The 72,089-nt window shown below is 46.5% G+C and overlaps 2 long non-coding RNA genes across 2 annotated transcripts; both read left to right on the plus strand.

The window, feature by feature from the left end:
* Positions 1-20,617: 20,617 nt before the first annotated feature.
* Positions 20,618-32,778, plus strand: LOC149466317 (uncharacterized). Its single transcript, XR_016312130.1, has 3 exons — positions 20,618-20,638; positions 30,677-30,759; positions 32,555-32,778. It is a non-coding gene; the product is annotated as an uncharacterized LOC149466317 (long non-coding RNA).
* Positions 32,779-44,859: 12,081 nt separating this feature from the next.
* Positions 44,860-46,534, plus strand: LOC149466318 (uncharacterized). Its single transcript, XR_016312129.1, has 2 exons — positions 44,860-44,945; positions 46,311-46,534. It is a non-coding gene; the product is annotated as an uncharacterized LOC149466318 (long non-coding RNA).
* The last annotated feature ends 25,555 nt before the right edge of the window (positions 46,535-72,089 follow it).

Raw genomic sequence — 72,089 nt, forward strand, 5'->3', positions numbered from 1 at the left:
TTAACACACCAGCAGTGTATGAGGAGACCTGAAAGTGGCACATGGCAGAGTGTGGCGATGGAGACAGCAGCAATGGGAGGCCGTACAGGGACCCATGACAGACTCTGGACTTGGCAGCAGCATGAGGAGGCGGTATATAGGGGCCTATGGCAGATTAGGGGCCTGGCAGCAGCTATGGGAGGCCCGTAATCTGCCAGCACCCTATGTCAAAAAATTCAACACACCAGCAGTGTGAGGAGACCTGAAAGTGGCACATGGCAGAGTGTGGCGATGGAGACAGCAGCAATGGGAGGCCGTACAGGGACCCATGACAGACTCTGGACTTGGCAGCAGCAAGAGGAGGCGGTATATAGGGGCCTATGGCAGATTATGGGCCTGGCAGCAGCTATAGGAGGCCCGTAATCTGCCAGCACCCTATGTCAAAAAATTCAACACACCAGCAGTGTGAAGAGACCTGAAAGTGGCACATGGCAGAGTGTGGCGATGGAGACAGCAGCAATGGGAGGCCGTACAGGGACCCATGACAGACTCTGGACTTGGCAGCAGCATGAGGAGGCGGTATATAGGGGCCTATGGCAGATTAGGGGCCTGGCAGCAGCTATGGGAGGCCCGTAATCTGCCAGCACCCTATGTCAAAAAATTCAACACACCAGCAGTGTGAGGAGACCTGAAAGTGGCACATGGCAGAGTGTGGCGATGGAGACAGCAGCAATGGGAGGCCGTACAGGGACCCATGACAGACTCTGGACTTGGCAGCAGCATGAGGAGGCGGTATATAGGGGCATATGGCAGATTAGGGGCCTGGCAGCAGCTATAGGAGGCCCATAATCTGCCAGCACCCTATGTCAAAAAATTCAACACACCAGCAGTGTGAAGAGACCTGAAAGTGGCACATGGCAGAGTGTGGCGATGGAGACAGCAGCAATGGGAGGCCGTACAGGGACCCATGACAGACTCTGGACTTGGCAGCAGCATGAGGAGGCGGTATATAGGGGCCTATGGCAGATTAGGGGCCTGGCAGCAGCTATAAGAGGCCCGTAATCTGCCAGCACCCTATGTCAAAAAATTCAACACACCAGCAGTGTGAGGAGACCTGAAAGTGGCACATGGCAGAGTGTGGCGATGGAGACAGCAGCAATGGGAGGCCGTACAGGGACCCATGACAGACTCTGGACTTGGCAGCAGCATGAGGAGGCGGTATATAGGGGCCCATGGCAGATTAGGGGCCTGGCAGCAGCTATGGGAGGCCCGTAATCTGCCAGCACCCTATGTCAAAATATTGAACACACCAGCAGTGTGTGAGGAGACCTGAAAGTGGCACATGGCAGAGTGTGGCGATGGAGACAGCAGCAATGGGAGGCCGTACAGGGACCCATGACAGACTCTGGACTTGGCAGCAGCATGAGGAGGCGGTATATAGGGGCCTATGGCAGATTAGGGGCCTGGCAGCAGCTATAAGAGGCCCGTAATCTGCCAGCACCCTATGTCAAAAAATTGAACACACCAGCAGTGTTTAGAGACCTGAAAGTGGCACATGGCAGAGTGTGGCGATGGAGACAGCAGCAATGGGAGGCCGTACAGGGACCCATGACAGACTCTGGACTTGGCAGCAGCATGAGGAGGTGGTATATAGGGGCCTATGGCAGATTAGGGGCCTGGCAGCAGCTATAGGAGGCCCGTAATCTGCCAGCACCCTATGTCAAAAAATTCAACACACCAGCAGTGTGAGGAGACCTGAAAGTGGCACATGGCAGAGTGTGGCGATGGAGACAGCAGCAATGGGAGGCCGTACAGGGACCCATGACAGACTCTGGACTTGGCAGCAGCATGAGGAGGCGGTATATAGGGGCCTATGGCAGATTAGGGGCCTGGCAGCAGCTATGGGAGGCCCGTAATCTGCCAGCACCCTATGTCAAAAAATTGAACACACCAGCAGTGTGTGAGGAGACCTGAAAGTGGCACATGGCAGAGTGTGGCGATGGAGACAGCAGCAATGGGAGGCCGTACAGGGACCCATGACAGACTCTGGACTTGGCAGCAGCATGAGAAGGCGGTATATAGGGGCCTATGGCAGATTAGGGGCCTGGCAGCAGCTATAGGAGGCCCGTAATCTGCCAGCACCCTATGTCAAAAAATTCAACACACCAGCAGTGTGAGGAGACCTGAAAGTGGCACATGGCAGAGTGTGGCGATGGAGACAGCAGCAATGGGAGGCCGTACAGGGACCCATGACAGACTCTGGACTTGGCAGCAGCATGAGGAGGCGGTATATAGGGGCCCATGGCAGATTAGGGGCCTGGCAGCAGCTATGGGAGGCCCGTAATCTGCCAGCACCCTATGTCAAAAAATTGAACACACCAGCAGTGTGTGAGGAGATCTGAAAGTGGCACATGGCAGAGTGTGGCGATGGAGACAGCAGCAATGGGAGGCCGTACAGGGACCCATGACAGACTCTGGACTTGGCAGCAGCATGAGGAGGCGGTATATAGGGGCCTATGGCAGATTAGGGGCCTGGCAGCAGCTATGGGAGGCCCGTAATCTGCCAGCACCCTATGTCAAAAAATTGAACACACCAGCAGTGTGTGAGGAGACCTGAAAGTGGCACATGGCAGAGTGTGGCGATGGAGACAGCAGCAATGGGAGGCCGTACAGGGACCCATGACAGACTCTGGACTTGGCAGCAGCATGAGGAGGCGGTATATAGGGGCCTATGGCAGATTAGGGGTTTGGCAGCAGCTATAGGAGGCCCGTAATCTGCCAGCACCCTATGTCAAAAAATTCAACACACCAGCAGTGTGAGGAGACCTGAAAGTGGCACATGGCAGAGTGTGGCGATGGAGACAGCAGCAATGGGAGGCCGTACAGGGACCCATGACAGACTCTGGACTTGGCAGCAGCATGAGGAGGCGGTATATAGGGGCCTATGGCAGATTAGGGGTTTGGCAGCAGCTATAGGAGGCCCGTAATCTGCCAGCACCCTATGTCAAAAAATTCAACACACCAGCAGTGTGTGAGGAGACCTGAAAGTGGCACATGGCAGAGTGTGGCGATGGAGACAGCAGCAATGGGAGGCCGTACAGGGACCCATGACAGACTCTGGACTTGGCAGCAGCATGAGGAGGCGGTATATAGGGGCCTATGGCAGATTAGGGGCCTGGCAGCAGCTATGGGAGGCCCGTAATCTGCCAGCACCCTATGTCAAAAAATTGAACACACCAGCAGTGTGTGAGGAGACCTGAAAGTGGCACATGGCAGAGTGTGGCGATGGAGACAGCAGCAATGGGAGGCCATACAGGGACCCATGAGAGACTCTGGACCTGGCAGCAGCATGAGGAGGCGGTATATAGGGGCCCATGGCAGATTAGGGGCCTGGCAGCAGCTATGGGAGGCCCGTAATCTGCCAGCACCCTATGTCAAAAAATTCAACACACCAGCAGTGTGAGGAGACCTGAAAGTGGCACATGGCATAAGAGACTGTGGACCTGGCAGCAGCATGAGGAGGCGGTATAGGGGCCCATGGCAGATTAGGGGCCTGGCAGCAGCTATGGGAGGCCCGTAATCTGCCAGCACCCTATGACAAAAAATGGAACACACCAGCAGTGTGGGAGGAGACCTGAAAGTGGCACATGTTTGAGGCATGATTCATGGCGGATTTAGTCAGTTGTGTCAGGAACTGGTGGTTTGAAATCCAGACTAATCCACGCCTGATTCATTTTCACAAACGTGAGTCTCTCCACACTTTGGGTGGACAGTCGTGTCCTCCGCGGAGTTACAATACCTCCTGCCGCACTAAACACGCGCTCCGATGCCACGCTACTGGCCGGGCATGACAGCCTTTCAAGGGCAAATTCAGCTAGTTGGGGCCAAAGGTCAAGTTTCGTTGCCCAGTAGTCAAGGGGATTGTCTACCTCGGTTGGCAGGGTGCTGTCCAAGTAGGCCCAAGCCTGTTGTTTGAGGTCCTGCTCCAGGTCCACCTGATGCTGCTGCTGCTGCTGCTGCTGCGGCTGGTTAGTAGTTTCCTCACTGCGCTGGTGAAGAAAGCTACTCATCATCGACTGCAGACTGAGGCAGCCGCTGCTGGTGGAGCTGCCACTACTCCTACCACCCCACCCCTCCCCTGCTGCCATGGCAGCGGAACGCGAGCGCACAGGGCCCACAGTGTCTGAGGATGGACGTTGGCGCACAAAGGCAGAGACCAACTGACTACATAGGTGGTTTTTATAGTACGTTATTTTGGCCTCCCTCTCAGCAGGTGTGAAAAAGGCCACCATTTTTGAACGGTAGCGAGGGTCCAACAAGGTGGACAGCCAAAAGTCATCCCTCTGTCTGATGGTTATTATTCGGCTGTCGCTACGCAAGCAACCGAGCATGCTATGGGCCATTTGTGCCAAGGAATGCGAGGGACTCCCTGCCTCCATCTCCACAGCATACTGCCACGGTGCGTCTGGGTCCTCTGTCTCCTCCTCCTCTACCAGATGCTCCTGCTCCTCCACTCCTGTCCGCTGAGTGGAAAAACCACCCATTTCACTCAATAATTCCTGAGCACAAATGTCCTCCTCTACCTCCTCCTCTTCTTCCTGTCCTGCCCCCACAGGGGTCATGTGGCGTTGAGATCTGTGCGCCACGTCTACCGCACCCTGACCAGCCATTGTTAACAGCATTTGTTCCAGGACGTGCAACAGAGGAATGACGTCGTTCATCCCATAGTCCTGCCGACTCACGAATAGCGTGGCCTCCTCAAAGGGCCTGAGCAAGCAGCAGGTGTCACGCATGGGCTGCCAATGGCTGACATCAAAGTTACACAGGGGAGTACCTTTATCCGCTTGTAACATCAGGAAATCGGTGATGGCCTTTCGCTGTTCGTAAAGGCGGTCTAACATGTGTAGGGTTGAATTCCACCTTGTTGCAACGTCGCAGATCAGGCGATGCTGTGCAATTCCGTTCTGCCGCTGCAGCTCAAGGAGGGTTTGCTTTGCGGTGTAGGAATGGCTGAAATGCATGCAAAGTTTACGTGACATTTTAAGGATGTCTTGCAGTGGGATGGTGGATTTTAGGAACCGCTTGACAACCAGATTGAACACGTGAGCCATGCATGGCGCATGGCACAACCTTCCTTCATGCAGAGCAGACACCATGTTCTTTCCGTTGTCGGTCAACATGGTTCCGATTTTGAGTTTGCGCAGAGACAGCCATCTGTCGATTTCTCTGTTCATTACACTGAGAAGTTCCTCCCCTGTGTGACTACGTTCGCCAAGGCATACCAGGTGCAGCACAGCGTGACACCGTTGCGCCCTGCACATGTGATATGCCGGTCGGGTAATGGGACTTGGCACGGGGGTGGCGGCTCAGGACACGGCGGAAGAAGAGGTGGTAGAGGCGGACATCTTTTGTGGACCAAGGACGTGCAAACGTGGAGGCAAAAGCGGCGTGACCTGTCCAAGTTGCTGGTGCGGCTGTGACGGCACCACGTTCACCCAGTGGGCCGTAAATGGCATGTACTGTCCCTGACCGTAGTTACAGCTCCACACGTCGGCGCTGCCGTGCACTTTGGCAGAGACCGACATGCTCAAAGACTGGCCCACCATCTCTTCTACATGTGAATGCAGGGCTGGCACTGCCTTTTTGGCGAAGAAATGACGGCTTGGCACTCTCCACCGCGGCGCGGCACAAGCCATCATTTCTCGGAAAGGTGCTGAGTCCACCACTTGGAAAGGGAGGGACTGCAGCACCAGCAACTTGGACAGGAGGACGTTCAGCTTTTGCACCGTCGGGTGCGTGCTCGCAAACTGTTGTCTCTTGGAAACGGATTCCAAGAAAGACTGCTGACGGAATCCGTGAAGAGGAGTAGCAGGAGAAGGAGCATCTGAACGAGCGGAAGATGCCAACGAGCGACAACTCCCCTCAGCAGAGGTGTTGGAGCCTTGACTGGCTGATGGAGGGCGATTGACGTCGGGTGACGGAGCAAGTAACGGAGCGGGTGATGGAGCGGGGGCTGGGGCGGGCAGAACCGCCGTATCTTTATCACGGTTTTCCCAGGCCACCAAATGGCGACGCTGCATATGCTGCCGCAACGCTGTAGTCCCAACATGGGCCCCCTGGCCACGCTTGACTTTCTGGCCACATAGTCGACATACGGCTACGTTTACTTCCTCGGGCGGCTTGACAAAAAATTGCCACACCGCCGAGTAGGAAACTTTGCCCCCGATACTCCTCACTGGCTGACTGCTGCTTCCTCCGTGCACACCGGCACCACTACTGGCCGTGGTGGTAGGCTGCAGTGGAGCTGGTGCTCTACTCCGTGGCCGTTTGGCTCCACTGACACTGCTGCGACCCTGCTGCTGTCTCCTGGGCAACCCACCGACTGTTTCGCTCGCTGCCAAGCTGCCACCCTCTTCTCCTGATGATGCGGAAGAAATTGCCTGATGACGACGAGGCTGCCAAGTGCGATCAACCTCCTCATCATCAAGTAGGGTCTCCGCCTCACTACTAGCCCCCTCGGCTGCGTCTGGGTCAGGAGACAGACCTGTCTCTAGACCGGCTACCGAGCCACTCTCCTCGCCACTACTTCTTCGCCTGGCTGCTGAAAAGGCGGATGTCTCCCCCCGTTCCTGACCGCCCTCTGTTAGCTCTTCCTCACTGTACAGTGGGGCTGAGCCCACAGCATGCGATACTTCGCTTGGTGAGGGAACACCAAAGGACAGGGGCAGGTAGAGGACACGTGATTTCAGTGGGCTTGCTCCCGGGCCATGCAAACTAACGGTTGTGTCTGACGTACCCACCGACCGTTGGCTGTAGGTGTCAGAGGTGACCTGGGAAGAGGAAGACGACCGAGTCAACCAATCGATGACGGCAGGGTTGTCGGTGGAGACACGACCGCTGGATGACACCGGGAGCACTGGCCTCTGGCTGCGACTAGTGCTGCCTTGACCCCTTCCTCTGCTGCCACGTCTGCTCGCTCCTGAAACATTGCCTCCTCTGCCACTCCTCTGCGTGTTGTCTGACATACTCTTTAATTCAATAGTGGTTGTGAAGCAGAAAGTAACGATTCTGTGTCCCTGAGTAACAATTCTGTGTCCCTGAGTAACGATTCTGTGTCCCTGAGTAACAATTCTGTGTCCCTGAGTAACGATTCTGTGTCCCCTAGTAACAATTCTGTGTCCCCGAGTAACGATTCTGTGTCCCTGAGTAACGATTCTGTGTCCCTGAGTAACAATTCTGTGTCCCCGAGTAACGATTCTGTGTCCCTCAGTAACAATTCTGTGTCCCTGAGTAACAATTCTGTGTCCCCGAGTAACGATTCTGTGTCCCTGAGTAACGATTCTGTGTCAATGAGTAACGATTCTGTGTCCCTCAGTAACAATTCTGTGTCCCTGAGTAACAATTCTGTGTCCCTGAGTAACGATTCTGTGTCCCTCAGTAACGATTCTGTGTCCCTGAGTAACAATTCTGTGTCCCTGAGTAACAATTCTGTGTCCCTCAGTAACGATTCTGTGTCCCTGAGTAACAATTCTGTGTCCCTGAGTAACAATTCTGTGTCTGTCCCTGAGTAACGATTCTGTGTCCCTGAGTAACGATTCTGTGTCCCTGAGTAACAATTCTGTGTCCCTGAGTAACAATTCTGTGTCCCTCAGTAATGATTCTGTGTCCCTGAGTAACAATTCTGTGTCCCTGAGTAACAATTCTGTGTCCCTCAGTAACGATTCTGTGTCCCTCAGTAACGATTCTGTGTCCCTGAGTAACAATTCTGTGTCCCTGAGTAACAATTCTGTGTCCCTCAGTAACGATTCTGTGTCCCTCAGTAACAATTCTGTGTCCCTGAGTAACAATTCTGTGTCCCTGAGTAACAATTCTGTGTCTGTCCCTGAGTAACGATTCTGTGTCCCTGAGTAACAATTCTGTGTCCCTGAGTAACGATTCTGTGTCCCTGAGTAATGATTCTGTGTCCCTGAGTAACAATTCTGTGTCCCTGAGTAACAATTCTGTGTCCCTCAGTAACGATTCTGTGTCCCTGAGTAACAATTCTGTGTCCCTGAGTAACAATTCTGTGTCCCTGAGTAACGATTCTGTGTCCCTCAGTAACAATTCTGTGTCCCTGAGTAACAATTCTGTGTCCCTGTGTAACGATTCTGTGTCCCTGAGTAACAATTCTGTGTCCCTGAGTAACAATTCTGTGTCCCTCAGTAACGATTCTGTGTCCCTCAGTAACAATTCTGTGTCCCTGAGTAACAATTCTGTGTCCCTGAGTAACAACTCTGTGTCCCTGAGTAACAATTCTGTGTCTGTCCCTGAGTAACGATTCTGTGTCCTTGAGTAACAATTCTGTGTCCCTGAGTAACGATTCTGTGTCCCTGAGTAACGATTCTGTGTCCCTGAGTAACGATTCTGTGTCCCTGAGTAACGATTCTGTGGCCCTAAAGTCTCTGTGGCCCTAACTCTGTCCCTAATACAGACAGGTCTGTTTCTCTTGAATGACCGGAGGCTAATGGAGAATTCTAAGATGGCCGCGATTTATAGCTCCACCATTACACAGTGCTGGCTGGCTGGCTGCTGTTTGGCTAATGCGATCACATGTCATGAATGAATGCATTATGGGTCAGCGCGCCTTGTCTGCGCGCCTTCCCAGAGATCCCCGCTCCGTCGCCACACATGTTGCCGCCATTTTTGGGAAAATTCGATTCGTGCATCCGAAGTTTGCTAATTTTCGGATTCGGCGCAAATCGAATTTTTCCTAATCTTCGAAACGAATTCCACTTCGTCATGTTCGATTCGCTCATCTCTAGTCCCCATCATTGTTCCATACATCATTATCCCCATGCATCAATGTCCCATACATCAGGTGTTCCCATACATCAGATGTCCCTATCAGTGTTCCATACATCATTATCCCCATGCATCAATGTCCCATACATCAGGTGTCCCCATACACCAGTGTCCCCATATATCAGGTGTTCCCACATCAGTGTCCCTATCCTTCAGTGTCTCCGCCAGTGTCCCTATACAAACGTGTCCCCATTAGTGCCCACATACATCAGGTGTCCCCATTAGTGTCCCCATACATCAGGTGTCCCCATCATTGTTCCATACATCAGTATCCCCATGCCTCAGTGTCCCATACATAAGGTGTCCCCATACATCAGTGTCCCCATATACCAGGTGTCCCCATACATTAGTGTTCCCATCCATCAGTGTCTCTATTAGTGTCCCCATACATCAGGTGTCCCCATTAGCGTCTTCATATATCCGTGTCCGCATCATTGTCCCCATACATCAGGTATCCCCATACATCAGGTGTCCCCATCAGTGTGACCATTCATCAGTATCCCCATGCATCAGTGCCCCATACACCAGGTGTCCTCATACATCAATGTCCCCATACATCAGGTGCCCCCATCCAACAGCTGTCCGCATCAGTGTCCCCATCCATCAGGTGTCCCCATCAGTGTCCTCATACATCGTTGTCCCATACATCAGATTTCCCCATACATCAGTGTCTCCATCAGTAGCCTCATACATCAAAGTCCCATACATCACATGTCCCCATCAATTTCCCCATTAGTGTTGGGCTCAATGTTCATTTTGACTCGAACATTGGCTGTTCATGTGTTTGCTGAACACACAAACAGTAAGGGCGTTCGTCGGGCTGTTCGCCCGCCAAGCGCCCCACAATGCACTGCACTCTCACAGTGCATTGTGACTGACCAAATCAATGCACCTGACCACAGGTCAGGTGTAATGCTTTGGCCAGTCACAGGACAATGCACTGTGAGAGCCACGGTCACTGCCGAAAACAAAGGGGAGTATACTCTCCCTGAAAAAAAAATGATATTAAAAAAACAAATAAAAATAAAGCACAAAATACATTAAAAAAAAATGTGTGGTCCCACCTAATCCTTACTAGGCCCTTTAGGTCCGGTAGGAAGGTTAGGAGGGACCCCACAGTAATTTTTTTTTTTTTAATTTGTGTGGTGTTCCTCCTAAAAGCCATACAAGGCCCTTTAAGCCTGGTAGGACATTGAAGGGGAACCCCACCCCCCAAAAATGGGGGGGAAAGCTGCATGGGGTTCCCCCTAAAAGCCATACCAGGCACCTTAAGCCTGGTAGGACTTTGAAGGGGAACCACACCCCTCAAAAATGGGGAGAAAAGATGCATGGTTGTCCCCCTAAAAGCCATACCAGGCCCTTTAAGCCTGGCAGGACTGTGAAGGGGAACCCCACCCCCCAAAAATGGGGGGGAAAAGTGCATGGGATCCCCCTAAAAGCCATACCAGGCTCTTTAAGCCTGGTAGGACTTTTAAGGGGATCCCCACCAGACCCTTGATTCAAGCACAGGCCTGGCAGGGCAGTAAAGGAGGAAATGATCAAGCGTCCCCCCCTCCCTGAGGCTTAGCAGACCACATGCCCTCAGCATTGGGATGGTGTCCTCATGCCGATGGGGGCAAGGGCCTCTTCCCCACAACCCTGGCCCAGTGGTTGTGGGAGTCTGCAGGCAGGGGGGGTAATAAGTATCAGATTACTCCTCCCCCTTGTGAATGAGTAAGGGGTACCTGTACCCCTACTCATTCACTAAAGGGTTAAATTTAGAAAAAATAAAGACGCCATACTTTTTAAAAATTCCTTTAATTGAACAAAAAAACCTCAAAAGTTTTTAACAAGTCCTTTAATGAAAAAAAACCCCAAAAAAGCCCCCAAAAATGGTTCCATCGATGAAATCTATCTTCAATCATGGCGTTCAGCGTTCTCCCGACATCAGTGACTCGTTGAAATATAAAGACTGACGCAGCTGCTAGCTCCGCCCAGTTATTTACATGTGACTGGCAACTGCCATATTGCGGCGAGTGCTAGGTGGGTGCGGATGGGTCGGCCCGCCATTGTACACATTCACTGCCACAGCAGTACAATGTCGCCATAGTGAAACAGTGCTTGCTCTAAGGACAATAAGTAAAAAAATATATATATATATTTTTTTACATATTGCTACCAGAACGAGTGCAATGGCATTATGGTGCATGGTACTGCTGTAGCTATTGATTGGTGACAATGTTGCACTGGAGGGCAGTATGGTGTCACTATATGACTTCTCACGGGGGTGATCATTTTTTTTACACTCTAACTATTTAGAACAGTAATAGTGCCGAGCAGTCAGTTCGCTCTCATAGCCGATCGCTGTGAGGGGGAATGGCTCAAAGGCTTGGTGCTTTGTGACGAAGTTTAAAATGTCTGTTTAGCCGCGTTTGCATACCGCGTTTATGCACGTTTTGCGTTTAGAAGCGTTTTTTAAAGATAAGCACAGGAGAACCTCCCAAATGCCCAAAATGCACTGAAAAGTGGTACATTATTAACTATTTCAGACTATATCAGAGAAATACAGAGAGTAGAAGCAGAGACAGCAGTATGTATTGAGATTAGCTGAGGTGTGAGTTGCTCATTAACATTTCTTTTGTTTCCAAGGGTAGGAAAGGTGTCTGGTGGAGTGAGTCCTTAGGTTCACCTGGCAGGGGGTCTTCATGCTGAATTTGAGGTGTGAATGGTCATTAACATATCTTTTGTTTCCAAGGGTGGGAGAGGTCTGAGGTGAGAATGTTTCCATGGGTGGAAGAGGTCTGAGGTGTGAATTGGTCTTTACAATGTGTGACAAGCTTGGAACATCCTGTGTTCAGTGTTTTGTCCATCTGAGCACCTTGAAAACTCTTTGCATACATTTTTCATGATGAAAAAAGGCTCTGGACAGCATCGGGAACTGGAAGAGTAAAAAAAAATTTCAAACGCAAACGCTTATAAACGCGGCAAATTTGCTGCATTTTGACGCATTTGCAAGCGTTTTGCGTTTGAAACACTGATAAAATCGACGTCTGAATGCAAGTTTGTTGCGTTCAAAAAACTACTGTAAACTCAACTGCCTGTAAATGACTGTACATGGACACATAGGAAAACATTAGGGAGAGTTCAGGGGCTGCTGAAAAAAACGCTGAACAACTCCTAAATGTGAGTTTATCAGCTGCAGTGTACATGAGCCCTTAAAGAAGACCTGTGCTAAGAAATATGGGGGCTGTTGATGACCACTTTCTGAAAATGCTGGCCAGTTCTGATTTCAGTACTTTGAGATGAGAACCTGAACCCAGCCAAGCGACTCGTATTTCCTTCAGAAAAGATCAGCTTGCAGAATTATCTCCTTACACATTTTCAATAATCAACACTACTAATGGCATGATCTGGATGACCTTCCATTTCAACCTTTTAAATTGGCCTAGGCCGATCTCTTTGATCCTGTCCTTGCCGCTCTTTAGCATTCCTTAATCCCAGGGCCACCCAACATTCCAAGAAGAACCACAGCTTCTATGGCGCCTGGCAGTTTCTTCTGGCTTTCTGAACTGGTATATTGGGCACGAAGTGCAATGGCTTTACTAGCCAAGAGAAGACACATCAGTGGCCAACCATGAATATTGGGATCGTGATTTGTTCCTCCTAAGATCAAAAGCTAATAATAGAGAGTAAAGCCATTAAAAGAAAAAAAACTTTTTTTTTTTTCAAATTCTTTATTTATGTAGACATCACCACACTCAAAGAACAGTACAAAACATCACCAGTATAAATATATCAAAAAGAAGGGGGTAACATCCCCTACATACAAAAGTCACAGTATAATAGCCAGCCAGTGATAAAAAACAATAAGAGAATACAAAGAATAAACATTCAAAAGGCTGTACACTATACTGTATGCTATTAAAAAGGCAAGCCGACCTGAGATGCACCCGAGGTGTATTTGCCGCGAGGACAACAAGGCGTTTGAATAGGGCGGCACTTTTTAGGGGGGTGGCAACACCACCCTCCCCTTTCCCACAGAAGGGACACTTAGTACAGGGGCGGGCTGCTGTACCTTACCTGGGTCCGCGACTCCGTGTCCCAGTCCCATGTTGATCCGGTCCGCGAGGCGCTGCTTGAGGTGGGGTAGAGAGGTTGTCAGGTCAGCAGGTGTGGTGTCTTCAGTTCCCTGGATCGTGATGTGTGGGCGGGATGACATGCGCCCCTGTCATCTGGCCACACTCCTGGGATCCCTCAACAGCCTATGGCAGCTTGTCCCTCCCTCTGCAAGTTCCGCCCCCTCCGCAGTGATTGGCCACTGGAACTGTAGCTCAGGAAAGGCACACAGGCGGCCAATCACCGGCGAGCAGGTGGAGCTTGGAGAGGAGGAGCCGAGCGGCAGCGCGAAAATCAAAGAAGATCGAGTAAGGGAGAAGGAAGACAGCTGACAGGTAAGTGTCTGTGCCGTGCAGATGATGCTGCTGCAGACAGGTATGCTGGTTGTGGATGGGAGAGGGAGCGATCACAGGCTGGAGCAGGGGTCAGCAAAGTAAGTATCATTGGTGTCAGTGGGAGGAATAGTGCCCCATCATTGGTGTCACTAATACCAATGATGGGGCACTATTCCTCTGTCAAGGTCCTACCTTTTCCCAGAGGTTATGTTACTCCATGTGCTGGCATCCATCTTGGATTTCTGCTGAGCATGGTGGGAATCTTTTATGCCTTCAGGTCTCTGAGGTCCATCCCCCAGAGGGGTGTGGCTGAGTACATATAAGCCTGTGATCCGCACATGCTCTTTGCACTTGTGTCTTGTGTCTTGGTCTTGCTACAGCTCTGTGTATACGCTCGTGACTCTTCTGGTATCTGAATTGGCTTGTGACTAAGACCATTCTCTGTGTTTTCCTTCGATCTGACCTTCCGTTGCTGAACCCGGCCCGTGACCTGTGATTCTCTGTCTACTGTTCTGTACCGTTTTGTCCCGTTGTTGTTGACCCGGCCTGCCTGACTACGCTATTGTCATTCTCACCAGCTACATGCCATTGGCGGCGGCCATTACCGCAGCCGGGGTGTCTCGGGGGCCGCGACCTGGTTCCTGCCTGCGTCAAGTCCATCCCCACCATCAGGGGCCCTGGTGAAGGGCAGCCTGAGACTTAGACTCCGCGCCCTGAGGGACTTCGGTCTGTTGGTGGTGGTTGTTGTCAGCCAGTGCGTTACCCTGCCACTAGGCCTACCTGTCCGTTCCACAGCCCTGCCCTGACATCCCCCCCCCCACTGACACCAATGATGGGGCACTATTCCCCCCCCACTGACACCATTGACGGGGCACTATTGCTCCCACTGACACCAATGACAGGGCACTATTCCTCCCACTGACACCAATGACGGGGCACTATTTCTCCCACTGATACCAATGATGGGGCACTATTCTTTCCACTGACACCAATTATGGGGCACTATTCTTTCCACTATTACCAATGATGGGGCACTATTCCTCCCACTGACACCAATGATGGGGCACTATTCCTCCCACGGACACCAATGATGGGGCACTATTCCTCCCACTGACACCAATGATGGGGCACTATTCCTCCCACGGACACCAATGATGGGGCACTATTCCTCCCACTGACACCAATGATGGGGCACTATTCCTCCCACTAATACCAATGATGGGGCACTATTCCTCCCACTGATACCAATGATGGGACACTATTCCTCCCACTGATACCAACGATGGGGCACTATTCCCCCCTCCGCACTGACACCATCGATGGGGCACTATTCCTCCCCCAACTGACACCAACGATGGGGCACTATTCCTCCCCCCACTGACACCAATGGTGGGGCACTATTCCTCCCCCCACTTACACCAACGATGGGGCACTATTCCTCCCCCCACTGACACCAAAAATGGGGCACTATTCCTCCCCCCACTGACACCAATGATGGGGCACTATTCCTCCCCCCACTGACACCAACGATGGGGCACCATTCCCCTCCACTGACACCAACAATGGGGCACTATTGCCCCCACTGACACCAATGATGGGGCACTATTCCCCCCCACTGACACCAATGATGGGGTACTATTCCCCCCCACTGACACCAATGATGGGGCACTATTCCCCCCCCACTGACACTATTGACGGGGCACTATTCCTCCCACTGACACCAATGACGGGGCACTATTCCTCCCACTGACACCAATGACGGGGCACTATTTCTCCCACTGATACCAATGACCGGGCACTATTCTTTCCACTGACACCAATGATGGGGCACTATTCTTTCCACTATTACCAATGATGGGGCACTATTCCTCCCACTGACACCAATGATGGGGCACTATTCCTCCCACTGACACCAATGATGGGGCACTATTCCTCCCACTGACACCAATGATGGGGCACTATTCCTCCCACTAATACCAATGATGGGGCACTATTCCTCCCACTGATACCAATGATGGGACACTATTCCTCCCACTGATACCAATGATGGGGCACTATTCCTCCCCCCACTGACACCAATGATGAGGCACTATTCCCCCCCCCACTGACACCATTGACGGGGCAATATCCCCCCCCCACTGACACCAATGAAGGGGCACGATTCCCCCCCCACTGACACCATTGACGGGGCACTATTCCTCTCACTGACACCAATGACGGGGCACTATTCCTCCCACTGACACTAATGACTGGGTACTATTTCTCACACTGATACCAATGATGGGGCACTATTCCTCCCACTGACACCAATGATGGGGCACTATTCCTCCCACTAATACCAATGATGTTGCACTATTCCTCCCACTGATACCAATGATGGGACACTATTCCTCCCACTGATACCAACGATGGGGCACTATTCCTCCCACTGATACCAACGATGGGGCACTATTCCTCCCACTGATACCAACGACGGGGCACTATTCCTCCAACTGACACCAATGATGGGGCATTATTCCTTCCCCCACTGACACCAACGGTGGGTCACTATTCCGCTCACTTATACCAATGATGGGGCACTATTTCTCCCACACTGACACTAATGGTGGGGCACCATCGTTGGTGGCAGTGGGAGGAATAGTGCCCCATCATTGGTGTCAGTGGGAGGAATAGTGTCCCATTGTTGGTTTCAGTGGGAGGAATAGTGCCCCATCATTGGTGGCAGTGGGAGGAATAGTGCCCCATTGTTGGTGTCAGTGGGAGGAATAGTGCCCCATCATTGGTGTCAGTGAGATGAATAATGCCCCACTGTTGTCAGTGGGAGGAATAGCGCCCCATCGTTGTTGTCAGTGGGCAGAGATCTAATAGGAAAAGGTGGAGCCTGAATGGGAAGGGGTGGAGTTTACAGATGAAGGGGTGGATCTTAAACAGGAAGGGGTGGGAGAAATTTAGATCAGGGGGGGGCACAATTTTAGTCTTGCCTAGGGCAGCACGAAACCAAAATACACCACTGGATGCACCTCAGGAGGCAAGACTAACTGCAATTATGAGTGTTGGGATTCGTCCATTTTTACAAAAAATATATAAAAAGATGAGAAACAGAGTGGGGTCAGATATAGAAAGCTGAGAAGAAGACTGAGGAGGGGAGGAAGTGTGAAGGAAAGGGAGAAAAAAAGGGGGGGGGGGAAAGGGAAGGAGCAAAAAGGAGGAAAAGATAGGTACAGGATGCCGGAGGAGGGAGGGATGTCCAGCCGCCGAGGGTAAAAATGAATCAGTCAAGTGATGGGGGGTGCAAAGAGGGAAAAATAAACATATTCCAGAGAAGCCAGGTCTTCGAGTAGGCCTCACGTCTGTTTTGCGCCATTAAAATCAAATCTTCCATTGTGCTTACCTCTTTTACTCTTGACATCCATAGCGAGACAGAAGGAGGCCGTGAGTCCCTCCAACGTAGGGCGATACAGGATCTGGCGGAGTTAAATAGGTGCCGTAGAATCGATTCACCATACGTTTTTTCAGGAATGTCCGAGACATGTAAAAGAAATGGAGGTGGGTCTGCAGGGAAAATATAATAACCACATTTCTGTGAGATATGATGTACCTCTTTCCAGAAAGGTTCCAGTTTTGGACACGTCCAAAAAATATGCAATAAAGAGCCCTCGTCCCCTTGACACCTCCAGCAACGGTTGGTGAGCGTTGGGCAGCATTTATGGAGGAAAAGACTTTCTTTAATCACTTTTCCCACTCTTCACAACCAGTATCCCTAGAAAGGACCTACACATCCCGAATACCTCCACAAGTTGAACATCCACAAGGATCCCCTCGCTAGAAGGTCCTCTACTACTTCACACACTCAAACCAATGAATAATTTGAAGATGCGAGGAGACCACTGGAGAAGTGTGGAGCAGAGTGTAGCTTTGTGAGAAAGTCACTTCTGGGTTCATTGATACCCTTCATGCCTGGCTATTTGCATAGTCTCTACCCCTTGTCCTGTTCCAACAAGGGTGTCCCAGCAGGGCAGGTGCTTCCGCTAGGCAAACTAGGTGGCCGCCTAGGGTGCACTGTCACCCAGGGGTACCTGGACGCAGCACAGGCCGGCACTCTCTCTGTGTCATGAATGATCCTTCAGCTGAGGGGAGGGGCAGCAGAGGGGAGGAAGAAAGGACAGAGGAAGATGCCAGTTGTCTGGGGCAGAAGTAGCAGTGGAGCTGCAGCTCCTTCCAGTGTTCCTCTCAGACTCAGTCTCTTACTGCAAGCCAGTTGGCAGCTGCTCTTTCTCTTTCCATTCATCAGTGGAGGCTGCGGAGGAAGATAATGTCTGACTCTGATGTTTCATGTCCATGTGAGTGTGGTCTGGCCAGCCGGACATCCATCACATGTGCAAAGTGTCAGTGAGTGATGACATCATCATGACCCCACAGCCTGCTCTTCTAGTGCCTGCTGGACCTGCTGATCTGTGTTAGTGTTGGTGGTGGTGTATTGTGTTGGATCTGTCACTGTGTGGGAATGCTGAGTTCAGTTGCCTGCTGTCACAGCGTTTTACCTCCCCCCATTGCCTGGAATTCCAGCCTGGGATCTGTCAGAGTGTGGATCCATCATCCTCCACTCACTGCAACTGTCACCCTGCCACCACCAGCCACAGATACATTCCATCCCTGACACTGATTTTGTCTTTAATATTGGTGCTGATGGTATGTTATGGCACTTATTTTTGCAAATCAAAAGAAAGCAGTTTCATGTTTTGTTGATTTAATATTTTCTACTGTTTAAAAAAAATGCATTTTTCTTTTTTTTTTGGGGGGGGGGCGCAAGTAGCTGGTCTTGCCTAGGGTCCAAATAGTCTAGCTCCGGCCCTATGTTCCAGTTAGGATCACATGCTCCAACCAGCATGGTCCTTTGAGCCACATGGACATAAAAGAACATGACTACAGACTAGTGATTCATCTATGAGGAGCGACAATAAGGGTGGTTTACCAAAGGTGTTTACGTAAAATCCTTACAATGTCATCCATGAGCAATGTAGGTGGAAGTCAAAATGGTGAGCCACTGTTTGCCTAATAAACGAGATTCTTTTACAGGGAATGATTATGGGTGGAAATATGAAGCATCAATCCGTGTCCATGTTCCACAAACATGCAGCCACTACTTTAGTACTCTTTGTATGTGTTCATACAAACATAGACAAGTGATGGCAGAAAAAAGACAGAGTGGTCCATTGAGTCTGCCTGTTGTTTTGTTTTATGTGTTTGGTTTTCTTTTTTTTCAGTAACTTTTTTGTATAGATATTTGCTTGTCCCACATGTTTGAAGCTATTTACTGTTGACTGAATCACTACCTCTGCTGGAAGTTAATTCCGGCCATCAACTACCCTTTCAGTAAAATAATACTTTCTAAGATTAGTTTTGAACTTTACTCCAGTTATTTTGAGGTCATGTCCCCGTGTTCTTGGTTTTGGTCTCATATTGAAAATCCTGCCCCGGCCTTAACCTTATTCACCCCCTTGATGTATTTAAAGGTTTCAATCATGTCTGTTCTTTCCCTTCTTTCCTCCAGATATTAGGTTCCTGAATATCCTGATATGTTTTATCCCCCAAACATTTCACCATTTTTGTTACCCGTCTCTGGACTTATTCTATCTATCTATCTATCTATCTATCTATCTATCTATCTATCTATCTATCTATCTATCTATCTATCTATCTATCTATCTATCTATCTATCTATCTACCTACCTATCTATCTATCTACCTATCTATCTACCTATCTATCTATCTATCTATCTATCTATCTATCTATCTATCTATCTACACACTTAATCTCCAATTTTGGAATGAATTTACAGATATATGTTAAACATATGTTAAAACGACTTTTTTATATGTTAAAAAAAGTCTGAAGAATATATTTTATAAAAATAAATTTTTTAAAAATTTTTTTCTAAGTATGTCCTTCAGATTTTTTTTTTTAAGAGCAACTTCCCATCCCCCTCTTCTACTGGTCAGCTGCTAACAAAGATTTGAATTACTCCATGTACTGTCATAAGTAAATTTTTTTTGTTTCTACTATACCTTTATCTAATTTATGTTTTATATTTTGTGTTTTGCTTATCTAATAGAAAATTCTAGTATTTTTTTGCGTGAAAATGTCTTAGAATCACCATATATATTTTTAAAAATAGTCTTCAGATTTTTTTTTTAACATATAAAAAAGTCATTTTAACATATATTTTTACATATATTTGCAAATGCATTCCAAAAATGTAGATTTGTATTTTTAAAGACATACAGTATATTTGAAATGTATTTTTAAAAATATTTTTCATATATTTTGTAATAAAAACGCATTTTACATGCAGTATATATATATATATATATATATATATATATATATATATATATATATATATATATTACGAAATATATGAAAAATATTTTAAAAAAAAAATTTTCAAATGTACTGTGTATCCTTAAACATACATTTAATCTACATTTCTGGAATGCATTTGCAAGTATATGTAAAAATTACTTTTTTATATGTTAAAAAAATCTGCAGAATATATTTAAAAAATATATATTTGAAAAAATATTTTCATATATTTTGTAATATATAACAAATGCATTTCAACATACAGTATATATATATATATATATATATATATATATATATATATATATATATATAAATATATTGAATACGGCCAAAATTGTAGTATTTCAAATATATGCCAATATATTTGGGAAGAACATTTTTAAATATATTTTAAAATATATTTTTCTTTCATGTGGGTATGATATTAAAGCCCACTGCAGTGCTGTCACATATATATACAGCTGGTATAAAACAGTAATAAAAATTAAACTTTGGAAAGCTGGGCAAACTATAAATTAACATGGAAAGGCAAATAGTTTCTAAAAGCTGCCAGCATGAAAAAAAAAACTTTAGCAGAATCCCAGGATCCTACTGTGCCACAGAGTTTTCTTCCTGTCTGGAAACTGTGGAAGTCTGGTCACTTTGTTTTGAGTGAAATGGGAGTAAATAACGACCCAAAATGACTCTATGCCGTGTAAACCAGAACAATAAATTGGGCTGGAATTCCACTTAAATTGATTTTAGACTAAAACTAAATAGAAGATCAGGAGATAGTTGGAATGCTTCTTGGGTGCTGATATTGTCCCACCTGGAGGCTAGGGGGTAAATATTTTAAAAACTTCATGTGACATCAGTTATGTGTTCTTGAGAAAGATGTGACTATTATTACCTCAAACTTTAAACCTTCTGTGTTCTCAACTTCTTCATCTTCTATTATATAAGCCGACCCCGTTCTTCGTAGATTAGACCTCCACTGAAGTCTTCCAGCTGACTACATTCTCAGCACCAACTGACCTCCCAGGTAAGTATACGCTGGAATATCTTTATTATATTATTCATCCTATTATAATTATTTATAAGGAAAGAATCCTCGGTATTCAGCTTTCAGGTAAAGTATAAATGACTCCTCTGTTTTATTTTAATTTTAAAAGCTGCCAAGGTTCCTGCTATTATTTTTCCCATAATGATTTATTTCGCACAATGAATGGGAAAATTCAAATTGATTCACAAAATTCAAAAAGGATAATATTAAAAGTGGCCAACCTAGAATCAAACCGGCTATTGTACGAATTTCACAATCATAATTGTACGATTACTAAAAACATAATGAAGCAAGTCAGAGAAATTTTATCGTTGTGCCCAGAAAAGAATTTTTTACAATTTTGATAAACCTTTTATTAAACTCTAAATTCTAAATATCTTTCTCTTATTAGGAAATATTATTGATATGCTAATATACAGTATTTATACTTAAAATATTGTAACAATAACATCAGTACAGCAATCGATCCTCAGTAGAGATCCCCTCCAGAATAGTAAGTAACTTCTTCACCTTCAATAAACCTCCAAATGGTAGAAACTCCCGTCCGATGGTCAGGGAATGAATAAAGTGGAAAGGAAACTCGTAGTGTAGTATTTAAAATCGAATTCAATAAATTTATTTTGGTTCCACGTACATCAGTGAATAAGACAACCAGTATGGTAAAACAGGATGTTTCTAACCGACAAGATGGCCACCGTCCCTCCAGAGCGTAACGACGTCACAGGGCGAGGCTCCACCCCATACTTAAGCTTTTGCCTACAGGGCATACCCCCCTTCCTGCCCAAGCCAATTTTCAGCTTTCAGCGCTGTCGCATTTTGCCTGACAATTGCCCGGTCATGCAACACTGTACCCATATGAAATTTTTAGCATTTTTTTTTAAACAGATAAAACTTTATTTTGGTGTTATTTATTCACCACTGGGATTTTTATTTTTTGCAAAATAAACCAAAAACAACTGAAAATGTTGAAAAAAATTTTTTTTCTTAGTTTTTGTTATAAAATTTTGTAAATAAGTGATTTTTCTCCTTCACTGATGTGCGCTAATGAGGCTGCACTGATAGGCTGCACTGATGGACACTGATAGGTGGCACTGATGGGCACTGATGAGGAGGCACATGTAGTTGTCACTGATGGGCACTGACAGGCATCACTGATGGGCAATGAAAGGCAGCACTCATATATGGCACTGATAAGCTGCACTGATGGGCACTGATAGGTGGCACTGATGAGGAGGCACTGGTAGGTGGCACTGATGGGCATTGACAGGCATCACTGATGGACACCGAAAGGCAGCACTCATATATGGCACTGATAGGCTGCACAGACTGACACTGATAGGTGGCACTGACTGGCACTGTTAGGTGGCACTGATGGGCATTGATAGGCGGCACTGATATGCGGCATTGATGTGCACTGGTAGGCACTGATATGTGGCATTGATGTGGCACTGATGGACACTGACAGGTGACATTGATGGGCACTGACAAGTAGCACCGCTGGGGATACACTGATCATCAGGGCACACTGATCATCAGTGTCCTGATCATCAGTGTACATGTCCCCTCTGAGGAATGCTGATTACCGGCTCTCCTCACGAGCTGTCAGCGGGAGGAGAGGAATGCCGATAACCGGCATTTCCTTATTACATGAGATCTGCCGTGATTGGACACAGCTGATCACATGACAGAGCTGACATCATCAGCTCTTTCCATTGATTGTGATCTGCTGTGTCCCAGGGACACAGCGCACCACCGATCGCCGCGCTGCGTGCCCCCGTGGGAGGACGTCATATGACATCCTCCTAAAACGAGAGAACCCCCTTGTGCCCATCATTACCTTATATGGCAGGTGGGAGGTGGTTAAAATATTTTTCTTTTATGCCCTTATTAGGAGATAGTACAGTAGAAAGCTAGCATTCATAAATTATATTCCTTATATTGATCAATTATTTTCACATAATTTCAATGGTCTACTTCACTCCAAACCTGGAACAAATTCTAATCACAGAAACCATTATCTGGGGACTCTCCTCATTTATACAAGAAAAACCCTCTAGAAACCATTAGTCCAGTTTGTAAAGAAGATAACTATAAACTGATTTTCAATCTAATATCCTTTAGTAATGGTTGAGTGAGGAGTAGAGTGGGAAGACCAGGTGAGGCAAGAGGCATCAACGTTTAAGATATAGGGTCCTGGAAACCATAGACAATGGAAATTGGGCTTCGGTTCTTGTGAACCAACTCCAATGACGTCTAAGATCCTCCTTTTATCTGATTAAGGAAAAAGATAGATGAAGACCCCTTAATCATTTTTTAATCCCTGAGGAACCAGATCCAGTAAGGTCTAAAAGGCATCAAGCAAATCCATGTCATTTTAAAACACTCTACCTGCCCATAATGGGCTCCAGTGTAGAGTGGGAAGCCCGGGTGAGGCAAGAGGTATCTCATTTAGGATAGAAAGTCCTGGAGCCAATAGACAATGGAGCTTTTGCTCCAGCTACTACAGCTGAAGTTTTAGCAGTTCCTCTGTTTGATGTTCTGGGATGGCGGGTCAGCAAGCCCACATCGCAATCTACCAGTCACCTGGCCAAGATGTACTGGTTGCTGAACCCCTCTATAGACAATGGAGATTGGAACTTCTGTTCTTGTGAACCAGCTCTAATGGAATCTAAGAACCTGCTGTGCTCTTCATTTTGTGGGATTGAGGAACAAGATAGATGAAGACCCCCTTAGTCATTGTGTTATCCAGGTCTGGGAAGCATCAAGCAAATCCATGTCATTAAAAAAATCTCTACAAACTCTACCTGCCCATAATGGGCTCCAGGTCTTCTTGAGCTTTTTTCTGAAACCATTAGTTCAGTTTGTAAAGAAGATAACTATAAAATGATTTTCAATCTAATATCCTTTAGTAATGTTTGAGTGAGGAGTAGAGTGGGAAGCCCGGGCGAGGCAAGAGGCATTTCATTTAGGATAGAAAGTCCTGGAGACCATAGACAATGGATTTCTGCATTGCACTTAGTCATTGTGTTATCTATGGGGAACCAGGTCCAACAAGGTCTGGAAATCATCAAGCAAATCCATGTTATTAAAAAAAACCTCAACCTTCCCGTAATGGGCTCCAGGTGTACGGGATCTTTTCTGATGATTTAGACCACAGGTGTCAAACACAAGGCCCATGGGCTGAATCTGGCCCTCCGGGCCATTTCATGTGGCCCTTGCACCTCTCCTGCAGGTACCCTCTTGTCTCAGCCCCCACCTTGTCTCAGCAGTCAGCAGCAAAGAGGAAAATAGAACTCCTCTGCCAAATCCTGCACCTCTCAGTGCAGCTGCAGCACCCCCTCTTCTCTGCCTCCCCTGGTCTCAGCAGTCAGCAGACTCTGGTAACTGACTCCACTCCTCCTCTGGTCCTCCTCCAGACCCTGCACTTTCTGCTTTTCAGCTCTGCCCCGAAAGGGGGTACACCATGATGTTAGGGAGAGTGTGGGATTCTTGACATCTGATGTAATGGGGGTGGGGTGTTCTGGACATCTAGTCTTCCAGATACAACCGGCCCTTTGAGGGCAACCACAATGCTGATACAGCCTGCGATGGATTGGAGTTTGACACCCCTGATTTAGGCTATTGTACTGGAACAACCATTTTATGTGTGGATAACATTAGGGGGCCTTATGTTCTTATGCTGTTACACAGTTAATATTTATGTTAATGTACATGAGAATTCATATAGTTTATTTTTTGTACCATTTCCTATAGACATTTCAATAGTTAGTTATGCTGCCATCCAGTGGCCTTATTTGGTAATGCATTTGTTTTATATTACCTCCCTGAGATCTATGACACAATTCCTTTGTATATGAAGCTCCTCCCTTCTTCTTGAGTACATCACTTCCTGTGTCATGGATGCCGCTAACAGACCACATGTAACAGGGACACATGTATTCTGCATAGTACGCTACAGAAAGTATCATCTTTTGACCGCATAATACTGGAAACCATTCATTCTGCTGTATCCTGTTTCACATGTACAGAATAAAGCAACTTCTGGATGAACACAGTATTGGTGAGTTCAAGCTATCTGATAAGGATTGCCCACAGTGATTATATCTGCTTATACAGGCTAGGCATAGAGGTCTCACAAGGGATAAATCGCTATCACAACAATCTGAGTCAGAATAGTCAAAAGATGCATAGAATCCCTACAGCCTGCTGTGTATATGTGTGTGCCTAATCTGCAATCAAGCTCAGTGCCATCCGCCATCTTGCAAAGCACATGGTCGCACAAGCTTACTGCACTTCATGTGAATATTGAAAACTGTTTCTCTGCATTGAACTGTGTTACCCCACCTGTCTAAGCTGCTATTCGTCTTCTTAAAGAGACAGTACCAATTTTTGCAGAACAGTAAAAAATGTCTAGACAAGGCTCTGAACACTCCTTTATGGCCGAACCAACGCAGATACATCATTCCTCTGAACCAGCAGACGTACAGGGAGCAGATTCTGCAGACATTACCGAACAGAGAGTAAAACCCAAACGTACAATAAAACCGACACAAAAACTCAGGGAAAACTATGAAGCCACTAGAGATGAGTTCTCCAGTAATCTTTCAGACCTCTGGGACTGAACTTCACAATGCATGTCAGTTTTGTCACACTTTAATGATCAACCAGCTGAATTAAGAGACTCTATAAATCGCCTATCTGCTACGTATGAACGCTACCAGCGGCTGTCTGTAAAATACTCAGCTTTCTTGCAGGACTCTAATATAGAGGATTCTTCAGCAGAACTGACCAGGACTGATGCACTAAACCAACAAAGGGATCTTGCAGTGCAAAATGCTAAGTTTAAAGCAGAACTCCGCATTACTCAACTGCAGGAGACCAGATCTCACAGATCCACCTCAACCAAGCGCACTGCACTTTCTTCTAGATCCTCTCGCTCCAGAAGTTCCACGTTAAGCGATAAGCTAATAGAGGCCCGCGCTGATGCTGAATCGAAAAAGGCGCAAAGCTCTTTTACCAGAAAGGAACAAGATAGCTCAACAAGCAGAGATGATAGCTCAGCAAGCAGAGATGGAAGCTAAAAGCAAAGCTCAGCAAGCAGAGATGGAAGCTAAAAGCAAAGCTCTCCAAGCACAAATGGCTTCTCAACAAGCAGAGGCAGATTCCCAAATAAAGATTCTGCAGATGGAAGGGGAGGAAGCAGCTTCCCTAGCAAGGCTGAAAGTCCTTGAACAAGCAATGGGACAAAGTACTAATTCAGACTGCCTTATCCCCGCAGAACTGGAAGATCCAGTTGAACGCACCAGTGAATACGTATTAAAGCATAACATTTGCGAAGATACAGAGTCATCTCCTGTACCTCCTACTAACAACACTGTTCTGACTCTCAACACAGAGACCTCTCAGCTCCATATGCCTAAGCCTCTTCAAATCTACAACACAAGTACATCTATGCAGCAAACCACATCAACTCCTGCCAACAACAAGGTGACTTCCAGTGACAAGTCGCAGCTCAAGCCACAGCCAGCACAAGCCTTAGAGACTACACCACAGTTAAACGCTCATGCAACATCATTTTACCCTGGTAAATCTCACCCTACATCACCAGAGAACTTTCACACCCAAGGGGTTTCACAAGTTACTTTGGCACCAAAGAGTGAGAGATCAGACTTGAATGACTTTGCCAGATATATGATTCGCCGTGAGCTCATTAATACCAGCCTCTCAAGGTTTGATGACTGTCCAGAGAGCTACAGGGCCTGGAGATCAACCTTCAAGGCTGCTATTGCTGATCTCAACCTTACTACTAAGGAACAACTTGATTTGCTCATAAAGTGGCTGGGACCAGAATCTGCAGATCGTGTTAAAAGACTGAGAACAGTACATGTTGACCACCCAGACGCAGGTCTTGTTGCGGCATGGGCAAGACTTGAGCAAGCCTATGGTAGCTCTGAAGCCATAGAGAGCGCTCTATTCAAGAGACTGCAAAACTTCCCAAAAATAGGAAACAAAGACTATCGCAGGCTCCAAGATCTAAGTGACCTCCTCATGGAGCTAGAGTTGGCAAAGACAGACCCACGTCTATCTGGACTAAGCTTCCTGGACACCGCTCATGGTGTCAACCCAGTGGTGTCTAAACTGCCATACAGCCTGCAAGAGAAATGGGCACAACAGGGCTCAAGGTACAAAAGAGACTATAACGTATCCTTTCCTCCATTCTCATACTTTTGCAGGTTCATTAGTGATCAAGCCTGGACGAGAAACGATCCCAGCTTCAGCTCCAGTGAACCAAACTTGCCTGCTTTATCCTCATCATCATCAAGGTATGATAACACAGCAGCTAAACGTAGAGACTATACTAGAGCAATATCTGTTAATAGGACAGACATCTCACCCTCCACAACCTCACCTACTGACCAAGGCATTGTGGATGCCAGAGATAAAGACCCTAATCGTCAGTGTCCTATTCACAAGAAGCCTCACCCTCTTAAGAAATGTCGTGGGCTTAGGGTAAAGCCTTTACAAGAGCGCAGGGAGATTCTCCAGAAACTTGGAATATGCTACAAGTGCTGTGCTTCTTATAACCACTTTGCTAAAGACTGTAAAGTTGTCATCAAGTGCACAGAATGCGGTAGCGACAGACATGTTACAGCCATGCATCCTACTCCACTTCCAGACAACCCGCAGCAGCTACCTACCTCAACCCCTGTCTCAAATTATGGCGGGGAGCAACAAAGTCATGCTCTAACCAAAAGTAATGTTCTTCTTCATGCACAGAAGTCTGTGGAGAGGGACTGGATCACAAATGCTGTGCCAAGATATGCCTAGTCAAGATATACCCAAAGGATCATCCTGAGGAAGCTGCTAGGATGTATGCCATAATAGATGAACAGAGCAACAGATCCCTGGTTAAGCCTAAATTCTTTGAGATCTTTGGCTTAGAAGGTCACGCCACACCGTATACTCTCAGAACCTGTTCTGGTTGTGTAGAGACCTTTGGCAGAAGGGTCGATGGATTCATGGTCTCTCATATCAAGGATGGAGAAGGCATACCCCTCCCAACATTAGTTAAGTGTGATCAGATACCAGACGAAAGAGGAGAGATTCCTACTCCAGAAGCTGCATATCATCATCCTCACTTAAGGCACCTTGCTGATGAGATTCCTGCGATGGACAAGAGTGCTGAAATCTTGGTCCTGCTAGGAAGAGACATTCTCAGAGTACATAAAGTATGCGACCAATGCGATGGACCTAACGATGCCCCTTATGCACAAAGACTTGACCTAGACTGGGTAATAGTGGGCGATGTATGCCTGGACAGAACATCATCTGAGATCCACTCCTTCAAAACTTACATGTTGGGAAATGGACGTGCATCCCACTTCAAACAGTGCCCTCACCATTATGAAGTAAAGGAGAAGCCTCTTGACATCATCCAAGTACCTGATGTTACTCCTGTTCTTTGTGATGACAACCTAGGTACCACAGTGTTTTGTACTACAAGTGATGACAACAAAATAGCCTCGTCAGTTGAAGATAGAGAGTTCATCAAAATAATGGACAAAGAATTCTTCCAGGATGAGTCTAACAGCTGGATCGCACCATTACCTCTTCGTGCTGCAAGGGCCACACTCCCAACCAATTGTGAACAGGCTCTATCCAGATTCAACTCACTTCAACGAACACTAAAGAACAGGCCTGAAATGAAGGAACATTTCATCGCTTTTATGAAAAGGATCTTTGACAATGATCACGCCGAACCAGCGCCACCACTTCAAAGACACGATGAGTGCTGGTACCTGCCTTTTTTTGGAGTGTATCATCCATGTAAGCCAAAACAAATCAGGGTAGTATTTGACTCCAGTGCCAAGCATCAAGGTGTATCCCTGAACGATGTTCTTCTCACTGGCCCAAATCTAACCAACAACCTTGTAGGTATACTTATGAGATTTAGAAGAGAACCAGTTGCCATAACTGCTGATATTGAGCAAATGTTTCATTGCTTCATTGTACGTGAAGACCATAGGAACCTCCTAAGGTTTCTGTGGCACCGTAACAACAACATGGACAATGAGATAATTGAATACCGCATGAAGGTACATGTTTTTGGAAATAGTCCCTCACCCGCTGTTGCAACATATGGTTTACGAAGGACTGCCCTTGATGGAGAAAAGGAGTATGGTGCGGATGCTCGACACTTCGTTGAGAGAGACCTTTATGTTGACGATGGACTTAAGTCTTTACCTACAGACGAAGAAGCCATAGACCTGCTCCAAAGGACACAAGGTATGCTTTCCAAGGCTAACCTCAGATTACACAAGATTGCCTCGAATAGTGTCGCTGTTATGAAAGCCTTTCAACCTGGCGATCATGCCACTGGGTTTAAAGATTTAAATCTTGGGATGGACATGCCACCTGTACAGTGATGTCTGGGCCTACGGTGGGACTTATTAAAAGATACCTTCGGCTTTCAAGTCGGCTCTGCAGACAAACCATTTACCAAGCGTGGTGTTCTGTCAGTGGTGAACAGCTTATATGATCCATTGGGATTTGTGGCTCCCATCACCATACAAGGTAAAGCCTTACTTAGACAGTTCTCAGAGTCTATTAAAGATTGGGATGCTCCGCTGCCTACAGACAAGCTTCCAAAGTGGGAGTCCTGGAAACAATCTCTACATGCCTTAGATGGAATCAGTATACCATGCTGTTACACCTCAGCTTCCCTTGCTACAAGTCAGGGAAAAGAGCTTCACATCTTCTCAGAAGCATCTGCCATAATCAATTCAAGACCACTTGTTCCAGTTTCTACAGATCCAGAGACCCCAATTATTCTTACCCCAGCTACTCTACTTACCCAGAAGCTTGGGTCCGTTCCTGTTCCACCTGGAAACTTTAAAGCAGGAAATCTGTGCTATGACCAGTGGAAGCGAGTACAACACCTCTCCAACTGCTTCTGGAATCGTTGGAGAATGGAGTATATTTCTACTCTGCAAGGACGCAGAAAATGGCAACGCCTGAACCCTAACATTAAAGTTGGAGATCTCATTCTGCTGAAGGACCAGCAAGCTGAAAGAATCGAGTGGCCTATGGGACTCATTGTAAAGAGCATTCCTAGCGATGACGGCAAGGTACGCAAGGTGGAGGTGAAAGTTGCAAGACAAGGGACTGTAAAGACTTTCAGCAGACCTATCACGGAACTTGTTCTGCTCTTACCCTTTGGAGAATGAACTTGCTTGCGTATGCTGCTGGATCCAACCTGTGACTTCAAGAAGGAAGTGTCTTGAACTTTAATTGATACAACTTGAAGCCTTACATTATAATTGTTGCACTGTATGCATGTTCCCTTTTTTATGTCTTTCAGGTCTTCAAGACATCAAGCAAATTGCACTGTTGTTTATTTGCAATTGTATAACTACCGTTATGGTTTAAATAGTGACATTTACAATGCCAGATGGGGAGTATGCTGTTACACAGTTAATATTTATGTTAATGTACATGAGAATTCATATAGTTTATTTTTTGTACCATTTCCTATGGACATTTCAATAGTTAGTTATGTTGCCATCCAGTGGCCTTATTTGGTAATGCATTTGTTTTATATTACCTCCCTGAGATCTATGACGCAATTCCTTTGTATATGAAGCTCCTCCCTTCTTCTTGAGTACATCACTTCCTGTGTCATGGATGCAGCTAACAGACCACATGTAACAGGGACACATGTATTCTGCATAGTACGCTACAGAAAGTATCATCTTTTGACCGCATAATACTGGAAACCATTCATTCTGCTGTATCCTGTTTCACATGTACAGAATAAAGCAACTTCTGGATGAACACAGTATTGGTGAGTTCAAGCTAACTGATAAGGATTGCCCACAGTGATTATATCTGCTTATACAGGCTAGGCATAGAGGTCTCACAAGGGATAAATCACTATCACAACAATCTGAGTCAGAATAGTTGTTTTTGAGTCACCTTTTTCTTTTTGCCTTCTTTTTCTTTTCATGTGATCCACAGAGCCCAAAGATGTTCACCTTGAAGAAATCCCTGTTATTCTTTTTATTTCTTGGGATCGTCTCCTTGTCTCTCTGCAAGCAAGAGTAAGTATGAAGAAAACATTTTTTATTTAATTATAGACTTAAAAGCTTAACTCCAGGCAAAACAGTAAAACATATCGGTGAAATATATACAGTCTATGAGAATTGTGTTTTACCTACCAAATCATTTTTATGTCTGTTTATTCAGTCCTGGGATTTGCACAGCTCTGCCACACAGCACAGCCCTGTGCAAGGGGACCTCATTTTTCTCCGCTGCAGTTAAGTTTCAGGTCTTGCCCTTCCCCCAGCCTGTGACTGGATAGTGAAAGGAGAAGCAACAAACTGATGAGCTCATCTCTCTGCCACTCTGCTCTCTCCTTCTATCAACATGCTCTTTGTATTGATTTTCCTCGTCTGAACTCTGCTGTACAGGGACTGCAAGAGGCTGATACCAGGTCATGTTCTGGGGTGCATTATTGTATATATGTTTAGGTGCACGGAGTTCATCTTTAAAGTGTACTGGGGCTTTTACAGAGGTTAAAACACATATTGGATTCTAAAAATGCATATTAGTAGGACAGTACATTAGGTGGGGGGGATCTCTATGACTGTTACAGCAATAAAAACCTGACAGAGTTTTTAATCCTAGAAATACAGAAAGCAGTGCCAGACCAAAACCAGATCAAAGGTCCAAGACAATTCTAATTGTTGGTAAATAGGTCATATAAAATGGCCGACATGTTTCGTGGACAATACTCCACCTTCATCAGGGCTCAGTGTTACTAAACCCTGGACTCTGCATTCACTATATCTGCTCTCCCTCGACCCCGTATTCACTATATCCGCTCTCCCCGGACCCCGTATTCACTATATCCGCTCTCAACGGACCCTGCATTCACAATATCCGCTCTCCCTGGACCCCACATTCACTATATCCGCTCTCCCTGGACCCCGCATTCACTATATCCGCTCTCCCTGGACCCTGCATTCATTATATCAGGTCTCCCCGGATCCTACATTCACTATATCCGGTCTCCACGGACCCTGCATTCACTATATCTGCTCTCCCCGGACCCTGCATTCACTATATCCGCTCTCCCTGGACCTTGCATTCACTATATCCGCTCTCCCCGGACCCTGCATTCACTATATCCGCTCTCCCATGACCTTGCATTCACTATATCTGCTCTTCCCGGACCCTGCATTCACTATATCTGCTCTCTCCTGATCCCGCATTCACTATATTCGCTCTCCCCGGACCCCACATTCACTATATCCGCTCTCCCTGGACCCTGCATTCACTATATCTGCTCTCCCTGGACCCTACATTCACTATATCCGTTCTCCCCGGAACCGGCATTCACTATATCCGCTCTCCACGGACCCTATATTCACTATATCCGCTCTCCCCGAACCCTGCATTCAGTATATCTGCTCTCCCCGAACCCCGCATTCACTATATTCGCTCTCCCCGGCCCCCGCATTCACTATATCCGTACTCCCCAGACCCTGCATTCACTATATCTGCTCTCCCCGAACACTGCATTCACTATATCCAGTCTCCCTGGACCCTGCATTCACTATATCCACTCTCGCCGGACCTTGCATTCACTATATCCAGTCTCCCCGGACCCTGCATTCACTATATCCAGTCTCCCTGGACCCTGCATTCACTATATCCAGTCTCCCCGGACCCTGCATTCACTATATCCAGTCTCCCCGGACCCCGCATTCACTATATCTGCTCTCCCCAAACCCTGCATTCACTATATCCGGTCTCCCCGTACCCTGCATTCACTATATCTGCTCTCCACGGACCCTGCATTCACTATTTAATGATTCCTGTGTCCTCCCTCAGGAGAGATGCCGATGAAGACGAAAATGAAGAAAATGGAGGGGAAGCTAAAATGGAAGATGTAAAAAGAGCGGGACAGATGAGAATGGTCAGAGTCCCACCTGGGTTCACCCAATTTCGTGTTGCACCAGAAATCATTTAATCGCGATGTGGAAGTCGTCTGATGTGGAATATCATTTAGCTAAATTCTCAATGTCTGATAAAAAATAAACATGTCGCATCTATAATTCCTCTCCGTGATTATTTAAGAAACATGTGAGCCATAATGGTCACCCCATATGAAAGAGAAAAATATATTTGAAATATATTTTAACAATATTCTTCCCAAATATATTGACATATATTTGAAATGCTACAATGTTGGCCGTATTCAATATATTTCAAAATATAATTCAATAAATATATATATACTGCATGTTGAAATGCATTTTTATTACAAAATATATGAAAAAATATTTTTTTAAATACACTTAATATATTGTATGTCTTTAATAATACAAATGTACATTTTTGGAATGCATTTACAAATACTGTATATGTAAAAATATATGTTAAAATGACTGTTTTATATGTTTAAAAAAATTTGAAGAACATATTTTTCAAAAATATATTTTTAAAAATATTTTTCATATTTTTTTGTATTATATAAAAAATGCATTTCAACATATTGGCCATATTCAATATTTATTTCAATATATATATATATATATATATATATTTTTTTTTTTATTTTTTTTTTATTTATTGAAATATATTTTGAAATATATTGATTATGGCCAACATTTAAATATATTAAAATATATTTTGAAATTTATTGAATAGTGCCAAAATTGTAGAATTTCAAATATATGTCAATATATTTGGGAAGAATATTTTTAAAATATATTTCAAATATATTTTTCTTCCATGTGGGACCTGCTGTATTAAACAAACCTTAGATATAAAAGAATTCAAGCAAATTTAATCCATAATACAGCGTTAGTACCAATCCCATCAGCATGTGCAGTGCAAGAGTTAAAATCAACACATTCTTATAAAGCAAATAATAGTGCACCAAAATACAGTGTAAGAATGTAAAAATTTAAAGAGGTATTAAACCCAAAACTAAAAATTTAACATATTGCAGCTTACCAATCATGAAATGGGATGGCTGCATCTGTTTTCTTTGTCTTTTTCCCCTCCCTGTTTTCGCCTGGTGATCCTGTGGGACACCCTTCTGGATGAGGGAGCACAAGAGGCACAGCATAACGCAACATTGTCAGTCTAGGGGGAGCGTAATGTTGAATGTATTAAAAGGTTTAAATACACTAACACATTGAATCCGAACTCCAGCTCACACTTTTTTAAGCAGCTACAGCAATTTTTTTGTTTTACCTTTTGGGATAAAGGTTCATGACATGGCCATTTTTTTTTTTTGCGATACGGCACTGCGTTACTGTAACTGACAATTGCGCGGTCATCCAACGTCACACCCAAATTAAATTTGCATCCTTTTTTTCTCCCACAAATAGAGCTTTCTTTCGGTGGATTGCATGTGCTTTTTTTATTCTTTGCGCTATATATAAATAATGAAAAAAAACTATTCTGAAAAAAAAAAAAATATATATTTTTGACCTTTTGCTATTAAACAAGTCCGGTAAAAAATTTTTAAAAATCTAATTTTTTCATAAATTTAGTCCAAAATGTATTCTGCTCTGTGTCCTTGCTGAAAAAAAAATCCCAACATGTTTAAATTAATTAGTTTACGTGAAAGTTATAGTGTCTACAAATGGCTATATCGATATATACTGGAATTTTTTTTTTTACTAGCAATGGTAGTGATCAGTGACTTATAGCGGGACTGCGGTAGGCATTCTGACACTGGGGGGAACTGACTTGGTGTCACTGACATCCCCAGTGACACCAATACAGTGATCAGTGCTAATAAAAAGAGCCACACTGCCCAATGCATTTCATCAATGGATAGTCCAGCAGTGTATGGCCCTGACCTTTCATAGTCTCAATCCTACACATCCCAAATACTAATAAAACAATTCACAAAATTCAAAACGGAGAATATTAAAAGTGGCCAACCTAGAATCAAACCGGCTATTGTACGCATTTCACAATCATAATTGTACGAATATTAAAAACATAATGAAGCAAGTCAGAGAAATGTTATCGTTGTGCCCAGAAAATAATTTTTTACAATTTTGATAAATCTTTTATTAAACACTAAATTCTAAATATCTTTCCCTTATTAGGAAATATTATTGATATGCTAATATACAGTATTTATACTTAAAATATTGTAAATTAATCAATTCAAAATTATATAATAATCTAATATCACTTTAAATACAATAAAGTCCAAGTATATTCCCAAATGAATGGAAGCATGTGCATACAAGGAAAAGTTCGATCCAAAAAGCCGTCACCATACACCCAAACAGATTGGCCTCTTACCAGACAATTTGACCGCTCAAAGGTCGGTCAACATGCGCAGCGTGATATAACATCAGTACAGCAATCGATCCTCAGTAGAGATCCCCTCCAGAATAGTAAGTAACTTCTTCACCTTCAATAAACCTCCAAATGGTAGAAACTCGCGTCCGATGGTCAGGGAATGAATAAAGAGGAAAGGAAACTCGTAGTGTAGTATTTAAAATCGAATTCAATAAATTTATTTAGGTTCCACGTACATCAGTGAATAAGACAACCAGTATGGTAAAACAGGATGTTTCTAACCAACAAGATGGCCACCGTCCCTCCAGAGCGCAACGACGTCACACGGCGAGGCTCCACTCTATACTTAACCATTTGCCTACAGGGCATACCCCCCTTCCTGCCCAAGCCAATTTTCAGCTTTCAGCGCTGTTGCACTTTGAATGACAATTGCCCGGTCATGCAACACTGTACCCATATGAAAATTTTAGCATTTTTTTGAAACAGATAAACCTTTATTTTGGTGTTATTTATTCACCACTGGGATTTTTATTTTTTGCCAAATAAACCAAAAACTGAAAATTTTGAAAAACATTTTTTTTCTTAATTTCTGTTATAAAATTTTGTAAATAAGTGATTATTCTCCTTCACTGATGTGCGCTAATGAGGCTGCACTGATAGGCTGCACTGATGGACACTGATAGATGGCACTGATGGGCACTGAAGAGGAGGCACTGATAGGTGGCACTGATGGGCATTGACAGGCATCACTGATGGGCAACGAAAGGCAGCACTCATATATACCACTGATAGGCTGCACTGATAAGCACTGAAGGTGGCACTGATAGGCACTGAAGAGGAGGTACTGGTAGGTTGCAATAATGGGTATTGACAGGCATCACTGATGTGCACCGAAAGGCAGCACTCATATATTGCACTGATAGGCGGCACTGACTAACACTGATAGGTGGCACTGACTGGCACTGTTAGGCGGCACTGATAGGCGGCACTGCTGGGCACTGATAGGCGGCACTGATGCGCACTGATATGCGGCATTGATGTGCACTGGTAGGCACTGATATGTGGCATTGATGTGGCACTGATGGACACTGACAGGTGACATTGATGGGCACTGACAAGTGGCACTGCTGGGGCTACACTGATCATCAGGGCACACTGATTGTCAGGGATCCCGGCCGTTCAGCGTCGTGCGCATGCGCAGATCGACGATTCTTCCTGGCCGGCGAATACAGAGATCGCGGCGGCGGCCACGCATGCGCAGTAGCAATCGCGGCCACACCAATGGAAACACAGGGCGCCCTATTTAAATCTGCCCTGTGCATTTCCAAAGTGCCGCAAAGGTCTTGTTCCTGTTCCTGTGTTCCTGCTAGTACGTTTCCTTGTTGCCAAACTCTGCCTGTTCTGATTACGCTGACCCTCTCCTGCTCTGACCCCAGCTCGTTCCTGACCATCCCCCTGCCTGACCCTCGGTACCACGCTGCCCACTACCTGCTGAACCTGGCTTGTGACCCCGACCATTCTCCGCTTGCTCCCCCTGTACCACGCTGCCCGCACGATACCGACCCGGCTAGTCTGACCTCGCTCACTCCTAGCAGTCGTCCATCCATCCCGCTCGGATCGGGATCTGTCATCCCATCTATCCCGCTCGGATCGGGGTCTGTCATCCCCTTCACAGCAGACTCATCCCGGGCACATACCCTCAGCGGGACCCCTCTGCCACCGCCGTGGGTGCCCAGGGGCGCGACCTGGTTCCAGTCTCGCACCAAGTCCATCCCCACCATCAGGGGCTCTGGTGAAAAGGCAGACTGGGACTTAGACTCTGCGTCCTGGGAAACCCCGTGCTGTGGACCACTAGAGATCCCCTTGGGCGGAGCCTGACAGTACCTTGCGGCCATGACTGAGTCTGGAAGGGGAACTTCCCCCCTGGATGATCTGTGCCGACACATTGCCACCCTCACAGAGGGGGTTAGGCTCCTCCAGAAGGGCTATACAGAATTAAGTGACCGTATGCAGACCTTAGCCACCGCTACCGGGCAGGCTAAAGGGCGCCCTGGGGAAACACTAGTTTTGACATCTGCACCAGAGCCCCGAGTTCCCTTACCGGAACATTTTTTCGGGGATCGAGTTATACTTCGACCTCCAGCCTCGAACGTTCTCATCAGAAACCATAAGGGTCGGGTTCATTATTTCTTTATTACAAGAGGAACCCCAAGCTTGGGCCCACCGACTACTAGAGAACCGAGACCCTCAGTTAGGTACAGTAACAGCATTTTTTAAAGCAATGGCGCTCTTATATGACGACCCAGATACGGCCGCGACGGCCGAAATGTCCCTACATACCCTAAGGCAAGGTAATCGGGCAGTGGAGGAATACGCCGCCGAATTCAGGCGTTGGGGTGGTGACACCAAATGGAATGAGGCGGCCCTGTCTCACCAATTTCGCATGGGGTTAACCGACCCACTGAAGGACGAGCTGGCCCGAGTTGACATGCCCGATACTCTTGAGGGCCTAATAACCTTATCTATCCAGATTGACCGCCGGTTGCGGGAACATAGGAGGGAAAGGTCCAACCAAGAGCAGAGATCAGCCAGGCGACTTCCAGTCCAGACCAAGTCCCCACGGGTCAACCGGAACCAGGAATTCACGGATACGTCAAATCTCAGGTCAGCAGGAGGGGTTCGGTCTCCACTAACGTCCGAGGAGCGCCAGAGGCGTCAGGTAAACCGGCTTTGTTTTTATTGTGGGGAATCGGGCCATATAGTACATACCTGCCCTGCCAAGAGGAGGAGGTTTCCTGCAATATTTTCCACAGTTACTCCTAAGGTTAGGAACAATACCAGTTATCTAGCAGTATCTATCTCCCTGCAGCTGCCAGGGAGAACTGTGGTAACTACCGCAATTATAGACTCTGGAGCATGTAGTTGCTTCATAGATCTGGATTTTGCAGCTCAGCAGCAGATTCCTTTGCAGTCAGAGGAGACGGGGTTAAATATATTCTTAGCTGATGGGTCCCAAATTAGGTCAGGGGTAGTGGACCGTGAAACTCCACCTATTTTCACTACAGTGGCCAACCATCACCAGGAGCTTCTGCATCCCCCCTGTTCCCGGTGATCTTGGGCCTCCCTTGGTTACAAGCCCATGACCCGCAGATTAATTGGAAGTCTGGATCAGTTCACTTCACGTCATCCTATTGCCAGCAGCATTGCCTCCCCAGTGTGTCTCCGGCACCGCAGGCTTTGCTCTGTCTGGATATGGAGGCAGAATTGGCTCAAGCCATTCCTTTAGCCTACCATAGTTATTTAGATGTATTCAGTAAGCGGGGGGCAGAGGTCCTGCCTCCGCACCGAACATATGACTGCCCGATTGATTTTCTCCCAGGCTCGGAGATAGCTTTTGGGCGAATATTTCTGTTGACTGAACGGGAATTAGGGGTTCTAAAGGAGTATATTGACGAAAGTCTCCGCAAGGGGTTCATTCGGCCCTCCACTTCACCAGCTGGGGCTGGTATCTTTTTTGTGGAAAAAAAAAGACAAATCCCTACGACCCTGTGTAGACTACCGAGACCTGAACAAAGTAACTGTCAAGAATCGTTACCCGCTACCTCTAGTCCCTGAGCTCTTTCAGAGATTAAAGTCAGCTTCTATCTTCACTAAACTGGACCTGAGGGGAGCATACAATCTAGTCCGCATCAGAGAGGGGGATGAATGGAAAACAGCATTCCGTACTAGATTCGGGCATTTTGAATACTTGGTCATGCCCTTCGGCCTATGTAACGCGCCCGCCACTTTCCAACACTTCATTAATGACGTATTTAGGGACTATCTGGACATCTTTGTTGTCGTATACCTAGACGACATCCTGATCTTTTCCCCATCCTTAGAGGTCCATAGGGGGCATGTGAGGTACGTTTTGGAACGGCTCCGCCAACACGGTCTATATGCTAAGGCAGACAAGTGCTGCTTTGAGCAGCATAGCATTTCCTTTTTGGGTCTGACCATTTCCACTACAGGAATAGCCATGGATCCCCAAAAGGTGTCAGCTATCTTAGATTGGCCCATACCCACTGACAAGAAGGCGGTCCAATGGTTCATAGGCTTCGCAAACTTCTATAGAAAGTTCATTAAGAACTTTTCAGGCTTAGTTTCCCCGATTACTCAGTTAACCAGACAGGGGGTCCGTTTCCAGTGGACACCAGAAGCGCAGGAAGCGTTTACGACCTTAAAGAGGTTATTCACTGAGGCCCCTATCCTGAGCCATCCTGACTCATCTATGCCCTATATCCTGGAGGTGGATGCGTCTGAGAACGCAGTGGGGGCGATTTTGTCGCAGAGGAAGGGCATTAAAGAGCTCATGCACCCGGTGGCCTTTTTCTCTAGAAAACTGACTTCCGCAGAAAGGAATTACGATATTGGGGACCGGGAGCTTCTAGCAATCAAGGTGGCACTAGAGGAATGGAGGTATTTATTAGAAGGGGCGGTACACCCAATATTGATATTCACAGATCACAAAAACCTGGAATATTTGAGGACAGCAAAGCGCTTGAGACCACGTCAGGCTAGGTGGGCACTTTTTTTTTCACGATTTGCTTTTCACATTACCTATAGACCAGGATCAAAGAATACTAAGCCCGACGCGCTTTCCCGTATGTACGGGGACCCTGAAGAGACGCCCCGACCTGACACAATCTTGTCCTCAGGGAACTTTTTGATCCTACAATCTGAGCTCCGCTCCAAACTGCAGACCGCATCCATAGGCATGCCGGGCACACCCAGTATTTCCTTAGTGAATCGGGAGGGGCTTCTTTGGAAAGAAGGCCAGATTGTAGTTCCCGAGGAGACCCGTACTTTGGTACTTGGATACTGCCACGACCACCCGTTAGCGGGACATTTTGGAATACGCAAGACCCTGGAACTATTGCAATGCACCTTTTGGTGGCCCACTATGGCCAGGGATTGCGAGAAATATGTTAAGACTTGCACTGTGTGCCAGAGGAATAAAACTACCAGAAACAAGGCCTGGGGCCTATTATGCCCACTACCAATACCTGACAGACCTTGGAGCATGATCTCTGTTGACTTTATTGTAGAGCTTCCACCCTCCCAGGAACACACAGCAATCTTTGTGATTGTAGACCGGTTACCCAAGATGGCTCATTTTGTACCCTTAAAGGACACACCGACAGCCCATGAGACCGCACAGGTTTTTATCAGGGAGGTGGTGAGACTCCACGGAATCCCCAAGGATATTGTGTCAGATGGGGGGTTCAGTTTACGTCTAGATTTTGGAAAGCTCTATGTGAGACGCTTGGAATTAAACTGTCATTGTCCTCTGCATATCACCCACAAACAAACGGCCAGACAGAACGAACGAATCAGACACTTGAGCAGTACCTCAGATGCTACACTACCTTCCTCCAAGACGACTGGTTGACCCTCCTGCCGCTAGCGGAGTTCGCCTATAATTACGCGAGTCATTCTGCTACAGGCCAGGCTCCTTTTTTTTGCAAATTATGGGTTCCACCCCACTTTTTTACCGGATTTGATTCCAGAAGTCACAGTCCCGTGACTTCCGGAAGGGATAGGGGCGGAAGAAAATTCGTGGGAGCCGGCCCAAAATGTGCACGCCCCAAGACTTGTGCAGAAATTTTTTCGGAACCAGGCATTGGGAAGGGGTCGGTTGGGCATCCGGAGGCTGCCCGTAGGAGGGGGGCAATGTCAGTGATCCCGGCCGCTCAGCGTCGCACGCATGCGCAGATCGACGATTCTTCCTGGCCGGCGAATACAGAGATCGCGGCGGCCGCGCATGCACAGTAGCAATCACGGCTGCACCAATGGAAACACAGGGCGCCCTATTTAAATCTGCCCTGTGCATTTCCAAAGTGCCACAAAGGTCTTGTTCCTGTTCCTGTGTTCCTGCTAGTATGTATCCTTGTTGCCAAACTCTGCCTGTTCTGATTACGCTGACCCTCTCCTGCTCTGACCCCGGCTCGTTCCTGACCATCCCTCTGCCTGACCCTCGGTACCACGCTGCCCGCTACCTGCTGAACCTGGCTTGTGACCCTGACCATTCTCCGCTTGCTCCCCCTGTACCACGCTGCCCGCACGATACCGACCTGGCTAGTCTGACCTCGCTCACTCCTAGCAGTCGTCCATCCATCCCGCTCGGATCGGGATCTGTCATCCCATCCATCCCGCTCGGATCGGGGTCTGTCATCCCCTTCACAGCAGACTCATCCCGGGCACATACCCTCAGCGGGACCCCTCTGCCACCGCCGGGGGTGCCCAGGGACGCGACCTGGTTCCAGTCTCGCACCAAGTCCATCCCCACCATCAGGGGCTCTGGTGAAAAGGCAGACTGGGACTTAGACTCCGCGTCCTGGGAAACCCCGTGCTGTGGACCACTAGAGATCCAGTTGGGCGGAGCCTGACACTGATCATCAGTGTCCTGATCATCAGTGTACATGTCCCCTCTGAGGAATGCCGATTACTGGCTCTCCTCTCCTCACGAGCTGTCAGCGGGAGGAGAGGAATGCCGATAACCGGCATTTCCTTATTACGAGATCAGCCGTGATTGGACACAGCTGATCACATGACAGAGCTGACGTCATCAGCTCTTTCCATTGATTGTGATCCGCTGTGTCCCAGGGACACAGCGCACCACCGATCACCGCGCTGCATGCCCCCCGTGGGAGGACGTCATATGACGTCCTCCTAAAATGGGAGAACCCCCTTGCGCCTGTCATTACCTTATATGGCAGGTGGGAGGTGGTTAAAATATTGTTCTTTCATATATTTATGCCCTTATCAGGACATAGTACAGTAGAAAGCTAGCATTCATAAATTATATTCCTTATATTGATCGATAATTTTCACATAATTTCAATGGTCTCCTTCACTCCAAACCTGGAACAAATTCTAATCACAGAAACCATTATCTGGGGACTCTCCTCATTCATACAAGAAAAACCCTCTAGAAACCATTAGTCCAGTTTGTAAAGAAGATACCGTATTTTTCGCTCCATTAGATGCACTTTTTTCCCCCAAAAAAGGGGGGAAAATGTCAGTGTGTCTTATGGAGCGAATATAAAGCGGCCGGTCCGGTATTTCTGCCGCCACCATGTCAGAATACCGGGCCGGCCGCTCAGCTGTTCTCTCCTGCAGGGCCTTACCTGTTCCTTGCTCCAGCGCTGCACAGTCTTCCCGCGCTAGCTTCTGTGACAGCCGGGTGCCCACTGCGCATGCGCTGCGCTTTGTGAATGGTGCGGTGTCTTCTGGGACACAACACAGGTCCCAGAAGGCGCCGGGCCATTCACAAAGCGCAGCGCTTCTCGCGCATGCGCAGTGGGCACCCGGCTGTCACAGAAGCCGGTGCAGGAAGAAGAGGGAAGGACAACACTGCGGAAGTGGGAGCGGGTACCTGTCAAATTCAGGTACCCGCTCCCCCTCCCTCCCCAAAGATCAGCAGTCTCTGGTCATTCCCTGCACTCTCCGCAGTCTCTGGTCATCCCCTGCACTGTCTGCAGTCTCTTGTCATCCCCTGCACTGTCTGCAGTCTCTGGTTATCCCCTGCACTGTCTGCAGTCTCTGGTCATTCCCTGCACTGTCCGCAGTCTCTGGTCATCTCCTGTACTGTCCGCAGTCTCTGGTCATCTCCTGCACTGTCTGCAGTCTCTGGTCATCCCCTGCACTGTCTGCAGTCTCTTGTCATCCCCTGCACTGTCTGCAGTCTCTGGTCATCCCCTGCACTGTCTGCAGTCTCTGGTCATCCCCTGCACTGTCTGCAGTCTCTGGTCATCTGTACTGTGTCCCTGGTATTTTCCCTGTACTATGTCCGCAGTCTCTATTTATCTCCTGTACTGTGTCCGCAGTCTCTGGTCATCTCCTGTACTGTGTCCGCAGTCTCTGGTCATCTCCTGTATTGTGTCCGCAGTCTCTGGTCATCTCCTGTGCTATGTCCGCAGTCTCTGGTCATCTCCTGTACTATGTCCGCAGTCTCTGGTCATCTGTACTATGTCTGCAGTCTCTGGTCATCTCCTGTACTGTGTCCGCAGTCACTGGTCATCTCCTGTACTGTGTCCGCAGTCTCTGGTCATCTCCTGTACTGTGTCCGCAGTCTCTGGTCATCTCCTGTATTGTGTCCGCAGTCTCTGGTCATCTCCTGTGCTATGTCCGCAGTCTCTGGTCATCTCCTGTACTATGTCCGCAGTCTCTGGTCATCTGTACTATGTCCGCAGTCTCTGGTCATCTCCTGTACTGTGTCCGCAGTCACTGGTCATCTCCTGTACTGTGTCCGCAGTCTCTGGTCATCTCCTGTACTGTGTCTGCAGTCTCTGGTCATCTCCCGTACTATGTCCGCAGTCTCTGGTCATCTCCTGTACTATGTCCGCAGTCTCTGGTAATCTCCTGTACTGTGTCCGCAGTCACTGGTCATCTCCTGTACTGTGTCCGCAGTCTCTGGTAATCTCCTGTACTGTGTCCGCAGTCTCTGGTCATCTCCTGTACTGTGTCCGCAGTCTCTGGTCATCTCCTGTACTGTGTCCGCAGTCTCTGGTCATCCCCTGTACTATGTCTACAGTCCATTGGTTCAGAATATTTTTTTTTCTTGTTTTTCGCCTCTAAAACCTAGGTGCGTCTTATGGAGCGAAAAATACGGTAACTATAAATTGATTTTCAATCTAATATCCTTTAGTAATGGTTGAGTGAGGAGTAGAGTGGGAAGACCAGGTGAGGCAAGAGGCATCAACGTTTAAGATAGAGGGTCCTGGAAACCATAGACAATGGAAATTGGAGCTTCGGTTCTTGTGAACCAACTCCAATGACGTCTAAGAACCTCCTTTTATCTGATTAAGGAAAAAGATAGATGAAGACCCCTTAATCATTTTTTAATCCCTGAGGAACCAGATCCAGTAAGGTCTAAAAGGCATCAAGCAAATCCATGTCATTTTAAAACACTCTACCTGCCCATAATGGGCTCCAGGTCTTCGTGATCTTTTTTCTGAAACCATTAGTTCAGTTTGTAAAGAAGATAACTATAAATTGATTTTCAATCTAATATCCTTTAGTAATGCTTGAGTGAGGAGTAGAGTGGGAAGCCCGGGTGAGGCAAGAGGTATCTCATTTAGGATAGAAAGTCCTGGAGACCATAGACAATGGATTTCTGCATTGCACTTAGTCATTGTGTTATCCATGGGGATCCAGGTCCAACAAGGTCTGGAAATCCTCAAGCAAATCCATGTTATTAAAAAAAACCTCTACCTTCCCGTAATGGGCTCCACGTGTACGGGATCTTTTCTGATGATTTAGACCACAGGTGTCAAACACAAGGCCCATGGGCCGAATCCGGCCATGTGGCCCTTGCACCTCTCCTGCAGGTACCCTCTTGTCTCAGCCCCCACCTTGTCTCAGCAGTCAGCAGCAGAGAGGAGAATAGAACTCCTCTGCCAAATCCTGCACCTCTCAGTGCAGCTGCAGCACCCCCTCATCTCTGCCTCCCCTGGTCTCAGCATTCAGCAGACTCTGGTAACTGACTCCACTCCTCCTCTGGTCCTCCTCCAGACCCTGCACTTTCTGCTTTCCAGCTCTGCCCCCAAGGGGGGTACACGGTGATGTTAGGGAGGGTGTGGGATTCTTGATATCTGATGTAATGGGGGTGGGGTGCTCTGGACATCTAGTCTTCCAGATACAACCAGCCCTTTGAGGGCAACCACAATGCTGATAAAGCCCGCAATGGATTGGAGTTTGATACCCCTGATTTAGGCTATTGTACTGGAACAACCATTTTACGTGTGCCTAACATTAAGGGGCCTTATGTTGTTTTGAGTCACATTTTTCCTTTTGCCTTCTTTTTCTTTCCATGTGATCCACAGAGCCCAAAGATGTTCACCTTGAAGAAATCCCTGTTACTCCTTTTATTTCTTGGGATCGTCTCCTTGTCTCTCTGCAAGCAAGAGTAAGTATGAAGAAAACATTTTTTATTTAATTATAGATTTTTAAAGCTTAACTCCAGGCAAAACAGTAAAACATATCGGTGAAATACATACAGTCTATGAGAATTGTGTTTTACCTAGCAAATCATTTTTATGTCTGTTTATTCAGCCCTGGGATTTGCACAGCTCTGCCACACAGCACAGCCCTGTGCAAGGGGACCTGATTTTTCTCCGCTGCAGTTAGGTTTCAGGTCTTGCCCTTCCCCCAGCCTGTGACTGGATAGTGAAAGGAGAAGCAAACTGATGAGCGCATCTCTCTGCCACTCTGCTCTCTCCTTCTTTCAACATGCTCTTTGTATTGCTTTTCCTCGTCTGAACTCTGCTGTACAGGGACTGCAAGAGGCTGATACCTGGTCATGTCCTGGGGTGCATTATTGTATATACGTTTAGGTGCCTGGAGTTCATCTTTAAAGTGTACTGGGGCTTTTACAGAGGTTAAAACCCATATTGGATTTTAAAAATGCATATTAGTAGGACAGTAAGTGAGGTGGGGGGGGGGGATCTTTATGACTGTAACAGCAATAAAAACCTGACAGAGTTTCTAATCCTAGAAATACAGAAAGCAGTGCCAGACCAAAACCAGATCAAAGGTCCAAGACAATTCTAATTGTTAGTAAATAGGTCATATAAAATGGCCAACATGTTTCATGGACAATACTCCACCTTCATCATGGCTCAGTGTTACTAAACCCTGGACCCTGCATTCACTATATCCAGTCACCCCGGACCCCGCATTCACTATATCTGCTCTCCCCGGACCGCGCATTCACTATATCTGCTTTCCCCGGACCCCGCATTCACTATATCCGCTCTCCCCGGACCCCGCATTCACTATATCCGCTCTCCATGGACCCTGCATTCACTATATCCGGTCTCCCGGACCCCGTATTTACCACTATATCCGCTCTCCTCGGACCCTGCATTCACTATATCCGCTCTCCCCGAACCCTGCATTCACTATATCTGGTCTCCCCGGACCCCGCATTCACTATATCCGCTCTCCCCGGACCTCGCATTCACTATATCCGCTGTCCCCGGACCCTGCATTCACTATATCCACTCTCCCTGGACCCTGCATTCACTATATCCGCTCTCCTCAAACCCTGATTTCGCTATATCTGCTCTCCTTGGACCCCACATTCACTATATCCGGTCTCCCCGGACCCTGCATTCACTATATCTGGTCTCCCCGGACCCCGCATTCACTATATCTGCTCTCCCCAAACCCTGCATTCACTATATCCGGTCTCCCTGGACCCTGCATTCACTATATCTGCTCTCCACGGACCCTGCATTCACTATTTAATGATTCCTGTGTCCTCCCTCAGGAGAGATGCCGATGAAGACGAAAATGAAGAAAATGGAGGGGAAGCTAAAATGGAAGATGTAAAAAGAGCGGGACAGATGAGAATGGTCAGAGTCCCACCAGGGTTCTCCCCATTTCGTTTTGCACCAGAAATCGTTTAATCGTGATGTGGAAGTCGTCTGATGTGGAAAATCATTTAGCTAAATGCTCAATGTCTGATAAAAAATAAACATGTCGCATCTATAATTCCTCTCCGTGATTATTTAAGTAACATGTGAGCCATAATGGTCACCCCATATGAAAGAGAAAAATATATTTGAAATATATTTTAATAATATTTTTCCCAAATATATTGACATATATTTGAAATGCTACAATGTTGGCCGTATTCAATATATTTCAAAATATATTTCAATAAATATATATATACTGCATGTTGAAATGCATTTTTATTACAAAATATATGAAAAAATATTTTTAAAAATACATTTAATATATTGTATGTCTTTAAAAATACAAATGTACATTTTTGGAATGCATTTACAAATACTGTATATGTAAAAATATATGTTAAAATGACTATTTTATATGTTTAAAAAAATTTGAAGAATATATTTTTCAAAAATATATTTTTAAAAATATTTTTCATATTTTTTTGTATTATATAAAAAATACATTTCAACATATTGGCCATATTCAATATTTATTTCAATAAATATATACAGTATATATATATATATATATATATATATATATACACACACACACACACACACACACATATATATGTACATTTATTGAATTATATTTTGAAATGTATTGAATATGGCCAAAATTGTAGAATTTCAAATATATGTCAATAAATTTGGGAAGAATATTTTAAAATATATTTCAAATATATTTTTCTTCCGTGTGGGACCTGCTGTATTAAACAAACCTTAGATTGTTATTATTATTATTATACAGTATTTATATAGCGCCAAAGGGTTTGCTCAGCGCTGTACAATAGCAAGGGGGACAGAACATGAGACAAGACAGAAACAAAACAACACACGAGGGGTTCGAGGGCCCTGCTCTTTCGAGCTTACAATCTAGGAGGGAGGGGAAAGTGGTACAGGAGGAAATGGCTGTGGGGGATGGAGTGGTGGGAGGAGTGGAGGAGGTCAGTTGTTAGGTGAGGGTGGGGTAGGCTTCTCTGAAGAGGTGGTTTTTCAGGGTGCGCCTGAAGGTGAGGAGAATAGGTGACAGTCGGATGGATTGGGGTAGGGAGTTCCAGAGGATGGGGGAAGTCCTGGAGAAATCCTGCAATCGGGCCTGGGAGGAGGAGACCAGGGAGCTAGAGAGTAGGAGGTCCTGTGAGGAGCGAAGGGCACGGGTAGGGTGCTATTTGGGTATCAGATCGGTTAGGTAGTTTGGGGAGGCGTTGTGAATGGCTTTGTAGGTCAGAGTTAGCAGTTTGAATTTGATGTGCTGGGCAATCGGGAGCCAGTGAAGGGATTGGCAGAGGGGGGTGGTGGATGTGGAGCGGTTGGTGAGGTGGATGAGTCTAGCCGCTGAGTTCAGGATCGACTGGAGTGGGGATAGCGTTTGTTTGGGTAGGCCAGTGAGTAGGGAGTTGCAGTAGTCCAGGGAGTGTACGAGTTGTTTAGTAGTGTCTGGGGTGAGGAATGTACGTATCTTGGAGATGTTGCGGAGGTAGAGCCTGCATGATCTTGATAGTAATTGGACGTGAGGTAGGAAGGAAAGGTTTGAGTCCAGGGTGACACCCAGGACTTTGGCATGTGGGGTGGGAGTGATGGTGGCGCTGTTAGTAGTGATGGAGAGGATGGGGGGGGCACGGGATGGGGGGAAGACCAGGAGCTCGGTTTTGGACAGGTTTAATTTGAGGAAATGGAGCGATATCCAGTCTGATATGTCGTTTAGGAGGTGGGCGATGAGGGCAGAGAGTAAGGGGGTGAGGTGGGGGGTGGAGAGGTAAATTTGTGTGTCGTCGGCATAGAGGTGGTAATTAAAGCCATGGGAGTGTATTAGTTTGCCAAGGGAGGAGGTGTAGATGGAGAAGAGGATAGGTCCAAGGACAGAGCCTTGGGGGACCCCTACAGAGAGAGGGAGAGAGAGGGAGGTGGCAGTGTTATAGGTGACGCTGAAGGAGCGTTGGGAAAGGTAGGAGGAGAACCAGGAGAGAGCAGTATCCCTGATGCCAAGGGAGTGCAGTTTAGTAAGGAGGAGAGGGTGGTCGACAGTGTCGAAGGCCGCGGAGAGGTCAAGGAGCAGGAGGACAGAGTAATGGCCATTCGCTTTGACAGTTAGCAGGTCGTTGGTGATTTTAAGTAGGGCGGTTGCGGTGGAGTGTAGGGGATGGAAGCCAGACTGTAGATGATCAAGGAGGTTGTTATCAGCGAGGTGGGTGCTTAGGCAATTGTAAGCCAGGCGCTCAAGGAGCTTGGAAGTGAATAATAGCAGGGAGATGGGTCTAAGGTTGTTCAGGTCAGTGGGGTCAAGGAAGGGTTTTTTGAGTATGGGGGTGATGTGCGCATGCTTTAGAGGGGAGGGGAAAGTGCCAGTGGAGAGGGAGAGATTGAAGATGTGGGTGAGGGAGTGAATGATGGAGGGGGGGTGACTGGAGGAGCTGTGAGGGGATAGGGTCCAGGGGGCAGGTGTTGAGGCGGACTTCAGTGAAGACCTTAGAGACCTCCTCAGGGGTAGCTGGGCTGAAGGAGCGGAGCGTTGGGGAGGTGATAGCAGGGATTTGAAAGTGGAGAAGAGCCGGCGAGGACAGGTGGAGAGGGTGTTGATAAGGGTTACGAAATAGGCTTGCTTGGCGGCGTGGAGGGAGGTGGTGTAGGTGAGGAAGGCGGCTTTGTAGAGGGAGAACACGCGAGGGGATCTGGTTTTGCGCCATAAGCGCTCCAGCGCGCGACTGCGTTGTTTGAGACATTTTGTATGGTCGTTTTGCCAGGGTTGAAGCGGTCGGGGTCTGGTGTGACGCGTGGTTAGGGGTACCAGGGAGTCGAGGGCACCCGACAGTGAGTCGTTGTACACAGTAGTGGCCAGGTCAGGGCATGACAGAGGGAGGATACTGTCATACAGACGGTCAGCTGCCGGGTGGAGATGGGTCGGGTTCAGATTGCGGAGGTTGCAGGTAATGGTTAGACGCTTTGGGGGGGGATTTAGGGAGGGGGAGATGGAGAATGTGAGGAGGTGGTGGTCAGAGAGGGGGAAGGGGGTGTTAGTGAAGTCGTGGGGGGTGCAGAGGTCGGAGAAAACGAGGTCCAGGGTGTTTCCATTGGTGTGGGTGGAGGACTGTGTGCTGTGTGGGTGCGAAAGAGGAGGTTAGGAGGAGGAGTTGGGAAGTAGCCGGGCTGTTGGCATTTATGGGGATGTTGAAATCCCCGAGGATGATGGTCGGTAGCTCGGAGGAGAGGAAGAAAGGAAACCAGGCGGCAAAGTCGCCAGCCTCCATGGGTGTTGTGGCACGGCTTCGGTGGGTACAGTGGTTCGGCGACTGGATGAGCCATGGCGCGCGGTGTTTGGAGGTGTTGTAGGCCCGTCGTCAGGGGTTGCTGGAGGCCCGGCGTCGGGAGGTGTTGAGGGCCCAGCTTCGGGAGGTGTTGAGGGCCCGGTGTCAGGAGGAGCTGATGGCCCGGTGTCAAGAGGTGCTGAGGGCCCGGCGTCAGGAGGTTTTGAGGGCCCGGCGTCAGAGGGTGCTGAAGGCCCGGTGTCAGGGGATACTGAGGCCCGGCGTCAGGAGGTGCTAGAGGCTCGGTTGCAGGAGGTGGTGTAGGCCGACATCTGGAGGTGGTGTGCGCCGATGTCCGGAGGTGGAGTGGGCTAGGCGTTGGTGGGCGCCTCCGCCGGATGGAGCAGGGCTCAGGGCTGTGTGGTGGCAGGGGCACGGCTGAGTGGGGCATGGTGGGGAGCAGATGTGGCAGCGGTGGCTTACCCACTCGGGGCCGATGGCGGCTTACCCTCTCCGTGCCAGTGGGGGTGGTTGCTGCTTCCTTCTATCTGCGGAGCCCGGAGCGGGGCGTCTCGGCGACGATCCTTGGCCCTCCGCGGTTCGTGGTCCTCCGTGGTCTGCCGCGGCTGGTAGGAAAGGCCATGGCTTCAGGGGTCGTGATAGGCCGTGAGTCGCCGGATCTCCGCCGGAGAGACAGCGCGCCGGAGGGTGGGGTGGCGGGCTTACGGTCCCTGCTGGGGTGATGGGCTTGCGATCCCAGGTGGGGTAGTGGGTTAGCGATCCCAGGTGGGATAGTAGCCTAAGGTCCCTGGTGGTTTGCAGTCCCTGGTGGGTAGTGGGTAGTGGGTGCCCCTGATTGTGTCCCTGGTGGCTAGCGGTGTGATGGCGGCTGGGCTCCCTGGTGGTTAGTGGGTTCCCCCTGATTGAGTACCTGGTGTCCCGGAACGTCAGGATGGCGGCGGACCCCTCCTGGGTGTCAGTAAGGCCGGTAGGGATGATGGCAACTTCCCCTGAGGAGCGGAGGCGTCCCGCCGCGGCCGCGATCCTCGCTGCGATTCCGGCCACAGCTGGCAGGAAACACCGCGGCTTCAGGTGCCGTGGTAGGCCTCAACCCGCTTCGACCCGCCGGAGGGACGGAGTGTCCAGGGCCCCTTCAGGGTGTTGGTGGGGACCTCGGCGGCAGCTCGGGGGCCCGGGTGGTGGCGGATGGCAGCGGATGGAGCTGACGGTCATTCGGCTGCTCCGGGCGCCATCTTGGATTGATCAAGCTATAAAAGAATTCAAGCAAATTTAATCCATAATACAGCGTTAATACCAATCCCATCAGCATGTGCAGTGCAAGAGTAAAAATCAACACATTCTTATAAAGCAAATAATAGTGCACAAAAATCCAAAACCCAAAACTAAAAATTTAACATATTGCAGCTTACCTGTCAGGAATGGACTTGCCAGTGGTGGTGGGACTCACCTGCCTTGTGGGCTGCAGTACCAGGGCTGGCCAGCGGGTGCTCTCAGCAACCACAGGCTCACTCCTGCAATGAGCCATCACCTGAGGCTGATTACAGCAGGTGTATTTAAGGAATGGCCAGGCCTGTGATCAGGGCCTTGGTGTATGTTTCCCATGAGCCCCTGTACATGCATCCTGTCTGCTTCCTGCCTGATCCTGATTCTGCTTTAATCCTGACTCTGCATGAACTCTGCCTGTCCTGACCTCGGCTATTCCTGACTACGCTTCCGCCTGCTCCTTGTACCTTGCCTGCCCGTTTGCTACCGACCCGGCCTGCCCGACTACGTTTAGTATTGTTCTTATTGTTATCTGTTGGAGGTTTGGTTGCACTGTGTTTATGTTTAGTCTTGCACTGCGTTTATGTATTGTTTAGTCTTTAATAAATTGTATTGTTTATACTATACCTGGAGCCTGTGTTTCCCTGTGTCAGTCCACACATTTCTGGTCATACCCGGATCCCTAAAAGAACACCAAGGCCATTCCTGACCAGAAGTGGCTGCACAGGGAAGCCATCTTGGCTTATTGTTGCTGGGAAGGATGCATCTTGATGAGGTGGTGTATTTGTCTCTGCTAGTCTTTGATGACAGAGATTATGCTTATCAGACTCTGAAGGTGTATGCCAGGGATCAATTACTAGAATGCATAAGGATCGCTCATTGCCTAGTAGATCAGGGCACAGAGTTCTCTGAGGTGCAACCATTGATTCAGGTTTGTGCAGAGTTGGCTTCATCTGGTACCCCCGAATGCAAGGATGAATTTTTGCCGCCATTTAGTGCTGACCAAGTAGAGTCCCTGGTGTGGTTATTGGAGGATGATGTGGATTACTTCTTGGAGCGTTATTCTGCATGTTCACAACAGGTGCTAAGAGATTGTATAAACGCAGTGCAGTCTTTGACCAGACAGGCTTTGTGTAAGCTGAGCTTTGTTCAACCCATACTGCAGACATGGTCAGACTTGTTGCACCCAGCCTCAGTCAGCTTGCAACGTCATTCCTCTGCTCAGGGCACTCTTCCTGCCTCCCCGACAGCACCCCCAGTGACGGCCCAGTATACTCTGCTAACTACCACATATCAGTCCCCTGCTCCCACTCGCTGCACCTATCCTATCTTTAACCCTGTAAAGAAGTCCTCTGTAGCAACTGCTCCCTCCTTTGTTCCATCCCTCAGCTCTTCTCTGCCTACAGCTGCTCTATCCACTTACAAACCTGTGCTTACTTCCTGCGCTCCAGTAACTAAAACCAGGAAAAAGCGAAAATTCTTTCCAACCAATACCATCCTGCCAGTATCCAAACCGGTCAGCCTGTCGTCTGAGAACCCGCTTTCCGTGGTTCAGCCTGATACCCTGATGCCCGATGACCCAGTGTACCCTACCCAGCTTGATGTGTCTACCCAGCCTGATGGTCCTATTATGCCAGATGACTCGGTGCCTGCTGTCGAGCCAGACGATCCAATGCCTGATGACCCGGTGCCCACTGTTGAGCCAGGTGACCCGATGCCTGATGACCCGGTGCCCGTTGTCATGCCTGGTGACCCGATGCCCGCTGTTGAGCTAGATGACCCGGTGCCCGCTGTCGAACCAGATGACCCGGTGCCCGCTGTCGTGCCAGATGACCTGATGCCAGATGACCCGATGCCCGCTGTCGAGCCAGATGACCTGGTGCCCACTGTCAAGCCAGATGACCCGATGCCTGATGACCCGATGCCCGCTGTCGTGCCTGGGGACCCGATGCCCGCTGTCGAGCCAGATGACTCGGTGCCCGCTGTCGAACCAGACGATCCAATGCCTGATGACCCGGTGCCCGCTGTCTTGCCAGATGATGGTCCTATTATGCCAGGTGACTCGGTGCCCGCTGTCGAGCCAGACGATCCAATGCCTGATGACCCGGTGCCCACTGTTGAGCCAGATGACCCGATGCCTGATGACCCGGTGCCCGTTGTCATGCCTGGTGACCCGATGCCCGCTGTTGAGCTAGATGACCCGGTGCCCGCTGTCGAACCAGATGACCCGGTGCCCTCTGTCGTGCCAGATGACCTGATGCCAGATGACCCGATGCCCGCTGTCGAGCCAGGTGACCTGGTGCCCACTGACAAGCCAGATGACCCGATGCCTGATGACCCGATGCCCGATGTCGTGCCTGGGGACCCGATGCCCGCTGTCGAGCCAGATGACTCGGTGCCCGCTGTCGAACCAGACGATCCAATGCCTGATGACCCGGTGCCCGCTGTCTTGCTAGATGACTCGGTGCCCGCTGTCATGCCAGTTGACTCGGAGCCCGCTGTCGTGCCTGGTGACTCGGTGCCCGCTGTCTTGCCAGATGACTCGGTGCACGCTGTCTTGCCAGATGACTTGGAGCCCGCTGTCCTGCCAGTTGACTCGGTGCCCGCTGTCGTGCCAGATGACTTGGTGCCCGCTGTCGTGCCAGATGACTCGGTGCCCGCTGTCGTGCCAGATGACTCAGTGCCCACTGTCGTGCCAGATGACTCGGTGCCCACGGTCTTGCCGGATGACTCGGTGCCCGCTGTCTTGCCGGGTGACTTGGTGCCCGCTGTCTTGCCAGGTGACTCGGTACCCGCTGTCTTGCCAGGTGACTCGGTACCCGCTGTCGCGCAAGATGACTCGGTACCCGCTGTCGTGCCAGATGACTCGGTGCCCGCTGTCGAGCTTGGTGACCCGGTGCCCGTGGTTCTGCTAGATGGCTCGGGGCCCGCTGTTGTGCCTGATGACTCGGTGCCCGCTGTCGTGCCAGATGACTCACTGCCCGCTGTCGAGCTTGGTGACCCAGTGCCGTGGTTCTGCTAGATGACTCGGTGCCCGCTGTCGAGCTTGGTGACCCAGTGCCCGCAGTTCTGCTAGATGGCTTGGTGCCCGCTGTCGTGCCAGATGGCTTGGTGCCCACTGTCGTGCCATTTGACTCGGTGCCCGCTGTCGTAACAGATGATTCGGTGCCCGCTGTCGTTCCAGATGACCTGATGCCAGATGACCCGATGCCCGCTGTCGAGCCAGATGACCCGGTGCCCACTGTCAAGCCAGATGACCCAATGCCTGATGACCCGGTGCCCGCTGTCGTGCTTGGGGACCCGATGCCCGCTGTCGAGCCAGATGACTCGGTGCCCGCTGTCGAACCAGACGATCCAATGCCTGATGACCTGGTGCCCGCTGTCTTGCCAGATGACTCGGTGCCCGCTGTCATGCCAGTTGACTCGGAGCCCGCTGTCGTGCCAGATGACTCGGTGCCCACGGTCTAGCCGGATGACTCGGGGCCCGCTGTCTTGCCGGATGACTCGGTGCCCGCTGTCTTGCCAGATGACTCGGTACCCGCTGTCGTGCTAGATGACTCGGTACCCGCTGTCGTGCCAGATGACTCGGTGCCCGCTGTCGAGCTTGGTGACCCGGTGCCCGTGGTTCTGCTAGATGGCTCGGGGCCTGCTGTCGTGCCAGATGACTCGGTGCCCGCTGTCGTGCCAGATGACTCACTGCCCGCTGTCGAGCTTGGTGACCCAGTGCCCGCGGTTCTGCTAGATGACTTGGTGCACGCTGTCGAGCTTGGTGACCCAGTGCCCGCGGTTCTGCTAGATGGCTCAGTGCCCGCTGTCGTTCCAGATGGCTCGGTGCCCGCTGTCGTGCCAGATGACTCGGTGCCCGCTGTCGTGCCAGATGATTCGGTGCTCGCTGTCATGCCAGATGACCCGGTACCCGCTGTCAAGCTTGGTGACCCAGTGCCCGCGGTTCTGCCAGATGACTCGGTGCCCGCTGTCCTGCCAGATGACTCGGTGCCCGCTGTCGAGCTTGGTGACCCAGTGCCCGCTGCTCCACCTGATGGCCCGGTGCCCACTGCTCCACCTGATGGCCCGGTGCCCACTGCTCCGCCTGATGGCCCGGTACCCGCTGCTCCACCTGATGGCCCGGTACCCACTGCTCCGCCTGATGGCCCGGTGACCGCTGCCTTCCCCGCTGCTCCGCCTGATGGCCCGGTGCCTGCTGCCTTGCCTGCTGCTCCGCCTGATGGCCCAGTGCCTGCTGCTCCGCCTGATGGCCTGGTGCCCGCTGCTCTGCCTGATGGCCCGGTGCCCACTGCTCCGCCTGATGGCCCGGTATCCGCTGCTCCGCCTGATGGCCCGGTGCCCGCTGCTCCGCCTGATGGTCCGGTGCCCACTGCTCCACCTGATGGCCTGGTGCCTGCTGCCTTGCCCGCTGCTCCGCCTGATGGCCCGGTGCCCACTGCTCCGCCTGATGGCCCGGTGCCCACTGCTCCGCCTGATGGCCCGGTGCCCACTGCTCCGCCTGATGGCCCGGTGCCCGCTGCTTTGCCTGCTGCTCCGCCTGATGACCCGGTGCCTGCTGCTCCGCCTGATGGCCCGGTGCCCGCTGCCTTGCCTGCTGCTCCACCTGATGGCCCGGTGCCCGCTGCTCCACCTGATGGCTCGGTGCCCGCCGCTCCGCCTGATGGCCCGGTGCCCGCTGCTCCGCCTGATGGCCCGGTGTCCGCTGCCTTGCCCGCTGCTCCGCCTGAGGGCCCGGTGCCCGCTGCTCCGCCTGAGGGCCCGGTGCCCGCTGCCTTGCCTGCTGCCCAGCCTGACGTGCCTCTGCCTGCAGTTTCCCTGTGTCAGTCCACACATTTCTGGTCATACCCAGATCCCTAACATTACCAATCATTAGATGGGATGGCTGCATCCATTTTCTTTGTCTTTTTCCCCTCTCTGTTTTCGCCTGGTGATCCAGTGGGACACCATTCTGGATGAGGGAGCACACGAGGCACAGCATAACGCAACATTGTCAGTCTAGGGGGAGCGTAATGTTGAATGTATTAACAGGTTTAAATACACTAACACATTGAATCCAAACTCCAGCTCACACTTTTTTAAGCAGCTACAGCTATTTTTTTCTTTTACCTTTTAGGAAAAAGGTTCATGACCAGGCCATTTTTTTTTTTTGCGATAAGGCGTTGCGTTACTGTAACTGACAATTGCGTGGTCATCCAATGTCACACCCAAATTAAATTTGCATTCTTTTTTTCTCCCACAAATAGAGCTTTCTTTCGGCAGATTGCCTGTGCTTTTTTTATTCTTTGCGTTATATACAGTCATGGCCGAAATTGTTGGCACCCTTGATATTTTTCCTGAAAATCAAGTATTTCACACAAAAAAGGTATTGCATTAACACATGTTTTGCTATACACATGTTTATTCCCTTTGTATGTATTGGAACAAATATAAAACAGAGGCAGAAAAGCAAATATGACATAATGTCACACAAAACCCCAAAAATGGGCTGGACAAAAGTATTGGCACCCTTAACTTAATATTTGGTTGCACACCCTTTGGAAAACATAACTGAAATCAGTCGCTTCCTATAACCATCAATAAGCTTCTGACACCTCTCACCCGGAATTTTGGACCACTCTTCCTTTGCAAACAGCTCCAGGTCTCTCTTATTGGAAGGACACCTTTTCCCAACAGCAATTTTAAGATCTCTCCACAGGTGTTCAATGGGATTTAGATCTGGGCTCATTGCTGGCCACTTCAGAACTCTCCAGCGCTTCTTTGCCATCCATTTCTGAGTGCTTTTTGACGTATGTTTGGGGTCATTGTCCTGCTGGAAGACCCAGGATCTTGGACGCAAACCCAGCTTTCTGACACTGGGCCCTACAGTGCGACCCAAAATCCTTTGGTAATCCTCAGATTTCATGATGCCTTGCACACAGTCAAGGCACCCAGTGCCAGAGGCAGCAAAACAACCCCAAAACATCATTGAACCTCCACCATATTTTACCGTAGGTACTGTGTTTTGTTCTTTGTAGGCCTCATTCCGTTTTCGGTAAACAGTAGAATGATGTGCTTTACCGAAAAGCTCTATCTTGGTCTCATCTGTCCACAAGACGTTTTCCCAGAAGGCTTTTGGCTTACTCAAGTACATTTTGGCAAACTGTAGTCTTGCTTTTTTATGTCTCTGTGTCAGCAGTGGGGTCCTCCTGGGTCTCCTGCCATAGCGTTTCATTTCATTTAAATGTCGACGGATAGTTCGCGCTGACACTGATGCTCCCTGAGCCTGCAGGACAGCTTGAATGTCTTTGGAACATGTTTGGGGCTGCTTATCCACCATCCGGACTATTCTGCGTTGCAATCTTTCATCAATTTTCCTCATCCGTCCACGACCAGGGAGATTAGCTACAGTGCCATGGGTTGCAAACTTCTTGATAATGTTGCGCACTGTGGACAAAGGCAAATCTAGTTCTCTGGAGATGGACTTGTAACCTTGAGATTGTTGATATTTTGCCACAATTTTGGTTCTCAGGTCCTCAGACAGTTCTCGTCTCCTCTTTCTGTTGTCCATGCTTAGTGTGGCACAGACAGACACACAATGCAAAGGTTAAGTGAACGTCTCTCCTTTTTATCTGCTTTCAGGTGTGATTTCTATATTGCCCACACCTGTTACTTGCCCCAGGTGAGTTTACAGGAGCATCACATGCTTGTAACATTCTTATTTATCCGCAGTTGTGAAAGGGTGCCAATACTTTTGTCCAGCCCATTTTTGGAGGTTTGTGTGACATTATGTCGAATTTGCTTTCTTTCCTCCCTTTTTTTGTTTTGTCCCAATACACACAAAGGGAATAAACATGTGTATAGCAAAACATGTGTTAATGCAATACGTTTCGTGAGAAATACATGATTTCCTGGAGAAATATCAAGGGTGCCAACAATTTCGGCCATGACTGTATAAATAATAAAAAAAACAATTCTGAAAAAAAAAATATATATTTTTGACCTTTTGCTATTAAACAAGTCCGGTAAAAAAATTTTAAAAATCAAATTTCTTCATAAATTTAGTCCAAAATGTATTTTGCTCCATGTCCTTGCTAAAAAAAATCCCAATATGTGTAAATTAATTAGTTTCCGGGAAAGTTATAGCGTCTACAAATGGATATATTGATATATACTGGATTTTTATTTACTAGTAATGGCAGTGATCAGCGTCTTATAGCGGGACTGTGGTAGGCATTCTGACACTGGGGGGAACTGACTTGGTGTCACTGACATCCCCAGTGACACCAATACAGTGATCAGTGCTAATAAAAAAAACCCACACTGGCCAACGCGTTTCATCAATGGATAGTCCAGCAGTGTATGGCCCTGACCTTTCATAGTCTCAATCCTACACACAGGCTATATAAACTGTAGAGAATGCACAAACAGTGCCAATATGTCATACTGCCCCTGCCTTGTCCCGGCCCTGTTTATACAGTATATAATATATTAGTGCTGTCTTATTTTGCATGCAATTCAATACAGAAATACTGAAGCACAAATCTGTAGAAAATGGATCTCCTATTGAAAAAATTATATAGTTACCAAGGAATTATTCATTTAAGGGTTCAAGTAGTAGGGATTGCAAAAGTTGAGTTTTAATATAGGTTTCTATATGCAATATAAAGAGATATAAAACAATTGGAAGCTGAGTTGAGGGGTTCTAGGATTCCTGAGCCCATATATAAGGCATTTTTTTCACCAATATCTGGTGAGCGCGGTATGTGATTTTAGCACAAACAGGTGTGAACCGTCTTGGAATAAGGACTTTCAATTTCATTCTACTCACTATATTCTATCTTTTGGAGAGGGACTATTTAATTTATTATATTTTTTTCTGTATGATTTTTTTTTTGTATTATTTAACATTTTTTTTGAGTGTTTATTTATTTGCGCTGTTTTGATTTTTTTTTGTTAGAAAAAAATATACAGAAAATTTTGGCCCACCCTTAAAATGGATCAGTGTTTGGGATCGCATCTCCCAGAAATTTCTAAGTGTATTTACGGGAATGCTCCTGATTTTGGAGATACTGTCCAAAATCCTGTATCCTGTATAAATTCAATTTTCAGGCCATTAAGATGTAAAGAATTCATATCAAATATTTATTTAATTTATTTTTTTTGGAAATTTCCCTAATGCTGTTAATCCCTCTCCACTAGATTCCAACTCTATCTTTTCCCCCCGAAAAAAATCTTGCATCTCTGTTATGTACCCTTCTAAAATGGAGAGACAAGCTATGATTTTTGTATTCATTTTCTATCATTTGTGTTTTTTACACCTTTTTTGTGTAAATGTGTTTTTTACGACATTTCTTTAAAGGTTTTTTTTTTGTTCAACCTATATATTGCAGTCTACAAGGGCATTGGAGCACATAGATTACATGCATCATGTCAGATGAAATAAAATAATACATTTCAGACTCTTTACCCATTTTAGTGGAGGGGATAATTTTCTTTTTTCTGTAGGTTTACAGTACTAGTCCTCTGCCCCCTATACTGTACCTTCCACAGTTAAAAAAAAAACATTTTTGATCCAAAAATAATTGTTTCATTAGTATTTTGAATGCATAGGACTGAGACTGTAAAAGGTTAAGGCCATACACTGCTGGGCTACGCCTTGGAAAATCATCCATTGATGAAGCATGTTGGTGGAGTCAGGCAATGTGGCTGTTTCTGTAGAAATTTCAGAAGTGTTGTTATACATAACGATCGGCTTTTGCTTTGTCAGTAGCGTACCAATGAAATTGACCTCCTGCGGCCGCTCATCAGTTGGTTTTATACAATCTGTTACAAAGATACAAAGTGCAATTTCTTTGAATAAATTTGTGATTTTAGCAGTATCACGCAAAGACCGGCCATACATGGGTATTTTGCTATTAAACAAGTCCGGTAAAAAATTTTTAAAAATCAAATTTCTTCATAAATTTAGTCCAAAATGTATTTTGCTCCGTGTCCTTGCTAAAAAAAATCCCAATATGTGTAAATTAATTAGTTTCCGGGAAAGTTATAGCGTCTACAAATGGATATATCGATATATACTGGATTTTTATTTACTAGTAATGGCAGTGATCAGCGTCTTATAGCGGGACTGTGGTAGGCATTCTGACACTGGGGGGAACTGACTTGGTGTCACTGACATCCCCAGTGACACCAATACAGTGATCAGTGCTAATAAAAAAAACCCACACTGGCCAACGCGTTTCATCAATGGATAGTCCAGCAGTGTATGGCCCTGACCTTTCATAGTCTCAATCCTACACACAGGCTATATAAACTGTAGAGAATGCACAAACAGTGTCAATATGTCATACTGCCCCTGCCTTGTCCCGGCCCTGTTTATACAGTATATAATATATTAGTGCTGTCTTATTTTGCATGCAATTCAATACAGAAATACTGAAGCACAAATCTGTAGAAAATGGATCTCCTATTGAAAAAATTATATAGTTACCAAGGAATTATTCATTTAAGGGTTCAAGTAGTAGGGATTGCAAAAATTGAGTTTTAATATAGGTTTCTATATGCAATATAAAGAGATATAAAACAATTGGAAGCTGAGTTGAGGGGTTCTAGGATTCCTGAGCCCATATATAAGGCATTTTTTTCACCAATATCTGGTGAGCGCGGTATGTGATTTTAGCACAAACAGGTGTGAACCGTCTTGGAATAAGGACTTTCAATTTCATTCTACTCACTATATTCTATCTTTTGGAGAGGGACTATTTAATTTATTATATTTTTTTCTGTATGATTTTTTTTTGTATTATTTAACATTTTTTTTGAGTGTTTATTTATTTGCGCTGTTTTGATTTTTTTTTGTTAGAAAAAAATATACAGAAAATTTTGGCCCACCCTTAAAATGGATCAGTGTTTGGGATCGCATCTCCCAGAAATTTCTAAGTGTATTTAAGGGAATGCTCCTGATTTTGGAGATACTGTCCAAAATCCTGTATCCTGTATAAATTCAATTTTCAGGCCATTAAGATGTAAAGAATTCATATCAAATATTTATTTAATTTATTTTTTTTGGAAATTTCCCTAATGCTGTTAATCCCTCTCCACTAGATTCCAACTCTATCTTTTCCCCCCGAAAAAAATCTTGCATCTCTGTTATGTACCCTTCTAAAATGGAGAGACAAGCTATGATTTTTGTATTCATTTTCTATCATTTGTGTTTTTTTACACCTTTTTTGTGTAAATGTGTTTTTTACGACATTTCTTTAAAGGTTTTTTTTTTGTTCAACCTATATATTGCAGTCTACAAGGGCATTGGAGCACATAGATTACATGCATCATGTCAGATGAAATAAAATAATACATTTCAGACTCTTTACCCATTTTAGTGGAGGGGATAATTTTCTTTTTTCTGTAGGTTTACAGTACTAGTCCTCTGCCCCCTATACTGTACCTTCCACAGTTAAAAAAAAAACATTTTTGATCCAAAAATAATTGTTTCATTAGTATTTTGAATGCATAGGACTGAGACTGTAAAAGGTTAAGGCCATACACTGCTGGGCTACGCCTTGGAAAATCATCCATTGATGAAGCATGTTGGTGGAGTCAGGCAATGTGGCTGTTTCTGTAGAAATTTCAGAAGTGTTGTTATACATAACGATCGGCTTTTGCTTTGTCAGTAGCGTACCAATGAAATTGACCTCCTGCGGCCGCACATAGTTGGTTTTATACAATCTGTTACAAAGATACAAAGTGCAATTTCTTTGAATAAATTTGTGATTTTAGCAGTATCACGCAAAGACCGGCCATACATGGGTCGAAAATCGGGCGCAAGTAGCCGGTCTTGCCTAGGGCACAAAATAGTCTAGCACCAGCCCTGATCCCAAATAAGAGCCAAGAGGAGACATTGGGGGTCTTTTAGATCATGTGTGTCTCATTAAAGAGAACCTGGCACCTACAAATCATCACATAGGACACTTTTTGTCTCCTATGTCATGAAAAAAAAAATTAAGCAAAAAAAATGTATTTTTATTGCAGAAAAATAAAGTTACACCCAAGCACATAACATCCTCCCCCTCACATATACAATCACAAACACATGCGTTGGAGGTACCTATGTGTTCTTTTTTTCCCACAAATAGAGCTTTCTTTTGGTGGTATTTGATCACCTGTGCGGTTTTTAATTTTTGTGCTATAAACAATAAAATACAGACAATTTTGGAAAAAACTAAATGTAGCGATACCTCCGAAGGGGCTGCTTAACTATTTCCCGGTGGCAGTGCACAGTCGGGTGGCCGTTTATAAACGGCCTCCCTGCACCCTGCTTGTGCACGCTACCTGGGAGCGCGCAGCACCGCGATCCGGTGCCCGCTGTGTCCTCCGGACACAGTGGAGCACTGATTGTCAGACGGGACCTCTGTGTGAGGTCCCGATCATGTGATCACTGATTGGCCAATCAGTGATCACATGCAGAGTAGTAAGCAAGATGTCATTTCTGACATCATTGTTTACTACATGTGAAATCTGTGAATGATCACAGAGGTCACATGGTCCAAGGTTATTCACAACAGCCTTGTACCATGTGACAAGCTGTGACCAATCACAGCTCACTCAGTAGTTCTCAATGGCTGCAAGAATGCAGCTAGAGAGAAGGAGAAATTATTGCTTTTACATCCTTTAGGGGTGTAAAAGCAATCAGTGTAAAAAAAAAAAAAAAATCTTCATCACCCCCCACAAGTAGTACAGTGTCACCATGGTGATACTGCACTGCTAGGGTGACAGTATGTAAAAAAAATAAAAATAAATAAAAAATAATATAAAAAAAAAATGTAAACAAAAAAATTATATTATTATATTATATAAGGGAGGGGCTGAAATCCCTCACTGTGCAAGTGTCAGGGTTCAGAGGAGATGCCAGTCAGCAGGTTACAGCAGTACCAGATAGGATTAAATTCCTGCGCTACATAAATATTTTTTATTTTTTGTTATAAAACATGTCGAATAAAAAATTTTAAAAATCAAATTTCTTCATAAATCTAGACCAAAATGTATTCTGCTGCATATTTTTGGTGAAAAAAAAAATCCCAATAAGTGTATATTGATTCTACAAAAGTTACAGCAGCTACAAACTCTGGTACATGTGCTGGAATTTTTTAAATTTTTTGTTATACTGGTAATGGCGGCAATCAGCGACTTATAGCAGTGGGCATTATTACACTAACACTTTATGGGAACCAGTGACAATAATACAGTGATCAGCAATAAACAAAGACACTGATACTGTTCTAATGACACTGGGTGGGAAGGTGTTAACATCTAGGGTGATCAAAGGGTTAAGTGTGTACCTAGCTATGTGCTTGGTGTACACTAGGTGGTGCTTTTACTATGGAAAGTGATGCATCGTGTTCTCAGCTCTGCAGAGAGACACAATTCATGACTTTCCCCTGTCACATATGTAAACAGCCATACCATAGCTCTGTTCTTGCTTCTTGACTGATGATCTGCAGATGCCGACGAGCAACTGCTCATTGGGGGCTTGCAAATCATTTTGTGCTGTGACCGTTCACAGCTGAAGATCTCCTCCGGTAGCATATCTGCTCCCTTGTGTGGAGGAAGTTCAAAATGACGATCTGCAGGTGTTGACGAGCAACTGCTCACCAGAGCCTTGCAAATCGTTTTGTGCTGTTGTAAGCTGTGTACCGGGGTGGGCTCCCCAGGATACAGTGAAGTCACGAACGGGGAAAGCAACCCCAACACCAGCTTTTGCCACAACAGAATTTTACTTAGATGTGGCAAATAAATACAACCACAAATGCTGGAAACATACAATAAATTTACACACATCCAGACGAAAGGCTGAGACCCTTGTGCTGCACAGCACGGCGCCTTCTGATGGATGAAGGTAGAAAGTGAAGTAATTTACCTACTGGCGAGAACAAATAAGCCGCAACACCTTACCTGTTATTACCCTAAAAGAGCAGGAATCCGTGTATGGGTGTACGGTATGGGCTAGCCTGCGGTGCAGCACAACAGCTTACAATCTTGCACAAATCTACAGTATTCCCTCTCCCATAACTGGTCCTGTAGCACGTGCCTGAGTATTCCTTCTGAGCAAAACGCCCTTCTGGCTTGAGTTTGTAGGATTTTATCAGCTCTCAATGTGAAATGTCACTTTAAGTTGTGGAGTCCTTCCAATGATCAGTAACAACACTTGTGGCCTGACACAAACAGAGACCCTAACTAACTAACTATAGGCCTGGACTCAGTCTCAAGGCGCCAACACTGAAATGAGGTGCGTGCACGATCTTACTGACCCGGGTCTGCTTTTCATCCACTGGTGACTCTGAACAGAACAAAAGTCTCTCCAACAAGCATGCGGTCTTGCCGTATATGTTGCTTAGTTCCTCTGCTCTCATCAGCCTTCCTGGCAGCAATCTCATCAGCATTCCTGGCAGCAATCGCATCAGCTTCCTGGCAGCAATCTCATCAGCTTCCTGGCAGCAATCTCGTCAGCTTCCTGGCAGCAATCTCGTCAGCTTCACTCAGCTGCAGCTCTGGTTAGTGAGGGACGCATTCACACCTGGATGTCATCGGATTCTCAGCTCACACGGTCCCTTCATTCAGCATCGTCCAAAACATGGCTGCAGACTCCTCTTCCTGTTCACTAAACTCCAACTCTGAGTGCAAAACCCCACCTCTTCCTGAATATACAAATATCTATGCAGTCTGAGCCTGTGTTAGAAAAACAGTGACATCTTGTGGCTAAACCGCAGAATGGCAGTCAAAACATTAATTTACTTCCACACAAACAGTGTTCAAACAATGAGAGCTGTTTCCCCATCTCACACTGTGACAGTTCAGTGCCCCTGTGTGGAGGAAGTTCAGAATGACATTTATTTACGTGATTTTGCACAGGAATGCCACCCTGTAGCAGTAAAACTGCTATAGGGCTGATGGAAAGTGGTTAAACATCTGCAGCTATAGCCAAGTCCTGCCTACACCATTACTTATCATGTATCTATCGGAAAGAGAATTACCCCTCAGAATATTCTCAGACCAGGGATTCTTTAGTGACCTGGCTTGGGAGAAATCTGAGGTTTAATTCCCTTTCCAATAGATGAATGATAAGTACGGGCGTAAGCATGACTTGGCTATAGCTGCAGATGTTTAACTTGACTCACTGGTATTATAAAATGTTTTCTTTGTTCTGTTGTTTGTCTATTTATACAGTGTGTGGCTAATATTCCTACAAGGAATAGATTTGCACCTTTGGCTAATAATTATAGCCCGTCCATTGGTTATAGAGACATGAGATCACACCCTCTAAATAATAGTAGATCATATCAATACAATAACAACCATAGACCTTATAACCAAAATCTAGGCACACAATATCATAAAGGTCATAAGGGGAAATATCAGGGAGATCATGACAAACACCCAGACGACCAGTGGCGAGATAACCACCAATATCATACTAGTCGTCCTCACAAACAAACTCCTTCCGGATACAGACATTCTAACCCAACTAACTCAAGAAAGAGGGGCCCATCACACAATAACACATACGCACAATATTACGAATCCCCACAGCCTAACCGTGATTACAATCATACTGGGCGACCTTATGAGGAATATCAATCTAGGCCTCAAACCCATCCTGACCAACAACGAGATCATTTTTAAGGGAGAGGTCCGGTACACAAACGAAGACCAGAGGAAGAAGAGGAGGAAAGAGGTGCAACAGACAAAAAAACGCAGGACGTAAATAAAGAGGGAATTGTTTACTTAAACAGTAAAGCTCTAACCGATAAAGAACTAGTTCTTTTGAATAAAGGCTTCAAATTTGCCCCTACCGCTAATCTCAATACATTTTATACTTTTATTGATATACACAAATTCTCACGACGATTAGCTTTAAAAAGATATTTATTAAGTAATCCACCCTCGCGACAAATTACAAATCAAGGTCAATTAAGCGTTAAAGCATCGCACCTAAGAAATGCCTCCCTCTTTAACCCCCCGCTCACTCTCATATTAATATCTTTAAAAATATGGTCTTAAGAGACTTAGAGAAATTAAAGATAAACAACTGGGATTCACAAAACACTAGAGAAATAGATAAATAAAGAGACAATTTACTAAAAAAGGATCTTGTCATCCGCCCAGCAGACAAGGGTGGTGGAGTAGTGGTTTTAGGTAAGAAAGATTACCGTATTTTTCGCCGTATAAGACGCACCTGACCATAAGACGCACCTAGGTTTTAGAGGCAGAAAACAGGAAAAAAAAAATTCTGAACTAATGGACTGCAGACACAGTACAGGAGATGACCAGAGACTGCAGACAGCACAGGGGTGACCAGAGACTGCGGACAGCACAGGGATGACCAGAGACTGCAGACAGCACAGGGATGACCAGAGACTGCGGACAGCACAGGGATGACCAGAGACTGCGGACAGTACAGATGACTGCTGACCTTTGGGGAGGTGGAGAGCGGGTACCTGAATTTGACAGGTACCCGCTCTTACTTCCGCAGAGTTTTTGTTTGATCTTACCTGTTCCTCGATCCAGCCGCGCGCTGTCTTCCCGGCTTCTGTAATGGCGCTCGGCATGACAGCCGGGTGCCCAGTGCGCATGAGCGAGAAGCACTTGCGCTTTGTGATTGGTCCGGTGGCTTCTGGGATCTGTCATGTGTCCCAGGTACCGCCTTACCATTCACAAAAAGCACCGCTTCTTGCGCATGCGCACTTGGCACCCGGCTGTCATGCCCAGTGCCCACACTACAGAAGCCGGGAAGACAGCACGCCGCTGGATAGAGGAACAGGTAAGGTCCCGCTGCAGAGCTGAGCGGCCGGCCCGGTATTCTGACACGGCCGCGGTGGAAATACCGGACCGGCCGCTCCATATTCGCTCCATAAGACGCACTGACATTTCCCCCCCAGTTTTGGGGAAGAAAAAGTGCGTCTTATACAGCGAAAAATACGGTACCTACCACAAGTATATGATATTTTGAACGATGAGAATACATATGAGGTGTTACATAGCAATCCCCTCATCCCCTATAAGAAGAAACTTAAAGGTATCCTTAAGAGGGGCTATGAAGCAGGCATATTGAATAAAAAGGAGAAAGATTACCTGTGCCCCATAGCCCCAAAATTACCAGTCTTTTACAGTTTACCGAAAGTACATAAGAACCCGGTTAAACCCCCAGGTAGGCCTATAGTGAGCGGCATAGGCTCACTGACCTCACGCATAGGCGAATATATAGATTACTTTTTACAGCCATTTGTTAGAAACACCCCGGCTTTCTTAAAAGATACAAAACAGGTGCTAACAGATCTGAAAGATATTAATCTACAGCACCCTACTTTCTTGGAGACAGCCGATGTGGCTTCCTTATATAGTAATATTAACCACTTGAGCTCCTGAGGATTTACCCCCCTTAATGACCAGGCCACTTTTTGCTACTCGGCGCTGCACTAATTCAACTGATAATTGCGCGGTCATGCAGCTTTCTTTTGGTGGTATTTGATCACCTGTGCGTTTTTTATTTTTCACGCTGTAAACAAAAAAAGACCAAATATTTTGAAGAAAGATGATATTTTTTACTTTCAGCTATAAAAAATATATAGTAAACTCAAAGTTAGTTATAAATTTAGGCCAAAATGTATTCTGCTACATGTTTTTGGTAAAAAAAATCCCAATAAGTGTATATTGATTGCTTTGTGTGAAAGTTATAGCGTCTACAAACTATGGTATAGATACTGCAATTTACAACATTTTTTTGCTATACAGTGCTGTGCTAGTTTAACGGACAATTGCGCGGTCATGCAATACGGTACATAAATGAAATTTATGTCCTTTTTTTAACACCAATAGAGCATTCTTTTGGTGGTATTTGATCACCTGTGCACTTTTTATTTTTGGCGATATAACCAGAACATTTTTGAAGAAAAAAATGTTTTTTGGAAAAAAACAATATTTTCTCATTTTGGTCATAAAAATATCTAAAAAAACAAAAATTTCATCATAAATTTAGGCCAAAATGTATTCTGCTACATGTTTTTGGTTAAAAAATCCCAATAAGTGTATATTGATTGCTTTTTGTGAAAGTTATAGCGTCTACAAACTATGGTATAGATACTGCAATTTACATAGCTTTTACTTTCTGACTGCCCATCACATTTCTTGAGGTGCTAAAATACCAGGATAGTACAAACACCCTCAAATGACCCCTTTTCGGAAATTAGACACCCTAAGCTATCTGCTGAGAGGCATATTGAGTCCATGGAAGATTTTTTTTTTCAACAAGTTTCTGGAAAATGACAAAAACTTTTTTTTTTTTTTTTTTTACACAAAGTTGTCATTTAAATGATTTATTTCTCGCACAAGCCATGGATATATGTGAAATTACACCCCAAAATACATTCTGCTACTTCTACTGAGTATGGGGATACCACATGTGTGAGACATTTTGGGAGCCTAGCCACATACAGGAGCCTGAAATCCAATGACCACTTTGAAAGCCTGAAGGTGCGTAACTTCCTCATTACACTTCCTCACTACCTATCACAGTTTCGAAGGCCCTGACATGCCAGGATAGCCCCAAACCCCCCCAAATGACCCCTTTCTGGAAAGTAGACACCCCAAGGAATTTAAAAAGAGGCATGGTGAGTATTTTGCAGATCTCATTTTTTTTCACAAGGTTTTGAAATATAAAAAAAATAGAGAAAATATGTTTTTGTTTTTTTTCTTCATTTTCCAAAAACATGTGGCAACAAATGAGATCTGCAAAATACTTACCGTGCTTTTTATCAAATTCCTTGGGGCGTCTACTTTCCAAAAATGGGTAATTTGGGGGGGTTAGGTGCTATCCTGGCATTTCAGAGCCTCCGAAACTGTGATAGGTAGTCTGGAAGTGTAATGAGGAAATAAAGCCCTTTAAAAGCCTGAAGGTGGTTATTGGATTTTGGGGTCCTGTACTTGGCTAGACTGCCAAAAAGTCTCTCACATGTGGTACCCCCATACTTGGGAGAAGTAGCAAAATGTATTTTGGGGAGTAATTCCACATATAACCATGGCATGTGTGAGCAGTAAATCATTTAATTGAAAATTTTGTGTAAAAAAAAAAAAAAAATTATTTTTGTCATTTTCCAAAAACTTGTGGTAAAAAAAATAAATTCTTCTATTGATTCAACATTCCTCTCAGCAAATAGTTTGGGGTGACTACTTTCCAAAAAGGGGTCATTTTGGGGGGTGGGGGCATTTTATGCCCAGCAGTAGAAGTTTATGCCACGCATCATTCACTCTTCTAACCACCTGAAGACCAAGCCTTTTTGTTCACTTGAAAAAAATCAGTATTTTTTGCTAGGAAATTAATTTAAACCCCCAAACATTATATATTTTTTTAAAGCAGACACCATAGTGAATAAAATGGTGGGTACTACAATTTTTTATGGCACATAGTACTTGCGCAGCGATTTTTCAAAAGCAATTTTTTTTAAAAAAATACACTTTTTTTACTTTTAATGCACAAAAACACAATATATTGGCCAATTGTTTGGTAAAATATAAAAGATAATGGTATGCCGAGTAAATAGATACCAAACATGACATGCTTTAAAACTGAGCATGCTCCGTGCAATGGCGACAAACTGCAAACATTTTTAATATCCATAGGCAGCGCTTTAAAAGCCACCATTTTAGATTTACAGAGGAGGTCTAGTGTTAGAATTACTGCCCTTGATCTGACGTTCACGGCAATACCTCACATGCATGGTGCAACCGCTGTTTACATAACGGCACAAGGGTCAAGGCTTGTGCACACAGGTGTGCGCGCATGGGAGGGGCAATTTTTTTTTTTTTTTTTTTTTAGTTATTTCGATTTTTTAAAAATTATTTTTACATTGTACCTTTCATTTTTTTTTTTTTTTAGCACTTTTAATGCTATAACAGGGAATGCAAATAACCCCTATAACGTCAATGGGCATTGTGATATTCTTTTTTGAGAAATCTGGGGTCTATCAGACCCTAGATATCTCCTCTGCCCTTACATTATCTAATCAAACCAAAATCGGTGTGATCAGATGCTTTCCCAATTTACAAATGGCGCTGTTTATATCCTGCAAAACTGAAGTGATGAAATGCTTGTAGCTTCCGAATTCTTAGACTATAGAGATGATTGGCACCATTCTGGTCTCCAATCAGCTTTATGGTCAGCTGGCAGAAACACCGGCTGCATTCTCAGGTTCCCCTGATGGCTTGGGACTGCCCGAGAAGGCCGTGGAAGGCAGCGGGGGAGGGGGGACATCATCTCCCACTGCTTGTAAAAGCAATTTTGCAGCTAATTAGCCACTAGGATTGCTTTTACATGAAAGCCGATCACCGGCTGAAAAAAATGATACCAGGATGATGCCTGCAGCTGTAGGCATCATCCTGGTATAACCATTCAATAATGGTGGGCACACATTAGGTCTCACTTTGCCACAAGTGCCAGTTCCAAGATTGAATAAATGTCTAAATAGTGGCACGCTTGAATAAAAATTGTCCACGTATAAGTGGTACCCCATATGGAGAAATGATGACACCAAGTCCCAAACTATCTTGCCACTGCCATGTAGTCTGGGCATCCGGGTGGGCTCCACGTGACTATCTTTTCCCTCGTAAATCCGAAACTTATAAGTATAGCCTGTTGTCCTCTCACAGGTCTTCTACATCTTGACCCCATATCTGGCACGCTTGCTGGGTAGAAATTGTTGAATGCAAGGTGGCCAGAAAAATTAATAAGGGACTCCTCAACGCAGATGTTTTGCTGGGGAGTATAGACATCTGCAAATTTTAGGTTAAGGTGATTTTTCGAGGGGCTGAATTTTGTGGAGCCGGTCAAATTCAGGGTCACCCCGAGGATGACAGAGTGTATTGTCGCTGAAATGCATAAAACACATTATACTCTCATATCTATGCCTGGCCATGGCAGCAGAGAACACAGCATATGATGAATCGGGTCTGCGGACCAATACAACTGCAATTCATTTATTTTAGTAATGCCCATGTTGAGGGTTAGGCCCAAAAAAAATGTAAATTTGAAAACGGTAATGAGTTTCCATGCGAATGGTCTGGCAAGGTTTGAATTTGGGTTTGCGGCAATAAATTGTTTTGCATATAAATTGCTTTGATCCACAATCAACGCATACAGATATTCCATGAAAAACAGCTCCAAAAATCAAGGAGGTATGTGAAAGACCAGGATGTACTAGACCGCTGGTACTCGCCAGTTCACCAAAAGGTAGAGCGGCACTAGTACTGGCACTCTGCTGCATATGAGAGTCATCAAAATTTAACAGCAAGTGCTAACAGAGATCAGGACTGATTCTGCGAACACTGCGGTTTTGTGTGCAATGTATCAAGTGACGGTGACCTACTGACACTGCACTTGCTGGGGGAGAAGGGAGGGGTAAGCGTAGGGGATAAACACAGGGGCTGGCAGGTGCCAGGGCTGATCCCGCTAACGCTGCGTTTTTGGGGACAATATACTAATGTGAACGCTGGTATAGTGCTGACCTGATCAAATATATTGACCCGTTCAGACACTATACTAGCAATGGAGGCTTATTGTACATGAGCGTGCTCCTGGCAATTAAGGGGTTAAATGTGATGACTGGTGTACTGACGGGCAATCTGACGCTATCTGGGAGGGGTGTGAAAACCACGGGAGCGCGAATCACGTATATATAAATATATGTGATTTTGCGTACCCATGCCGCCCTGTTGCAGTATTTCTGCTGTAGGGTAGTCAGGAAGCGGTTACAGAAGAGGTTTGTGTTACGGCGCTGCGTTATTTTAACTGACAATTGCGTGGTCATGCAACACTGCACCCAAATTAAATTAACATCCTTTTTTTCCCACAAATTGAGCTTTCTTTCGGTGGTATTTGATCGCCTGTGCGTTTTTAATTTTTTGCGCTATAACAAAAAAGGCTGACAATTTTGAGAAAAAAAAACAATATTTTGGACTTTTTGCTATAAAACATGTCCAGTAAAAAAAATTTAAAAATCAAATTTTGTCAAAAATTTCATCCAA

Source organism: Staurois parvus, unplaced genomic scaffold, assembly GCF_062004578.1.
Source record: "Staurois parvus isolate SC_StPar_1 unplaced genomic scaffold, SC_StPar_1.0 ptg000132l, whole genome shotgun sequence".
Lineage (NCBI taxonomy): Eukaryota > Metazoa > Chordata > Amphibia > Anura > Ranidae > Staurois > Staurois parvus.